This window comes from Rhipicephalus microplus, chromosome 8 (genome assembly GCF_043290135.1).
Source record: "Rhipicephalus microplus isolate Deutch F79 chromosome 8, USDA_Rmic, whole genome shotgun sequence".
Taxonomy (NCBI): Eukaryota; Metazoa; Arthropoda; class Arachnida; order Ixodida; family Ixodidae; genus Rhipicephalus; species Rhipicephalus microplus.
In genome coordinates this window covers 12,884,038-12,956,126 of record NC_134707.1, presented here as the reverse complement: position 1 = coordinate 12,956,126, position 72,089 = coordinate 12,884,038, and the positions used below count along the sequence as shown (strand labels likewise).

Below are 72,089 nucleotides of genomic sequence, written 5' to 3'. Positions count from 1 at the left end.
GTGACCACTTTCCACACTTTCTGGTCATACACGCTTTTGCAGACAACGAATCTGTTGCAGCATTGTCTGTCTTCCTGATAGCCAGAACTCTTGAAAATCTAATGGGCAAAAAGTATGATGCAAAGAAGCTGTCATCTGGTGATCTTCTTGTTGAAGTGTCCCAAAAAGACCACTCGAGACTCTCCTGAAACAAAAGCAGTTCGCGCACACGAACGTGTCTGTCACGCCCCACCGCAGTCTTTACACTATCCAAGTAGTCATTTCAGAACGCCATCTCCTGCGAGAAACTGAAACTGACCTCCGAACTTCCAAAAGCAGGGCGTAATCGCCATACGTCGAATCACAATCAGACGGAAAGGTGAGGAAGTGGTAACCCCGCATGTAGTATCAACTTTCAATCGCTCCATCTTTCCCGAACCTGCGAAAGCTGCGTTCCTTCATTGTGAAGTCTGTCCCTGTATACCTGACCCCAGGAGTTGCTTCAAATGCCAGAAATACGGACATGGATCAAACACCTGCCGCGGAAAACTAACATGTGCGAAATGTGGTGACCATGAGCACCCAACCGAGAACTGCACTTCGAATCGAACAGAATGTCCTAATTGTCACGGGCTGCATGCCGCGTACTCGCTCACATGTGAAGCGTTCAAGAAGGAAAAGGCTGTAATTCACACCAATGTTACAGAAAATATCACATTCTCGGAAGCCCGGAAGAAGGTATCCCTTTTTTTCAGAAGATCATACGCTGACGCAGCTTTCCGGGGAGCTGGATGGCGTCTAGTGACGGTGGGCACGCAATACAGCTTTGCTGATGCGTGCACATCTGTGCCCCTCACCAAGCAGCCACCGGCGGCACCAACCTTTCAAGTCCCGTAGGTCGACCTCTATCAGACCCCAGGTACGACATAGCAACTGAGACATCTGTCTCTTCTGACAAACCTGCATTAGCTTCTCTGGGTCCACCGGTGGCAATGGAAGAGACACCAGGATCCTCAGCGTCTAAGATGCTGACGGAAGTGAGGCGGGGCCCCGTAGACTGCCTCAAAGAGAAGAGACACCCTCCAGTGAAGCCGCCTGATAAAGGTAGCGAAGTGGGAATAAGTCGCGCTCTTTTCCTCATTCATGGCTGCCGAAAGTATCATTCCCTGGAATGGCCGAGGCCTACTTAAGAACTTAGACGACGTCTATGAAATACTTGCGCAACACCAACCAAACGTGCTTTGCTTACAGGAAACACACCTAAAACCTACACACACTAGCCTTTTGAAAAGATATGTGGTATACCGAAAGGACAGACGGGGCACTGGCCATTCATCTGGCCGTGTCGTGGTGCGGAAAGCAGTTCTGTCTCAAAGCCTCACTCTGGTTACTGACTTGGAGGCAGTGGCAATACAAACCCTAATTTTTTGACGAATAACAACTGTGTGTTCACTATACATCCCTCTGGAATACCACCTCTCTACTATTCTACTATTCTCTACTATTCTTGCTGGTTGGAGGCTTAACGCGCACCATCCTGTATGGGGATGTAGAAGAACGAATTCTCGAGGCTCCTTAGTTGAACACTTCCTGTTGTCCTCCGGCTCCTGTATATTTAATAAAGAAGAGCGAATATACTTTAACACAGTGCACAACTCACAAACTGCAATAAATCACTCTTGGCAACCAGTGAGTGGGCTGTTATTCATAACCTCTACGGAAGCGATCATTTGCCTGTCTATCTAAAAGGCACAGGAAATGTGAGTACGACGACTGAAAATGTAACCAGGTTCAGAGAACATGATGCGAAGTGGACGAAGTTTTGAGAACTCGCAATATTATCACGCTCATTAATTGAAAACCTAAGCACCGATGAGTGTGAAGCGTTGGTCACACTGCACATTATACGGACCGCAGAGCAATCCATCCCGCGTGCATCTATCAACACACCGAACAAACGACAACCTTGGTGGAATGCTGAGTGCAAAAATGCTCGTGACAGTCGAAATAAAGCATGGTCGAAATTCCGCAGGTATTTACAACCGAAAACTTGGTGAATTTCAAGTGTGCGAAAGCAAATGGTAGACGTGTCCGACGAGAGTCTAAACGACAGAGCTGGCAGTTCTTGCTCTCCTCGGTTAACTCTTACACTGACACACATGAGGCGTATAACAGAGTAAGAGCACTGCAAGGGCACAGCACTCATCCGGTGCCCCTTGTTAGTACTGCTGGTGATAAACTGGAACACCAGGCAGATGTCATAGGCCAACACTATGAGTAAATTTTCAGCTCAGCACACTATACAGACTCATTTAGGCGATACGAACTTTCTGAGGAACGTACTCCTATTCGTGGTGAAAAGTCATCGGCAGGAGGAGAAAATGCCCCCTTCACTATAGGTGAACTATAGGCAGCGCCGCCAACGTGCAGCAGCTCAGCAGAATGCGCGGACATCATTACTTAGGGCATGCTGAAACACCTACAGAAAGAAACGCTTGACGTCATCCTCATTTTTTTAACAATATATGGTCCTCTGAACGTCTACCCAAGACCTGGAAAAAGGCAGTTATCATACCCATCCTTATATAAACAAGGAAAACAAGCAAACAAAGAAAAGAAGGAAAAGTGGTCAATTTGTCTCAAAAGGGCCCTAAAAACGAGTTATCAGCATTCGAAAAAACCTTGAAAAATAGAAAATTTCTGAAGGTCTTGCCATTTCTCCTCAAAATCATGGCAACCATAAATGATTTATTTAGATTAATTCAATTACAATTACAATTTTCATTCAATTCAATTATAATTACAATTTTCGAATTTTCAAGGTTGCGTCGAATGCTGATAAATCATTTCTAGGACCTTTTTGAGACAAAATGACGAATTTATATTCTTCGGAGAGCTTTTATAATTCGCTTTTCATCGTTTTAACGCGTTTTAAATCACATATATTCGCCATGATTTTGAGAAAAAGTGGTAAGACTATAGCCTTTGAAAATCTGCCAATGAGTTAATTTTTTGAGGTTGCGAAACATATTGGGTAATTCAATTTTAAGACGATTTTTGATAAAATGGCAAGCGTGTAGCCTTTGGAAAATTGCATATTTATTGATTTCGCGAGGTTGAGAATTGCCTACTCTTCGATGCATGGTATTTGAAATATTTGAATATTGGCACCAAATTTCGTGAGAAAATGCGTATAACTTTCATTATGATTGGGGCCAACACCTTTCGTTACGTGGCTCGTATATACTGAAAAATAATGCAGACAACACTATTGTTACATTTTTAATGAATAAGCTCTGTATAATGCACAGACTATAGCTTACAAGCAGTGATTACTGTGCAATTCCAGTGGTCGAGTGGCTAAGATGTCGAGCTTGTAACCGAGAAAGTGATGGTTCGAATCCCACTGTGGGAATAGCATTGCAAAAAATCGGTCACGGGAAGTCTCAATAAATGCCATTCCGTTTTCTTTTTAACAATTTTAAGATTTCTTGACACGGGTATGTACCACTTTAGGAGCTAGAGCCTTCACCGTAGCTGTGGCATTGCACGTACGCGTCCGCTTCAGCTACGGGAGGTGCGGGGTTCGATCCCCAGTGCCGGCCGGCCACCCACCGGTAGCTAAACAGGGTACAGGCGGGCTTCGAGGGGCTGTGACGCGTCGCCCCAGTGGTGAAGCTTACTCTGCCTGGATACCCCCAACACGCTGCGCGGGGACCCCGGTACCATGTCACGCGCAGCGAACCGGGGGTATTTTTGATATTTTTTTCATTCGAAAATTCAATAAAAAAATAAAACCCTTGATAGTGCCTTTGAACTCTGGACAGAGTTCTTTAGTAATATTGACGGCTGGTCTTTACGGTTACAAGGTTAGAGCATCGAGACTGGGCTCAGCCTCAGTCTCGGCCATGGAACCCGCCACTTCATTTTTCCTAGCCAAGTGCCGGCAGGATTCGAACCAACGACTCTTTGGTTTTGAGCCGAACGCCTTACCATCTGAGCTACCACAGCAGCACGGGAGGAATAATTTGGAAGTTGCATAGCACAATGTTCAAGCCAATTTGTCGATTTTTTCGAGGTTGCGTGGCAAAATGTGTAATTTCATTTCAAGACGATTTTTGGAAAAATGGCAAGCCTTTGAAAAATTGCCTGTTTATCGATTTTTTTAGTTTGCGCTGTATATGGAGTATTTCGATTTTAGGACCATTTTTGGTAAAATGGCAAGCGTTGGGAAAATTTCGATTTTTTGAGGTTGTATCGAATGCAGATAATTCTTTTTTACGGCCATTTTGAGACAAAACTGGCAGCCTATAGCCTTCGGAAAGCTTCTCTTTTTCGTTGTTTCGACGTTCAGTCGAGGTTCGAATGATTCCATTTTGTGTCATTTTGAGAAAAAATTTTAATTTTTCAGGGTCGCGTTGAATGCTTATAAATCATTTTCAGGGCCATTTTGAGAGAAAATGGGAGGCCGATAGCCTCCGAAAAGCTTTTGTTTTGTAATTTTTTGACGTTAGGTCGAGTTTCGAACAATTTCATTTCCGCATGATTTTTAGAGAAAATCGCAAGCTTATAGCCTTTGAAAACTTTCAATTTTTTGAGGTTGCGTTGAATGCTGATATTCGTTTTTAGGGCCATCTTGAGACAAAACTGGCAGCCTATAACCTTCAGAAAGCTTCTCTTGTCTGTTGTTTCGACGTTCAGTCGAGGTTCGAATAATTCTATTTCTACGTCATTTTGAAAAAAAAATCGCATGCCCAAGGCCTTGAAAAATTTTAATTTCTATAGGCTGCGCCGAATTTGTAGGTTAGGTTAAATTATATTAGGTTAGGTTACTAATAGGAATAGGAGAAAACCTCCTGAAATTCGAAATTACGAGATTTTTACAGGCTACATTTTTTTCTGATCGGGAAAGCCCTAGGAATCAATATAAACTATTACATTACCTTCCGAAATGGAGAATTACCTCCTTTCGAGAGGCTATAGACTTGCCTTTCTTATCGGAAAAGCCATAGGATAGAAATCGAGAATAAGATTTCTTAAAGGCATTCTTTTTGGAAACGCGTCATAAGTCAACTTCATTAAGAGACAACAATATTTTCGAAAATTGAAAATTTAAAGATTTCGAGATAACTATTCATGGTACAGCTTTGGTGAAATTTCAATTTAATGAGGTTGAGTTGAATGTGATGATTCTTTTTAGGGCAATCCTGAGACAAAATGGGCAGCCTATTGCCTTCAGAAAGCTTCTCTTTTTCGTTGTTTCGACGTTCAGTATTGTCTTGAATATTCCAATTTCGGCACCCTTTTGAGAATAAAAAACGCAAGCCTGTAGTCTTTGGAAAATTTTAATTTTTCTAGGTTGCGTCGAATATTGATCATTCTTTTTAGGGCCATTTGGAGACAAAATTGGTGGCTTATAGCCTTCGGAAAGGTTTTTTTTTAAAATTTTTCACGTTCAGTCACATTTGAATAACTCTATTTCGGCATTATTTTGAGCAAGAATAGAGAGCATATCGCAGACATTGGACATTCTGAGTTCGAGTAGGCACTGTATTGTCCCGTACGTTTGATCTAGAAACAAAAAAAAACTCCAGATGGTCGAAATTTCCGGAACCCTCCACTACGGCGTCTCTTATAATCTTATGGTGGTTTTGGGACGTTAAACCACACATATCAATCAATTTGTTTCAGAGACAGGCGTGCCACAAAGAGGTGTATTGAGCAGATGAGAGGTGTAGATGGGCAGATGAGAATGGTTTTAAGCTGAACGCACAAGAGATTACCTACATCTTGTTCTGCCGGAAAAGGGGCGTTAATCCCGATCCTTAGATTGACCTGCATGGTCTACATCTGTCTGTAAAATCTAAGCATAGGTGTCAGGCCCTATTATTAAAAGCAAACCTAACCTTCATACCATACATCAAGTGTTTAAAGAACATGTGCCTAAGGACAATGAATATTCTGAAAATGTTGTCACGCACTACGTGGGGTAGTGACCGGAAATGCCCGATGGATTGGTATAGAAGCCTCTTCTGCACGCTTTTATACTATACTATACGCCGTCCACCATCTAGGCATTCACCTTTCTTCGGGTGGCTTTCGAACTAGCCCCGTAGAAATCGTGTATGTAGAACCAAATGAATGGTCACTCCATCTGCAGATATGCTACATGTACTTTACATACTAACACAAGGTTAACGCGCACGATGAACATCCCTCCCACACCATAGTTAATGGTGTGTCCAACGCTGCCTTGTTCAACAACCGTCCCTCACCGAGACAGCCCTACTCACTCCACTCCGTGTGAAGTGGCTCGCCGACGAAACAGGCGTGTCACTTCTAGAGCATCGGCAGGTGGCCCCCGCAGCATATACGCCGCCGTGGCAGGGGCAGATCATTGACTGCGACGTATCCCTCGTGGAGGTTACTGAACACGCACCCACTGCTCACATCCGCACACACTTCCTCAAACTTCAACATAAGTACACTCGCCCGGAGTTCTTTTCAGAGGCGCCAGAGTCTCGTATACTGGTGTGTCTTATGCATCTGTTGGCCCACCCTTTTCAAAATCAGGTATTCTGGACCCGCAAACAAGCATCTTTACGACCACGCACCCGCCAATACATCCCTGGCCGTCCCTGCACTTGACATGAAACCTTTCCTACGACAGGAATTCAGGGCATGCTGGCAGAGCCTGTGGGATAGGCAAATAGACAACGAACCACACACTATTAAACCAATACATTAAAATTTGCCAGCAGTATCCTGATCCCGCTACACACGTCACACTCATAAGGCTACAAATAGGACACACACACTCAACACATTCATACCTTGTCTGGTGATGCGCCATGGTGCGAGAGATGTGGAGAACCACTTACGGTTCTCTACATTTTCGTGCAGTGCAATGAGTTAGATGCCCCGAGAAAACATTACTTTTTATTACCCTACCGTCAGCAGCTCCACAGTATACGCTTTGGAATGCTCATCGGTGGGGATCAGATTTTTAAACTTCAATCACTGTTTAGGTTTTTATATGATGTACATAGTTTTCACTGTATATATTTCGAGCTGATCTGTAGCACGACCTTTGTACCGAGGTCGCGGCTGCGGTGACTACATCCCCACCATGGTTTTATGATCATCACCTTTTGCCATTCACTTTCACTGCTCGTATTTCATTTGACTGTCATGATTTTATACTTCTATCTTTTTACCCGGGTTAGCATGAAGAATTTTAAGGCCCCTATACAGTCACGCACAATGTCATCGTTCACACCTATAGTGTACGGAAATGGTGCTCTTTGGCCATGAATTTGCCCCTGCGCCATAAAATACCACCCATCATCATCATCACAGCCTTTGAAAATTTTTAATTTTTCAAGGTTGCGTTGAATGATTATTATTTTTCAGGGCCTTTTTGAGACGAAATGGGCAGCCTGTGACCTTCGGAAAGCTTCCATTTTTCGATTTTTGACCTCATCGCGTTTGAACTGGTCAGTGCGTTTGACGCACAGAATTCACCACTCATATGTACGTTTTAGTTCAAAAATTCGTGTGGCTGCAGACACCGAAACAAAAACTCACAAATCCCTTCTTTATTTTTAACCTTCCCCTACAACATTGTACTACAGCCAGGCTCCCATCCAGTTACGCGAGACCAGCTGCATTCGCTCCTCTTACCTTGAACTCGCCGAGGACCTGCTTGACTGTTGTGGGGGGAAGTGATTTTAAATGAAAAGAAGAGAAAAGTGAGCCCCGTAACTGTCTCGCAGGAGGAGAACACCTCAACAGTAGCACACGAGTGGGAGGGGGGTAAAGGAGGGATTAAAAGGATAGGATTAAAAGGTAAAGAGATAGAGAGAGATGGAGAGAGTGAGGCGCAGGGACAGCGAATGACGGAAGTAAGGAGAAGATAGGAAAGATGGAGATGGTCGCAGGAGTCCGAGGACGGGGCACCACTGGCGAGAGCTCTTGTCGGCGTCAGGAGATGGCGTAGGGCGAGTCCAGTCGGCCAGAGCTACGCTGACGTCGGAGATTGCGAGGGCACAACCGGTCGGCACGAAATCCAGCGAGTGAGGGCAGAGCGTTGTGCATGGCAGCCGAGCTTTGCGTATTTACTGGTACAGGCACGGAGTCTCTCTTCCCCGCAAAGGATGCTTTCTCGTACTGTCCATGAAGACCGCAGCTTCTTGCCGGAAACGTTCCGAGCGCGAACCCTATGTCTGCGAGAAAATCTCGGCCGAGAAGCATTGGTAATGATGAACCGCCAGTGATTTCTCGTTTGCCTGGTCTGTTTGCCTATTGAAACTTATCCGCAAGCGAATACAAGCTGCTGCGTTTGATACGTGGTTTGATGCCATTCGCAAAAGAACATTGCCGTTACGAGGCTTTAGCTTTTTAGCTTTGCAGTGTTTCAACAATGCCTCTTGCCAGCATGCTGGCCATTTCAGGTAAACAACTTTTTCTTCCTCTTGAAGCACCTGAGCCCCGTGCGTCGTTTGTTAAAGGCACATACCTCGGAGCGTTCAGCAATCTGGGAGTGATGACACCACTTCATTTGGGCTTGTATATATATATATATATTTACAATGTAGTTAGTTCAACTGCTGACCCGGCGCTGCATTTGATGGCGGCTGCATTTTCGATGGAGGTGAAAACGTTGTAGGCCCGTGTGCTCACATTGAAAAACTTCAGGGGATAATGAAGTTCAATCCGCGCCCTCTTGGCTAAAGTCAGTGACTAAAGAGCACGCCATCATCCCAGCCTTACTTGTGCGTCCACTTCGCAGCCGCTGTTTTCTTCTCGTACCCAACCGCACTAAAATTGTACATCGCATCATTTCATTTTCGGCATCTTACTATAGCGTTATTTCGCCCTGAATAGTAAAAATCATTCCGGGTTCTTGTATTTGTTTGTTGTAATTCTTCTTAGTACAGCAATTACGAAGCGTACTATGCCATTGCGTGATTTTTTTTATCTCTGTTATTCGCTTTATTCGCATAAACACGTTTATCTGTTACTCATGCATTTCTATGTCTGTTACACCAATCCATACCAATTTTCTGGACGCTATCTGTATTATCCATGCGATATTGAAGCTGCCTGTGCCTGCTTCGGTCAAATCGTCTGCAGTATATGTAATCAATAAATACCTAAGTTATGATGGAAGTTTTGTATCAGGGTGGGGGGGGGGGGTGGAAGAAATTAGCCTGGCTGATATTACCTCTTCCTCCTTACGCGGGAGAATTCTGCGTGCGCACATGACAACAACCCACCTTTGCTAAGATCACATCTCTTCCACACTCACCCTCGCTTAATACATTCGCCGTCTATGTTTCACGCCCTTTCCGCCACCTTCATCCGACGCCGCAAGGTCCTTCCTGGGGCGAGGGTGAGCATTGTGTTCGCCGTCGCTCCAGCGAGCCGCAGCGTGATTCGGCCAGTTCCGGTGTTGCGAGCCACATGCCGCCAGTGCAGGGCGCGTCGCAGCATCCAGCCGCGAATTCGCCCCCTCCTCCACTGCGGAGACGCTTGGGTGCATTCGAAGCCTTCGATAGAGACCATGGAAGCAGTATCTCGCTCGACGTGCCTCCATGGCCATCGCAGTGCAAGAGGTGTGCCATAGCGTAGCCTCAAGAACGGCCCCAGGGACAAGGGACACGTACACCGTGATGCACGTGTAAGGATCGCAGTGAGCATTTCGTGGTGACTCAGTGCCGGAAAGTGTATTGCCTCGTACCGGAGGCAACGTGCTCTCTATACGGGACACTTTGATCGTCACATATTTCCAGTTGTGCGCCTTCTTAGATAAACCCGCTAACACACGTCCCCGGCAGCTGGGATGTGCCAAGTTACGTGAGTGCGTGGTATTTTCCTCGAGCGTAGAAACAACACCGTGCTGTATACGGGGCAAACAGGCAGTCGCCTGTGTAGGGGTCTCTCCAGTGACTGTCTGTGCACTTCAATTGGTGACAGCCGCTTGGTTCACCCTCATAACGGTGGTACTCCACCCGTACATCTCTGCAACAGACGGGCGTCAGGTGATTTTTGTTCTAACAGTAAGTACTTTTTTGTTGCTAAGGTGAATACTATACGCATAGAAACAATGAAAGTGTCAACGCCCAGCTAGCCGGTATGTTTCCCCGAGAAGTGCTGGTGGATCGAATCCTTGCTGAAACTCGCCAGGATGATCAAGCTTTCTTGGCCAAGAACCAGTCACAAGTATGCGTAGAAAAATCGCCTACCTCAAATGTGCGAAGAGTGTTTGACGTCTCCCAAATGAGCAAATGCAGTTATGTGAGACATCTATGCAATTTTTTTTCTGGGTGGGACATCGACTGCTGTGGGAGAGCTTATATTTGTTCTTTGGTTAAAACGAAGTCTGCGCAACACTGCAGAAGCTCCTGGAATGTCCCCATCCACGCTTAGTACGTGCGAGAACTATAGGTGTTGTTCCTGAAGCGTGCGCCAAGCGATTGCAGCATCTTTACTGAACTTGGTTTTTCCGCTAACAAAATGGCGACCGCAACGAACCTGAAAAGAAGAAAGGCATTCGTTAATAAGGCGTATACGGTGCTGTCACTACAGAAAATATCACACTGCTTGAAAGCTTGTCGGCGAAACAAAGCCACTCTGTGATGGTCTGGTATTACCCCTGACATAACTTGGTGCGCTGAGAGAGATAAAAATGCAAGGAAAGGCAGGGAGGTTAACCAGACGCACATCCGGTTTGCTACCCTGCACTGGGGAAGGGATAAAGGTGAGAAAAGAGGTTGCAGAAAGATGAGAAGGTACACACAATCACGAGCACACTCGGGGAGCACACACAGTCTACAGGCGGTCGCTCAGGTTTGTTGACTTTAGGTAAAGTAGCAGTGCTTTAGTTGCTTTCTGCGCAACTGAGGCAGATGCCCAAGGTCCTAGTATCTTCTGCACACAAAATGGTCCGGGGTCAAGGTGATTCAAAACCATCCGTAGCTGGCATCGCTGTATGTCGTAGCAAGCGCAGCTGCACAGGACGTGTTTGATGGTCTTTTCAGCTCCGCAGTAGTCGCATGTAGGAGTGTCTGCCATAACAATGCGAAAGGAGTACACCTTTGTAAATGCAACACCCAACCAAAGGCGGCATAACAGTGTCGCATCGGAGCGGGAAAGTTTTGATGGTAGCTTTAGCTTGAGCGAAGAATCCAGTTCATAAAATTGACACCTTTGGAAGCTGGTAGACGACCAGAACGTGCGTGTGAGATCTCGAGCCAGCAGGTAAAGTTGTCTTGCTGCATCACTCCTTGATAGAGGAATCGGGACTACACGGGTTTCTTCATGGGCTGAGCGGGCTGCATCATCGGCAAATTGATTTCCGGTAATACCGATATGTCCAGGCAGCCATTGATATATAATATCATGCCCTCGTGCTAGAGCTTCATGATGACAATGTCTTATTTCTTGTACCAATTGGTCATGACTCCTCCTACGCATGGCAGACTGCAAACTCTGAAGCGCTGCCTTCGAATCACAAAATAGGTGCGCTGAAGTTCTTAGTAGTCTTACCCCCGTATTCTAGAACGCCCCTTCACTCAACGCTTCACCTTCACTTGAGAAAGCCGATGGGAGCGCCGTCTCTACGTACGGCAAGTCACTGCATATCAGTTATAATCTGCTGCGATTCTTGAGTAGCGCAGCGTCATCTTCAGCCGAGCGGTGGCGCAGTGCTCAACTCTGTCAAGTGAAGGCTGAAAGTCGAGTCGAGGAGCGTTTGTGAATACGGGGGGTAGTGCTGCTACACCGGATGCTGGTGTTTCGCGCAACTCCGACACTGGGACTATCTTTTTAAACTGATTTGCCGAAACGTTCAAAAAGCGCGATTTTGTGTTTTCATGTCCTTGCTATTCAAATTCTGGCTTCATTCCAGACAACAAAATACCAAATCCTAGTGGGAGGCAACGGCTTAGCCGAGGAGTGGGGGGGGGGGGTGGTATTGGAGGTTCAACACCCTCCCAAAATTCTTCGATGTAGCTGGTGTGTATATGCGTGCACATATAAAAAACGTGTGCACGAACATGCACAGTGTGGCTCGACATATCACTATACGGCCTCGGTAGCATCAGGGGGCTCTCTAAAAGGCGCGAGTAAGTGACGACCATTGAAAATTTTGAACCAAAAGAGCCCTTTATAACTTGTGATGCGACGCCGAGGCTCACATTGACAATTATATCTTGCGTAACGTGCCTAATTTTAGCACCCAATTTATCCAAGCCCGGGCGTCTCATTTGTGACACAGAAATAACAATAAGACTCTCTCCAGACACTTCGAGACAGGACGGCACGCTTACATCAGGTATCGCTTGTGATCAGCTGCATATAAGAATACTTTTGCTCGTAGTGTATCGTCAGCCGCCCCGTTCTCAGCGGATGTACGCGATTTTTATTTCCCATTTGCATTGGCACAAAGGGGGTATGCGAGATTGTATTTAAAACCGAACATATGGCGATTGTACAAGCGTGTTTTATAATTCTATTTTGCAGTACCTACATGTGTAAAGAAGACTACGTGCCTACATTGAATTTAACTTATTTACTAAACACAATGCGAAGAAACCCAAGAGAAAATAAAATTAGGCTGGACTTCCCTGAACGGAAACTGTACAAGTCTTGTGCACAGCTTTGTACAGCGATTATCGTGCTGTCATTTGAGTTCTTGTGCAGTTCGTATAAAGATTATGTACACGTAACACGTTTGCGTAAATACCTTATTAGTATTTTATGCGCGACTTCCCTTCCACATCTCTTTCTTCCTTCCCTGTCGGAAAAAAACGAATGGTGGGCATGGTGGAAACCACCACCCACCATTATAGTGGATTAATGTAGTGGGTGAATGGTGGGAAACGTCCACCATGGCGCATGGTGGGTATGGTGGGTGCTGAAGTGCCGGCAACACTTGAGCGCGAAATGACGTCAGAATCACCGTGACGAGCTGCCACAAAAAATAAAAAAGAATTCTATAAAAATGATATAAAAAAACACCCCTCCCGTAAAAAAAAAACAAGGCGCAACGGGGGATCGAACGTGCAACCTACGGATTCCAATTTGAAGACACTAACCACTGCGCCATACCAACATGACGTTGAGGTTGTGTTGAATACTTAGTTTGCATACAAACTTACGGTTCAACTTCTGTTTGTCGTGTACACAACATAGACAAGATCTACACCTGCTACTAAAAATTGCACATTTATTAAACATAAGCAACTGCGGCCTGTAACGATTGCCACTGTGTTAATGGCACTATATTAGTGCAATTTTTTTTTACAATTCACAACTTCAAGAAAAAAAACCAAATGGACTGGGGAGCAGCAACAGTTTACCGGCGGGGTCTGCCAAGTTTAATATCCGTTTCGCGCTCGTTCTAAAGGGCGACATCTGCTCACGCTTTATGACGCTTCTAGGCTCATTCCATAGATACGCCCGCCTAATTTATTTGATTGAGTATTGGGATGCTTTTCGCGCAATGTAGAGGGCGGTCGTGCCAGCGCAATGCTGTAGCTCGTTTGCTAAAGCAACAACTACATAACGGCTTGGCCAAAACGAATTCAGTGTGCCGGAAACATTACGCTATCATATTGGTTCACCAAGCATACGAATTGCCACTTCTGAGTTCCCGTACAAAAGCTAGAGAAATGCCGGCGAGTGCGACCGGCGGCGGTCGGTGAGAAGACACTTACGTTCTCTGGGAGTGCTTTAATCGCGTCGCATCGATGTTTGTTGCTTCTTGAGCGGACACCATACACAATGAAAAATGCTTCAATTAGGTTAATTGATGCCATGGCTGCGCTGTATTGTCATACTTAATCGTCGAAATCGTGTATTCTGAAACCCGGAAGCACGGATTACACAATTGTACGGGCTCGGTCAGTAGGCCTAACATTTGGTGGAAATCATGGTGGTAGAACATGTAGCGTACAGATCCCAGCTTGGTACACTATATAAATTGCCCGCCATTATAAGCCCACCCATCATCTGCTTACTGCTTCCCAGCATTATCGCGATGGTGGGCAGAGCTTCTCAGCTTGGTACACCATGTTGCCCACCATAACAAGCAGCACCCATCATCTGCTTAGTGCTTCCCAGCATTATCGCAATGGTGGGAAGAGTTTCTCAGGTTGGTACACCATTCGGCCCACCATAATAAGCACCACCCACCATACGCTTAGGGCTTCCCAGCATTATCGCAATGGTGGGCAGAGTGTCTCATTATTGCCCACTATCTAGCATCTGCTTTCCACCATCATTTCCACTTTACCCATCATCTGTACACCATACTACCCAATATGTCCCGGCATATCCACCATATTTTCCACTACGTCCCACTATATCCATCATAATTTCCACCATGCCCACTATTATTTCCACTACGCCCACCATGTTTTCCAGTATCCACCATGGCAATTTTTTCGATAGGGTTACCTTTTTGTACCTTGGGTTGCGTCGTAAATACGTGTGTTAAATTTATATGGTGGGAGTTCAATCCAAGTTGTTCTGCGTTTAAATTATCTTTCGTTACATGTACCTGGATTGCGCACACCTAAGATTTTTGTGAGTTCTAGCGTTCTGAAAGTAGTGGTAAAAATGTTCAATATATTGTGTACTCATGAATTTGGCACTGAGGTCGACCCTCTTGCACTCTTGCGATGAGCTGGGTTCTCACAGTCTCAATGGGCCTAGTGGCTTGGCCAGGGGTGAAACACCGGGCCCTTGCCCTCCCTCGCTGAACGTTTTTGGCCATGGTATACAGAGCGTTAAATGGCCACTTCAAAAGAAAGCCCCCCCTCCCCCCAAATAAAGGAGCGGTCTAACCCCTCTCCCCAGAAAAAAATTACTCCCTATACATTTCTGACCGGAGCCGCAAAATTGAGATGCATGGCGGGGTTGTTGACGAGCACGCAAATTGCGCTATTTCCAAGAACCTGCAGTCAAATTTCCAAGCAGGGGTGGGCGGCAGATAGGCGTAAAGCAGCTAATCTTGCCATTGGCCCATCCGTAATCCTAGAACCCCTATTCATGGCTTATCGGCGGGTGTGGCTATGCACAATTCTCATCTTACCTTTTTCACTGGAGTAGCGAGCCACCGTATCTTTATCGCAGTTTCTCCGAAAAAGCTGTTTGTTGGAGTGCTTTCTGCCGGCCTCCCCGGCTTTGGATAGTGGAACGTGCTATTGGCAAAAACAGCGTCCGATTTGTGTCATAATATTGACACTTTGACAACCAGACATTCGCGCCACTCTATTTTTTCCGTGGATAATATATATACGTGCGGAGCAGAGCTGACCCTATAGCTGACAACGGGGTCTCCAACTTCTGCGATTCTTTACACGCTTCTGGTGCTCTTTGGATGAACAGTGATCCACTGGTAGTCCCAAAAAGATGTGTTGCATTGTGGCCGTCTGTCCACATTTTGAGCTAATAGGTTTCCTTTTGGTTGCGTTGATGTGGTGTGGCATATCTTGGCGTCAGAAACACGCTTTAATACGAAGAGAATCACAGAAGGCTGAAGGAAACTTAGGGATTCGGGGCAAAAAAATGGTAGGCGTGTTCAAATGAACGCAAGGGAGAAGCTTCAGCAAACCACAACCGTCTATTAACAAACGAAAAGGGGGCACAGTGACGAAAAAAAAGTATACATCCACGGAGTGAATGGTGATGAGTGGAGCGAAGCTTCGAAGGGTTTTATCGGCAAACCAGGAATCATACGCTGACCGCGTCTGTGTGTCCGTCCGTCTGTCCATCCGTCTGTCGGTTCGTTCGTCCTTCCATCTAGTGAACACTCCAAGTACCGCCATCTCGCATCTTTTCATCATATATTCATTATATACAAGTACTGCCATACAGCGGACACTCCAAGGACTACAACGAGAGGTGGCTACTACATACAGGAGACGCACGACCCACGCCTTAAGGAGCTTCAGTCCTAAAAAAAGTATGCAAAAGTACCAAGTGTCTACCTGAGCATGCCCTGGCAAAATGAGATACCTGCCAATCCTGCCCACATTGAGGTCCGAGTGAGAGATAACTGGAGTCCTACACTGGACACTGTCAAATAACGCCACATTTTCAGCTTTCGTAATGGCGATATTTTAAGCCAGTTGATAACGCAGAGGCTCTCTAGGCCAATAAAAGTCGACCAATGGCAAATCTTGAACACATGGCGGAAATCTACAGTGTCCAAAATAGCACTCGTACCTGTCCAGGCGTTTATTCTATTCTTTACGCGAGTTGATAGACGCCTGGCTAATTAGCACATTTCAAACCTATCAACATGCCAGGGCTCAGCCGTTAGACGCGTTTCTTGATTCTGTTATTACTGGACGGCGTTTGTGGCGTCCCGACTTTTCTCGTGTGCCCGTGTGCAGGCCTACCGTATTCTACCATGTTCATTGAGCAGTTCCACCTGAGTTTAATAATATTTCCGGACCACTGGAGGCTCCGTAGTAGCAAGACACCAAATGGAAGGGGAATCAGAACTGTTGAAGAGACGGATATAGCATTCACAGTGTGAAAGCTGGTAGCCGCTATACCTATATAGCTATCCGTTGCAGGAGATCGTCTCGTTCGATAATGAAGACAGAATGCTGCGATGGTGCCAGGTGTGCTAAATCCGGAAGCAGTAAAACCGCTTCGCATGCCCCCGGACGCTCAGGCAGAGTGAGGAACGTACAGTGTTCACCGCTTTCCTCAGTCCAATTTAGTTTAAATTTAAATATGGCTGCGTGCATCGCGCACCGCGATTGGTATTATCTACGTGCATACGTTAACGCGTTGGCTTTTTGATTGTCTCTTTGTATGCGATTTTTCCGCGTCAGTATACATTTGTAGAGAAACGTTTGTGTATTGTTTCTATGGTACAATTACGCACTCAGAGCTGATATTGCAGTAGCGACGCCATTTCATGGTTGGTACCCAGGTGGGGGGGGGGGGCATTTCGCAATGTCAATTTCGCCATGGCGTGTGTGACGTCATGTGCCAAGAGTGTTCGCCCTCTGGCAAATTTCTAGTTGCTGCGAATTGTTGAGTTTCAAAGCAAGCTCAAATAAACTAATATAACTCATTTGCCCAAGCAATTGACTACGAAACAAGGATTGAATCAACCAACTACAGAATACAGACGCTCGAAAAGCAAGTGACTTTAGGTCGCGGCACGCGAGTGCTTCCAGACTTTCAAACCACTTGAATATTTCTAAAATTATTCAATTATAAATTAGGTGGTATGATGAACATGTGCAAAAATTTTGCCAGGTTTGTGAACGCTGACGAATCAACGCACATAACACGTATTATAATCGAAAATTGGCTGTCATGGCTGCTTTGTGCGACATGTTTGATTTTAGGGGCGAAGCTTCTTAGAGGGCACCTAAACATCCGTCATGACGTCACCTGCAAAATTAGGTGACGTCGCAAGCAGCAGACGTGGTTAATGTACGAATGAGAGCCTGTTTTCTGCTAGCAAATGCGCGCTTTTTGAATCTCCACCTCGGGTGCGGAGAAAGGCCACTCGCATACGTGGACAGGCGAGCGGCCAAACGAAGTCTAACTAAGGAAAGATCGAAACGAGCCAACGCGTGCAACCATGCCAGCGTTCCTCGTAGCATCGTGTACAACTGGAACGCCGCACCAAAATTTCCATCTCTGGGTGGTATAGGGGCCCTGTAGGGTGTGGATCTGTCCTTTCTCCGATGGTGTATGTAGCCACCGCTGGCCCATACCCGAAAGAGCAGTCCTTAGAATTTCCGCTGGATGGCGGCACTTGTATATGATGAATACATGATGAAAACATGTGAAATGGCTGTACTTGGAGTGTTCACTAGATAGACGAACGGACATACAGATAGACGGATGGACTGACGGACGCATAGACAGACAGAGGGGCGGACGCACAGACAGACGAAGTGACGGCCGCGCGAACAGACGCATGAACGGATGGATGGACAGATGGTTGAATGGACGGACGCATGGAGGGACGCAAGGACGGATGGATGCCCCAACGGTCACACGAATGAATGAACATATGGATGGACGCATGGACGGATGGAAGCAAGAATGAATAGGCGAACGAAAAAAACACGGACGGACTGATGGACGCTTCGCTCTACCAATAATCATTCACTCGATGGATATGCTGCGATTTTTCGCTTTACACAACGGCATTTAGAGCATTGGAGGTGATTTTTAATAAACGACCAGTAGACCTTTGTTGTTAATCATTGTTGCCACTGCGTGACCAACTTTCATTAAAGAAACGCCGTAGAAGAAGACAAGGGCACAGTTCCTTGAGAGTTTTAGTGATCAAAGTGACGCGGGAAGCAGGACCTTCACGTCCCAAAAAGGTCGACGCGCAGAAGACGCGTGACTGCATTTTGCATATTCAATGGCGTCCGTGAATCCGGGGCCATCATCAGGGATCGAGAAAGGCAAGCGACCAAGGCCAAACATGACGTAGACTGCGACCTCCACGTGCGTTCATGTGGTTAAGGTTTGCAGGCTAGATCTGTTTCTCCGCCAAGTTTAACGCTGTCGGTTATAAATGTGATTCGAGAAATTCAGCAGTCGTTTCAGGATCACAACGCATGCTTGTTTGGATCTAGACTGCGGCAATTCCAGACCGTCCTGCGGAGACAGAGTGGTTTTGAATAAGGAAAAGAGTATAAAAGTGCCATGCCGTAACTGTCTCTCGCGCATAGGAGGATACCTGAACAGCTCTACGGAGGGGATGGGGTTATGGGAATAAAAGACAGAGGAGGGATGAAGATAGAAGGAGAGCAAAAAAAAATAAGTGGGAATCATCCGGTCCCGCTCTTTATGCACGCGCCCGAAACACCAATAATGCTTTTTTTTTGCCAAGTCACTTTTATAGAACTTCTTCGTCGATTGTCGCGTTTGTTGGGTTTATTTGTATTTCACCTGCAGATACCCTAATTTTAGTGATGATCTCGTTCACCAATGGTGTGTTTGTCGTTCATTGATAGCATGCGTCGATGACCGAGTACTTGATCGTTGGAGTCGAGCACACATCATGAAGCTAATGTTAATTATATGCTCAAAAAAGTCATTCATTTGAATGGAGACTACCCTGAAAGATTGTTAAAAAGTGAATATGTGTTTTCATCCATAGTTGCACTTATTCTCACTGTGCAAAATAATTAGCGATTTTTTCGGCTCTCATTCGTATATAAGCGATTTTTATATTCTATTTCAAAGTTTTTTTTTTTCAGAATAAAAAATCCATTAATTTTTTTTATTCTAATCTTCTTCGCGAAAACCGTGCCACATTTTTTGGGGCTGTCCCTTACATGTTGACCTGAGAGGGATGAAGGGGTACAAAGTCTGTCCCATACAGTTACGTATTACGGAGGAGGGTCGACGAACCTTCGCCCAGTCTGAAGAGGAATCCTGCGCACACGTATGTCGAGCAGAACGTACAGGGCCTGGACTTGAACCACTCGTTTCGACCAGCCGGTCTGAGGACTTCCAAGTTCCGCGATACCAGGAGCACCACTTTTGCCGCGAAATTCAGGCGATTACAAGCTACAAAAGAACACTTAACTTTCCTTGCGAAAAAATATTTTTTCCCTAATGGAGTCAGAAACATAACATATAGCAAGTTTCAAAATATTTTTTTTTTTGGGCCAACGTTTGGTATGACGTTCGGTAACGGTACACTATATTCAAGTGCTGGTGGTTACGAATTCAAGAGCAAGAATTGGACCATCATTTGCTTGCGTAGGAATGAAAATACCATGAAAAAGCTTACGACGATAGCATTCTGCTAGGTTAATTCATCAATTTAGAATGAATTAGATTATTCACAACAGCCTCTTGTCTGCTAGATACTAAATCATACGTAATACGTCAATACACCGGAATACACAACAGGATAAGTTTACGAGTTCATACACAAATGAACCATCAGCATTTCCTCAAATATTTACGGTAGCTCTTTGACTCGCAATGCCCGGCACACTTTGAGAAGAAAATGCAGAGCCACTAAAATCGGAGAAAAACAAAACTTTTCACTTGTGCTTGGCGTCGCGCCTAAACCTTTTTGAACACATATAACTCATTCACCGTCTTCTCGCGGGAGGTGGGCGGCAAGCAACGCAAGCAGCATAAGCGCGTTGTTGGGGTGTCGCACATACCAGTTAGAAAGTATATCGAGGTCACCGCCGTATGTAATCTAGGCGCACGTTCAATTAAAAAAGTAATGGTAGGCGTATGACATCAGGCTCCGCCGTATTCCTGAAGGACAACGTTCATTCGCCGCAGAGTGCGCCAAAGACGAATTTGACATAAATTATCCTCGGTAAAACTAAAGCAAAACTAAACGCGTCCAATCAGCGTGGAAACATCTCAACCAGGTGATTGAAGTTTGTATGTACCCTTTTTTTTCTACATGTTTATTAATCTTTTGGTGAGATGTTCACGCTTGACGTCACAATCATGGAAATTTCGGGTGTTGGAGGTAATTGAATCAACAAAGGTTCACCTAATTCAATCCCTGCCCCTTGAAATTTTTCAGTACTTCATGTTTACACATACACGCATTCACAAAACACACACACGAACATACCCGAAGGCATGATGAAGTGCCTCACTCCTCGCCCCTCCCACCCGATTCCTGGCCACAACATTCGGGCCAAACCTCTGGGCGGCAAAGAAAACCACCACAACCGATGCCAGCAGTACTTGCAGCACCGGTAACGAAAGCGGCGCCATCTAGTAGCAAACTTGCACACCATCGGCGCGCGCGAGAAAAGACCAAGCAGAGAGCGATTGCGGAGGCTGCGTGACTGGGTGAATGGAGGTCACAACTTTGAAATCAAACTTCGTTGGTTTCGCTCGCCAAGCGTCGTCGATCGAGCGGCATTTCGACGACGCGAGGCGAGCGCACGGCCGGTAAATCGTGTTGTCAGCGCTCGCGTTTCTCGTTCAAGCGCGTTTCTTGAGTGATCGTATCGGGCGAAAGCTTTTCCGGAGTAATGTGGGTGTTCGTGGGATCAAAATTGTGGTCTTATTTGGATGGAGAGGTGTGCGTTGGCTGTACTCCTGTCGGTAAGGACCAATCGCACGAATAACTCCAAGTTTACGCTATCTTTCGGAGGATCTATTGATCCCTTTGTAGTAGAGGAGCTGCGAAAACTTTGGTGCGCCTAAGTGCGCTAAACGCGCGGTTGGTCGATTTCTCGTGCATCTTGTGTCGTGTTTTTGTTTTGCCAGTGCGAAATGTGCGCGATCGTGTTTTGTTACGCCCGTGATCTTGTGTGCAGGCTGGTTTTGTTTTGGTGTGACCGCAGGATGACAGAGACGGCAGAGAGGAGAAGGAAGGAGTCGGTTCACTTTTCAACGAGTTGGGTATGTACGAGATCCATGTGTGTCGTTGCGATGCTTGACGTACTCTATTTTGAGAGTCTTCGGCCGACCACTGAAATACACATCTGTTGTTAAACACGATTGTGGCTTACAAACTTTTGAGGCTGGCTGAGCACTTCATATTCATACATCACAATTCATGTACCCTCATACGTACTTCACAGTTCTAACTTAATAGAAACTGTTTCATAAGGGATCTATGTTGTGTTCTCAATTTGGTTTACTGCTTTTTTTGCTACGCTATAGCAGGCTTGTAGGCATTGTATCATGTTCAGATACTTTGTTTTCTTCGTTAGCTCTAGCATTCTATGAGGTAACATTTTTCTCCACGAAATGAAGTGTCATTTCAGAGTAATCGTTTCAAATAAGATAACTTGGGGGACCTTGTCGATGAGAAAAAATGCTGATGTATATACATACGTAGTTATAGAAAGTGCAGTGAGCTACTTGCCTTTCCTTGCGTTGATTTAAACTTATTAAATTCCATTTCTTGGTTCTGCCTATTCCTGAACACATTTTACTGCATTGTAATGTGTGTGTAATACTTGTGTAAATGGTGGCACAATTAACTGGCATGCAATCATTTAATGGCGAGGCATAACATCCAAATTTACTTGTGCACACATACACATTTATGCATGCGCGAGCATGCATTTTAAGGAACTGCATATTATATTTAGTTGCTGGTGTCAGGTGTCCTCAAAAAAATATACTCAGAAAGGTTATGTCATTGCCCATATTAGAGAGGGCTACAGTGAAGATCATTATCACGTTTGATTATATATTGAGACAGCTCCACGTCAAAACTTTAAAGGCCTCGCTGTTTACATGAATTGCAGATGTAAAATGTTCAGGAGTGCCAATATGAACCTGGGCGCCGCTCTGTTGCCGGGATGCCAGGCCATCCTGTGCTTCATCAACATTGTCCTGCAGCTCGTCTCCCTGCCTCCATCATACTGGGGAACCTTCGTCGCGAAGACCGATCAAGGTTAGTTGTTATGGTTGCCACAATTTTTGTCTTTCCAATATTTCAACATCTTGCCATATAGGTTAGCATGATACACTTCTTTATTTCTTTCTTCTGTGTTGCTGCCCCTGCCGTACTAGCAAAGATTGCTCATGCATGGTTGATAGCAGAATACAGTGTAAAACTTCCAGGATTGATGTTTCTGTATTAATTTTGGAGGGTGTGGCATCCCAAAACTATGATCCCATTTGAGGTATGCCGTAGTGGACGGCTTCAAAGGTTTTGACTACCTTGGGATATTTAACCTGCACCTATATCAAAGTACACGGGCCACTAGCGTTTCGCCATCATCAAAATGTGGCCGACACAGCTGGGGTTTCAACCGGCCACCTTCGTGTCAGCAGTGTAGTATCGCAACAACTAGTTCATCGTGGCTAGTTGTATGACTGATTTTTTTAAGTAAGCAGCACCAGAGAGGTTTATTCATTGTGAAATAGTCGAAAATAACTTTCAAAACAGGTCACAAGACAAGAAAAGTGTCCTAATGATTAACCCCTATTATTCACCACTAACATTTGTTTTCATTGCTACACTAGTCACGAATTTCTCTGACTTCATAGGCTAGACTTCTCATAATGGCCAAGTTAGTCCAACAACTTTTACGGATCCCTTACAAATAATCTACCATCAGAAACTTACATGGGTCCTAATATCTTTCTAAAGTTGGCATACTATCTTTCATATTAAAAACATGGTTAATTGATTTGCCTTGGACGCCTATATTTACAGCATTCAATGTGTCCAAATCAGGTAAATGTAATTTCTTTTTCCACTTGTGGACCTAGAACTTGTCTCTTGTCACTGATGAATTCGTTTGGCCTGTTGTTGCATTTGCATACATTGAGGCCCTGTGTAGCCGATTACAGCTGTTATTTTTTTTCTCTTTTCAATTTGGAGTGAAAATGAAATTCTTTAAGTTATGAAATGAAAGGCACTAATTTGGACATATATACCTGAAGGCATGGGATCATCTAAAACCATTTGTCCTGTCGTGTTTGTCAGTGTATGTCCCAATAGACAGATTTAGAATAGCATTAGCAGATGTAGCGGGTGCCATACCAGTGTTAGACCCGAATGCGTGATCGTAGCTACACCATAGCCTCGACACTAGCGCCTTGTGGGTGGCATGGGCTGCACGCTATTTCGAATTTTCTGCGGGCGGACTGCAAGTGCTAAGCACAGCTCGCGTTACTACGCATGCACAGTGGCAGCAACCACACCGCAAGGGCTTGCGGTGTGGTGTTACCACATGTTGCTAAATAACCGTGGCACAATAACTACTTTTTTACGATCGGCATTGAGGCTTCAGTGGTTCTTGCTTAGGACTGTGCAGTTCTCACAAAAAAGACAAGGGACAGAAATGCACACAGCATCTTCTGTCCCTTGTCCTTTCTTTTGAACACTGTACAGTCCTAAGCATGAATCTATACAAACTCGCTGAATTTTATATCCTAATTCAGTGGTGCTGGAGAATGATATAAATTTTTTCGAATATATACTCTAAGTGCCATTCAGAAACGACTCATATATGAGACATGAAAAAAGCATTTTTTTTTTTTCAAGTGGCAATTTTTTCCATTGTCGCAGGCCTATTGAAGGACTACATTTAGCAGCACTGAGGCCTGCTGGTTGAGGCGATTTTGAAACTCCTGCTCTATAGTGTTGCACTTGATGTATGAAACAGATTGCAGTTGAACAACAAGTGTTGCTTCTTACGCTTTGCTGCACTATCCCCCTGTCCTCACTGCCGCAGGAGCCATTCTCGAGCGCGGGCACTTTGGGCTGTGGTTCGTCTGCAGCGAGCATGTGCCATTTTTCTTTGAGGACTGTGAGGCTCCCATCACGTACCTGAGGCTGACTGGACTAAGCACGGCCGCGGGAGCGCTGGCCATCGTCCACCTGCTCGTACTGTTCGGGGCACTTCCACTCATCGTCATACGGGTGGTCCAATCCATTCGGAACATCGAAGATGGGTGCCTCGACATCCGGTTTCTGTGCTTGGCCAAGACTACTGTTACTGTCATTGCACGTGAGTCTTGAGACCTATTGATGTTGAGTGCAGCGGTCAGTTTTGAATCCTTTCTCAAGCGTAGACCTCATCTGGGCAGATGCTGCTAATTGGTTGACATACCGCTCTTCTTTGGTCAAGTTCTGCAAAAGCTTAAAGTTAACATGACATTGTGGTACGTTGAAGTCACACGAGTTCGGGCATGTTGGTATTCCATTTCACTACCTTGTGCAGAAACTCCAGGAGCCAGCCCCAGTACTCACTATGGTACATTGCATCATCAAGGACTAAATGTTTGCTTTGCAGAACCCTTGCGACTACGGATCTCCTGGTTTTTTACTATTTATGTGCACACCGCTATATCTCAGTCTCGTTCTGAAGCTAGTGCAAATATAAACATTCCCTAGCCCTCGCCAAGAATGGCAGCGTCCGTGGCACCAGTCCTTGGAAGTACAATGGGCTCCGGAGCGCCACAGACACAGGCGACACCAGTGTCCACTGGCTCAGCAGTGAAGACTGGTCTAATGAGGACTTCCTTTCAACTCATACAAAGCCCTAAGGTGAAAAGCCAGAACACCAGGTTCTTTCTGCTAGTGCTTAAGTATAGGCCTGCAGAACCTGTAAATAAATAAATAAATAAATAAATGTCATGATATCTATTCAAAAGACACCAATCCGTACAATTATTTTTGTACCAGAGCTTGCTACCGGTAACTTCAGGCGACTCAACAGAAAATAATTCTCCATGCTTCTTGAGGCGGCCGTGCCAAATGAAGAAAGGGTCGTGAGAGTTAACTCACACAAAATTGTTTTTGCAATCAACGTTGCACATGAAACTGCACTGAGCACATCGAGTCAAATTATGGAATTCGATGGCATAAAAATTCACTTGTACTTCCCATTGAGCCGTGGTACCACTATTGGTGTCATCTACGATGTCGATCGACATCTCTGTTTCAAACACAGACTTGACCAGTTTTGTGAAGCCAGTGGTCGATGGCATTGATATCATACATATGGCTCGCATGGGCACATATTTCTATATAAAATTAACATTCAAGGATGAATCTCTGCCCTCACATGTGATGGTAGGCCCCATTCGGCATCCTGTACGATCGTTCATCCCAAGGCTTCATCAATGCCACAAATGTTGTAGGTTCGGACACGTGAACGCCGTGTGTCAGAGCACGATGATTTGCTCGCGCTACGCCGAACCACGCGCTGCAGACTCTTGAGTCGCCACGGTACTCAAGTGCTGCCATTGCCTCAGGTCCCACGATGCTTTGACAAATAACTGCCCCAAGATTACAATAACAAAAGGAAATTCTTCAGCAGATGGTGCGAGACCGGTCATCTCGTTGGGAAGCTGTTGCTGTCAGAATGTGGCGCTCCCTACTCCGTAATGGATCAAGGGAATGTGTGACACATAGCTCACAGGTGACACAATATCCATTGCTTCCTAGACCTACTTGTCGCCATCAATTTCTGAGGACAGGACCACACCAAAGCACATGGATACTGATGTTTGGCTGGCATTAGCAAAGCTGCAGCTAGAGCCACAGCCAGAATCACAACCACAATGAAAGCCAGTGTGCAATATACTGCAAATGGAACGGTCGCAGCAGACCAAGCCAACATTGACCGAATTGGTTCCCCTGGTTCCCCACGCTTTGCCTGAAAAATACCAGGACATCTCTGCAACGCTAGGATCTCTCCTGGACACCATATTTATACTTTTGAATAAGCTAAGTACTCCGACAGTTCAAACTGTCATAAAACTATCGGAGGTTCTCAATCCAGTGTTTTCAGCGCTCCACTAGTCCCCACAGATCACCTACTACCATTTTCGAGACCGCAATTTCCCAGCCATGTCTGAATTCTGAAGCGACGTTGGTCAGAAAAGCTCCTCTCAGTGACTGACTGACTGTACTACTTGACTCTCCAGACGCTCGTGTACCAGACGCTCGTGTGGTCAAGTTCTCTGCCTTTCCTCTTTTTACTTCCTCTCTCTTGCTTAATCAATGATCAGTGAGGAACTGACACAAGAAAAAGACTCACAGGTTCCCCTACACTTTCGCCTAAAGCCCTAACCATACATGTCTTACAATGTGCCTGCATGTGTCTACAGAACACGGCTTTTGCTGTTGAGTCATCTTAAGCCCCAACACATACACATTCCCACATGTCAGTGAGTGGCGTGTTGCCACACACTGAGATGTTGATTGATTGATATGTAGGGTTTAACGTCCCAAAACCACTGATGATTATGAGAGACGCCGTAGTGGAGGGCTCCGGAAATTTCGACCACCTGGGGTTCTTTAACGTGCACCCAAATCTGAGTACACGGGCCTACAACATTTCCGCCTCCAACACTGAGATGTTGTAACGCATATGTGTCATTGGGCTTAAGGTGGTTCAAAAGTGAATGCTGTGTTCACAGGATAATGTCACAGGATAATGTGTCACAGGTTCCTGTGTCACAGGATAATGTCATCAAGCTGTCTCATGGTGATGTCGTGCAGATGCCGCAAGTTTTGATGATCTGTGACATGTCATGATGACATAACACAGTGATGTCACCAGGTGATGATATTTTGCATCACTGATATTCATGCGAATGCAGTGAGAGAAAGGCAGAGGCTGATGATCAATTTCCAGGTTTGATGTGGCATCAAAGGCTTTCACGTTAATGCTAATACAAGCCGTGATTATCACTAGATTGGGGACATGTGCGTATGTTCACCATCAGTCAACTTAAAAAGGAAAAGATAAGTTAGCTTAATGACAAGTCATGAGTGATTTGGCAAAAAGAGCAATACAAATCATTGCCTAGTGGTATAGTTTTATCTAGCTTTTACTTTGTACAGTTCATCATTGCTAATGTAGAATTGGCAAATGCAGTCATCAAACCCTCATATAAAGAAGTGTGTGAATATTTGACTTCGGAATAAATTACGACTTGTGTTTGCTATTCGGTTCGATTTGCACTGAAATTTGGCTATTCGAAGTAGTCAAACTTCTGACGATAAATACAGTCTTTGACAGAGGCCCCTTTACATTTTTATTGTGCCTTATCCCATCACGCTGTGGCTTTGCGGCAAAGCTGCCTTTCAAACTGCTACGGTTGCAAATGTAATACTTAAAAAAGAAAGGCTAATTCTAGCTTGAAGATGACGGACGCGGCAAAGGAAGGGGCTCACTTACTGCCATTTACAATCTTTTACAATCTTAAATTTCTGTAGAAAGTCCGTAAAATCAGGTGTGCTGAAAATTTTCAATGTCTGAAACTTATGGTGTTTTTATCATTGACGTTTGTGGGGCAAAGTAGGAACTGTGGACTCGAAGGGAATATGTGTTTGTCTGCCACATCAGTTAGGCCTCGACAGAAGTTGGAGGACAGGAGGTTGAGGAAGTTGCATTTTTGTCTCTCACATGTAAATTGTAGTCGATACCTCTTCGAACCTAACCGTGTAAATAAATACAACTCGGCCTCTGGATTGCCTCGTTCTGCAAAAAGTGCAGAACACCACCCCTCCAATGCTTCACCATTTAGCAGAAAAAAAAAAAACACTGTCATGTTGCAACCTAAAAATATCTCTAAGGGTGCTCTGAAATTTCTGTAATTCCACTTCAATGTATCAGAAGATTTCAAAATTATTCAATTCATTCCACTTTCAAACTTCAGTATTCAAATTTGCCTTGCACCCAAAAAACTGCTATTCACACGCCCGTCTTATATGTCAAAGTGAGGGTATGAAAGTGAATATGTTAGGAGTTTGCCCCTGCCTTTGCGAGTTGTCACTTGATTCCAGTTTTGTGCGCTAGACGCTAAAACTGTGGTACCTGCTTGGTGGGAATGTAATTTCCCATATGCCGTCACTGCAACAAACAGTTTGTTCTTTTCATTCCAGTGATCCTTGCGGTAGTCGTGGTGGTTCTCGGCAGCATGGGCACGGATCAGCCAGCCTACTATCAAGTGCAGCAAGGTTGGGCATTCTGGATTCAGGTAGGGTGCCATGCCAGCCTTCTCGACTTCTGCGCCAACAGTGCTGGTTGATTTTCTGCGCAGGAAAGCAGTTGAAAACCATTTCAACGAAAGGCGATACAACCTTCCGCAATACGCTCACGGTAGCATCTACTTTCACCAACCTAGTTAATAACATTGATACCTATTAACACGAGAGTTTTATTTATTTAAAATACTTCAAGGATCCTGTACACAGGGTTTTGCATGAGGAGTGAGAGAAAGAAACAAGATAGGTAATATTTACAAAGTGTGCCTCAACAGAGTTCTTGAAGTGAGTATGGCTGATGTGAAGGGTGATGTCAGAGAAAAGATTGTTCCAGTCGATGGCAGTCTTGACAAAGAATGATTGCAAAGGGTTGGCAGTAAGTAGTAATAATGCCTGATAACTGTAATAAAAAGCACTGTTCTCTTTAGCACTGGAGCTCGTTGTTTGAGTAGGAGTACTCTAAATTTTTGATATGCTTCTTTCTTTAATGTGCTACGAGAGAAAAACATACTCAGTATGATAGATTTGCAATAAAAACTAGCGACAATTAAGCCTTCATTCTAAGGATTTCTAACCATTCTTGTAATCAACGAATTGTTCTTGTTAGGCAGTGCTCAGTTTTGACAATCGTAATTCAAAGAAACCCCTATGTTCCTTTTTATGCTGTTGTAGCGCCCACAGCAGTCACCGACTATCTTCCTGCTTGTGAGAGCATATTTCACGTTGTAGCAATGTTTATAAATTTCTCATTAAGCTTAATGATCTTCATCATTTATTTATTTTGCTTTCTTTTACACTTTCAAGATGAGCATGTACATATTACTCCTATACAATTGTTACATTTGCGAAACTCATGAGAAATTTAGAAGTGTGAAAACTTCGGCAGGTTGGTAGGACATAACTGAAAGTACAAACAGCGCAACCTAGAAGTAGTTACAGCATAACTACAGAAGTGAAAAAACAACGATAGAAAAAAGTGCTACTTTCTATCTTTGCTTTTTCACTTCAGTAGTTACGCTGTAACTACTTCTAGGTTGTGCTGTTCGTACTTTCAGTCTATGAGAAGAATAAAATGTGTTAATCAGGCGCTTATATTCATCTTAGCAGATTTCTCCTATTGATATATTATATATGAATAGAGGCAAAGTAAGCAAGGTGTGCATCCTAGAACGTAGATGGCATGTGCAGCTATCTTATTCGCACTTCATAGTGGAAGATTTAATTTGGTAAGCTTTGTTGCAACACAGTAGTGTGATACACTGAAGCTTACTGGTAGCAAAAGAAACAATCATTGTGCAGTGAAGTACATATACTACATTGGGTCTAATTCCTTTCAGAGCCATTGTATGTGGCTTCGACCGCACGTCAGTCAACAGGCAGTGCAATGAAACTGGAAGGTTGGCAGGGAGGAATAGAATCAACCGAGAGGAAATGGTGGCCACTGACCTGGCGGTTGGCTGATTTACTTTTGTCGTGTGGACATTAGCTAGGCTGATTATGATTATAGCAAACTGGTTAAATAGTGTGCCTTTCCATTGCACTGTTTGACGTTAGGGGAAACTTTTCCTAACAGTTTTTTGACGCTTCTCAATTTTGAGCTAAGCCGTCGACCTCTGGTTTCCTGGAGCCTCATGGGACCATGAAAACATCCAGAAAATCGGGCAGTCCGAAAAAACAAGCGTGAGCAAAAGCACACTTTTTAATAGGTATTTTTTGCGGATGCAAAGGGTCGCGGCATTGGGGTCAGGGTTCACATTGCAACTCAACTAATGCATCATTTAAGTGGCTCTAAAATGAGCCAAAAGAAAAAACAAAAATCTATGCGGACGGCACTACCACATTTGTATGTAAACTCTTAGGTGCAAAAAAAAAGTAACTTACAGTCAACTCGGAACTTGAAGGAGATCCATAAAACTGTTTCATTTATCAGAAGTTTCATTTAAGCAAAATACACTTATTTAGTGAATCAAAAATTTTATTCAAATTGCACAAACCTCACCTTACTCTTGAGGATGAGTAGGAGAAAAAAAAGGAGTGAAGGCTGGTTTGTTTGGCAAGCTTGAGTTGTTTTTTCACAAGGTGCGCACCCATGCCTGATAAACTAGCCAGAAATTCTGGACAAGCCTCATGCTCAAAATAGCGCTGCAAATGTTCAACAGCCTCTTTGGCTGATTGGTCTGGTGGCACCACTGCACTGGCAATATTGTCATCACATTCATCGCTGGAAGGTTGATCCTCATTATTCACTTTGGCTATCATTTCTTCAACAGTCTCCTCATGACAGGTACAAACATTTTCATCAATTGATTCGTAGTCCTGCAACGTGAAAGTGGCAGAGGGCACGACCTCACTGAATACTGCCTCAATGTCGGCATCAGCAGGGCTTTCTTCTTCATCAGGTACTGCTTCTTGCACTTGAAAGCCAGCATAATGAAAGCATCTGTGTATTGTTGTTGCCTTCACTTCCTCCCAGGCATGAGCCAAATTGTGGATGGCTTCCAATAAACCTATGCTCTAGCATATTCCGCTCTCTGGACAAAGCAGCATTCGATGGAGCAATTGTCTGCGGTAATGAACTTTAATATTCTGAATAGCCCCTTGATCTATCGGCTGGATCAGTGCCGTTGCATTGGCTGGCAAAAACTCCAGAGTGATGGCTTGGGGTCTTTCAACCTGACCGTGGACTGGGCAATCATTCACAATGAAGACATCTTCCTGCCTTACCTTGTAAATCTTGTGACTTCTTCCCGTAGGCAGTTTTCAAAAATGGCCATGGTCATCCACGCTTTTCCGTTCGCTTTGTATGCAACGGGGAGGTGTCGGAATGCCTTTGAAACAACGTGGGTGCCTTGAATTTCTTATTACCAGCAGCTTCAATTTCTCATCTCCTGTCATGTTTGCACCCACCAGCACAGTGATGCGATCTTTACTGCGTTTTCCTCCACTACAGGCTTCGTCTGTGAAGGTAAGAGTCTTTGATGGAAGTGCCTTATAAAAAACGCCCATCTCGTCGACGATGAAGACATCTCGTGGCTTATCAAAATTTTCTTCAGCCACCCCTTTTGCCAGTCACTGCAAATGTGCCTGTTGACTGCAGCACTCTCACCTGAGATTGCTTTGAAGACTAGGCCATGTCATGATTTGGAGCGGCTGAGCCACTCATCACTTAGAACGAAGTTCTCAACACCCATTTGCAGGCGATCTCTCAAGCGTTCTGCTTGAGAATTGGTCCGCTTATGGGTAAATTGGAATTCCGTGCAATCTTGAACCACAGAAAAAGAACTTTTTCTAGTTGTTCATAAGGCGTCGTCCGTATACACATCTGTTTAGATGTAAAGGTCACATTCTTTAAAGCGCCTTCAATCTTTTCTCTGTCTGCAGATCCGCGACAGCGTCAATTTCAGGATGTTGTATTTCATCGCCACCTCCGTTTAGGGCACGCCGCTTCGATCGAGCTTCTGAAGAATTTGCAGCTCTTTTTCAAGCTAGAGTGCATGGTGTGGCTGCTTCCTTTCCATCGGGCTGAAATAACACCGTGATCCACCTCACTTAGCTGCACAAATAGGCCTAACACACAACTGACTCGCCGACTCGGCTCCCACAGCAAATTTTTCCTTCCTCCATGTCCCACAGCCACCACAAGCGAGAATGGCTACTGGATTGGCTTGTCTCGAAGTGTCGCCATGATTGTTAGACTACCTTTGGCCTGAGCAAGTCTATGCTGTGTTTAGAGTTTGTGCCGTTTAACTGTAGGTGACCAATAAGCATCGTTTTTATTAACTGATGAATTTTACTACGCAACACATAGAAATCCAGCCATATGAGCCCGTTTAGTTCCGTTAATGAGGCATTTTCGTTTAAGGGAGTTTCGTTTATTGGGAGTAGACTGTATTTTTGTTTGCATGGTGTTCCGCTTGCCGGCGAGGATGTCTTCCTCAATTAATGTTAACGTCATGCTGTCGCTGTACATTGATGACAGCGTCAGTGCTTGCATCAACTCCTTACTCGTTTGGCTGTGTAGGCACTGCCTGTTCGATCTTGGTGTCGGAGTCGTTGCGATCCTGCGTAACTTGACAGACGATTTGGTCATCAGTCAATTCCACACACAGCTCAAGGTTTTTGTCATCGTCGGCAAAGTTCTCAAGGGTTATCCCAGTTGGAATCGAAGCACGGGCAACGTGCGATAGTCGAAGGACACATCGGCGGGTGGAAGTTTGTCATGCACGCTGTCCACTCCATGCGAGATGGCCATCTTGGTGTTCAGTATGAAGCTAGCATGGCGAAAACAGTTCCGGGGGGCCTGTTGCCTAACCACTCTCCACGAGTCTGCAAGCATGCAGACGGCAGACTATTTACCAGCGTAGCTTTTTCCACTGTCGAAGCACATACTGCACAGCACCATGCGGCCTAAGCTATGGCTGGCAACAGACGCCGTGTGCTGCATTGAGACATTTTCGATTTCGAGAGTACGGGAGCCGAAATGGCGGCATCGATAGCAACTAGAGTATGCAGTTAAGGGTTAAAAGTCCACAAAATCTGATGGTGAAAGCTATAAACGTCTGGAATTTGGAACTTCTTAACACATTGACTCCATGGAGAATTTGATGGTGCCGCTGACGAGTCTGAGAAATCGGGCATGTCCGGAATTTTGGGCGTCCAAGAAATTGAATGCCAACTGTATATTGATGATCAATGCTGAGAACCAGCTAGTGCACATTTGAAATCATTTGAATTCATTCAAAGTTCAGACCTTCAGGCTGATTCTAACATCCTTTTCACATGTGCCCAAGCATGCTACAGTGCAAGAACACAATTGTTGAGCCATCTGTAGATTGGCAGGCTGTTGTTGCTTAATGTTGAGCTTGTGAGTGACCTCATGCTCTGCAGCTGCAAGCCAGTGGCCGATAAAGCAGGTTTTTAAAGATCACTGGCGGAGAAGTTTCATATCAAGAGAAAATCTGATTATATCTATATATATATATATATATATATATATATATATATATATATATATATAGCCATCTTTATACCAAAACAGTAAAAAACTGAAAAAAAAAACACCATGCAAATAAACATTTGTGGATATTGACACAATCGGAAATTTGCGACTCATAGTCACAGCACCCAAGACCTTGCAGCTACAGTTGCTACCAGTGGTGTGCCAAAAAACTTTTAAGGTGGCAGAGGTGGCATGACGTTCTGGTCAGCACATTGTCCTAAATGGCAGTTAATATACTAATTGAATAATTACTATCCCTGCAGCCTTCTCTAGGTTCCTCTGTAGTGTGTGCTATTCATTCTTTGTCTGCTAGCAATTTAAGTTGGATCAACAAATCACTTAGTCAAACAAAAACATTATGGAAGCTCAATTCATCTAAACCTCAATGTATGTTGCTATTTCTTGCAGACTGGTCAACACAATTAGCATATGCATGTCGGCACATAATCTGCCTTTTACATTTTCTTGTGGTGCCCTCTGCCGTTTTAGTAGGATTTTGATGGAGGCCGAGAGAGATAGTATTGCCACAATGAACGCTTGCTTAATTGAAAGGGATTTCATGGCATTTCTGCTACAGGAAGGGCACATGCTCCATGGCATCGTGGAAGAGATGAATTGTATATAGAGTGCATCAAAGCTATGGTTTATGGGTTTTATTGGTGCAGGTTGCGATTCTGATCGTCGACATCTTTCTCGTGTTGGTCGGCGCCCTCGAGAGCATCCAGCTGTGGAGGCTGCAAAACATGCAGCAGGCGGCAACTGCGGCGACGAGCAGCTACCAGGACGACTTCTCAGAGACGTACAGCAACCCTGGCTTTGGCCGACAGCCCGTGTACGACGTGCAGCAGCGCGCATACGACAGCGAACTTCCCGTGGCTCCGCCTCCCCCGCCAGTGGAGTCGGAGGGCTCGGACTTCAACGGATCGACGGCCGGGCTACCTCCGCCCCCTCCATTGCCACCACCGGGCGACAGTGACAGCGGGTACCCAGAACCCATCAGCGGTAGAAGGAATGGTGATGACTTGACGTATCAGAATCCTACGTTTGAGGACAGTTCGCCCAGTGCTCAGAGGAGGACTGCCAACAGTGAGCCACGCTATGGAAATATTTGAGGTGCCGTGCGTGCCGAGTCAAAAACATCACTGGGCTTACTAGCCAAAACAATATCTGAGTGGAGAAGTGTTATGTTCAGTAGGCTACCTCGAAACCTAAGCCCTCTGACCACTCCGAGTTCAGAGATGAGAAAACAGTTTCTTTCTCGCCACCATTACCCTTTTCCACGAGCATGCACTCACCCCTCCTTGCCAGTCATTTCTTCATAAAACACAGGAACAATGTCAGCACTAAGCCTTGAGCCGATCTGGATTTTGCACTTTTCAACTGTTGAGTAGATCTGTATTTATCACTTTTCAGCTACATGCTGTTATCATTGCTTGTGCAGTTAAAAGTGCACAAAATGAAGTGAAATCAGTTTATTATGCAATATTGTTATGCGACATAAGACAAAAGGGACCATTGGTTGCCTGACAAAGTAGAACAGAAAACAAGCGTAACCGAGATATCCCTTCTACAACAAACGATCAAGGTCACATGAACCTGCTGACATCATAATGTCGCAAGAAGATCGGAAATGCCCGAAAAGGATAATGTGCTCATTTTTCGCATTTTGAGGGGTTGTCAGGGGCCCTGAAGTTGAACGTGGTGCAGTCCTTTGTTTCACTTGTCAAAGATGGGGTGAGAATCAACCAGAAGCAAATTTTGGACAGTGTAGGTTTCTGCCATTCCCACATATTTGCATTTTTATGTTTGCACATTACAAACAAACAAGGGCAATGCACAGATCTTGCAGTGGGAATTGCGTCTTCGAAATAGGACGCAGAAAGACAGCATGAAAATGTGATTTCAAACAAAAAGCTCTGCTTTTGCATGTCATTGAGAGTCACGGTCACGTGCAAAACTGCAGACATTCAACTTCTTCACAAGAAACACAGCTTGACATATCGCGAGCCATGCCTTTTGCTCCTTGATGCCTCATGCTGTGCCAGCATCTTTCTGAAGTTTTGAGTAGCAGTTATAAACTGCATCATCATCATCTTCATCAGCCCAAATATGATGTAGAAAGACAGCATGAAAATGTGATTTCAAACAAAAAGCTCTACTTTTACATGTCATTGAGAGGCAAGGTCACGTGCAAAAATGCAGACATTCAACTTCTTCACAAGAAACACAGCCTGACTACTGCAGGATAAAGGCCTCTCCCATGCTCCGCCGGTTAACCCGGTCCTGTGTTTGCTGCTGCCAATTTATACCCGCAAACTTCCTAATCTCATCTGCCCACCTAACCTTCTGTCTCCCCCTAACTCGCTTGCCATAAACTGCATACCTGACTGTGAGTCTTCTCCCTCATGCTGCTTGCAGCCACAAAACTTAGCCCGGTGGCAAGTCTTGATGCGTGGCTTTTTGAGCTCATCATCCAAATAAATTGTAATATAAATGTTCCTAAAGACTCCTTCAAGAGCTTTTTGTCGCCTATGAATCAGCACTTCGTTAAAAGGACCCTGCTTTACAGAGGAAGTAATAATATTTGGGGTTTAACGTCCTAAACCGCCATATGTTTATGAGAAAAGGCATAGTGGAAGACTTCGAAAATTTTGACAACCTGGGGTTCTTTAATGTGCACCGAAAATCTGAGCACATGGGCCTACAGAATTTTCGCCTCCATTGTAAACGCAGCCACCGCAGCCGGGGTTCGATCCCGCGACCTGCGGGTCAACAGCCGTGTACCTTAGCCACTAAACCACCGCGGCGGGGCTGCTTTACAGAGGTGCTACGGTCACATTTAACTGCAAAACTTCTTGCGAGGCTGTCCATGTGATGCAATTAGTAAAAATGTTGCGTTCAAAGTTTCGTAAATAAAAATGTATGTATATAGACACACGGAGAAGGGTCGCGAGAGGAAAATCAAGCTGCTGAGTTGTAATAACCATTATGTAAGTGTGGGAAGCGGAGTCGGTGAAGGACGGATCCCAACATAAAACGTAACGTTGTTTATTAATGTGGTAGCAACATCAGGGCAAGCGTGCCAATACTGCACTCGAACGGTTAGAAAAACAATCATTTAGTGAGCCTAGCAGCTGGGGCCTTATAGCCACCTGTGGCGACATCAGCCTCCAGTGAAAGAGCAGTGGCGCTGTCCGTTATCGCATGTTGCAGCAAGTGACCATATCAGCTATGATTACGGCAAATGCCTGATGGCACATTTGTGATTTTTTTTATAATAAAGACTAAGGTTACGGGTGTTTTGTACTGAATTGATTCATAGTGAAAGACCTTGATTCATAGTAAAAAAATGACAAAATATTGTGACCATAGTCGTATGCACTGTCAGCTAGTGTGCTGGCCCATGATTTTTAAGAACGCGTTATTTATTATCAATTGTTCGATGCTATCTTGGATTATGAAAACGCTGTCCGTTGAAAGTATAGTCGCATTTTCACAAGCTGGCTAGTCTTAGGCACATCTACAATTTATCACAAGCCATAAAATCTACAGTTTACCCTGTCTACACTATACATTATTTTTTAGTAGAACAGTCGTACATTTTTGTATATTAGGGACTGCCTTATACGAATGCAATTACACTCATACCTCAAAATAACGAACCCAGTTATAATAAAATATTGTTTACAACGTAGTAAATAAAATATAGTTTTGCAATATATATAGTGTTAGTTATATCTGATAATTCTATTTAAAGGTATGTTCCAAACATTTTCGTGTAAGATGCGACTTCGTTGCAATTAGATTTGAGTGCCAGTATTGGCTAATTTTTATGTTTGTGGCACAGTTTTCGTGACATTAACTTATAATAATCCAAGTATAAAATCAGTGCAAGTTTGATGTGTTTTCTTCATGAATACAAAAAAGGGTGCTGCTCGAGGCCACATAATCATTCATTTATGCCATGGCAAACTGTTACTTATTAATAGTTATCTTTTAGTGATGTCCATGAAAGTTGCTGCTGATTGCCACCATTTGGCTGGTCTGACAAACTGAATAATGATGTGTTTTGTTTTCTTTACATTACGCTGGCCTACTCGTGTCATACTAGACCACAATGCTACTGCGAAAGTGACCCAGCTGCAATGTGTTCTAGTGCTTTTTATTTGAAGGTTCAAGTAGTCGCTGCACTGCAATATGATTTCATGACAGCATGTTCATTGTAATGAATATCACAGCAAGCACAACTCCGGCATGGTTATGAAAATGCAGATACTTCATGTGCAGTGCATGCTGAAATGCCTTAATGAGAAGCTAAAGCAAGCGTGAAATGATTTCTCGTTGCTTTGAATTATGACTGCAGTGCTAGCACCTTTCGGATGTTTTGAGGAACAATTCAAAACTACATGTCTGACCGGTAGGTCTCCACGTTCGTGCCGTTTGTCGTCACTAGATGTGACCCGTTGGCAGGTCGTGATGCATGGCAACTGAATGGTCAATGCGTTGCCAAATCTAATTGCTTTCTGTGCCAATGGAGTGATGGCCATTCAAAGTGGCCTGCACGCATTTCCTGTGTGTGTCTTCTGCCTCTTACACATGATAAAGCAAAAGCACACGTCTTATTCTGATGGGAATGAGGGCGCTGCTTTCTTACATATGTAATATTGTTTCATATGCTACACGCAAATTTATGAAGCATGCGTAGCATGATCTGGTAATTAGCGAAGAAGTATGGATATGTTCTCATGTTGTCAAAGCCGCAAACCTTTTTTTAGTAGCACTCCTAGTGTTTTATAATCTACATACAATTTTGTTATTGTATAAATAGAAGTGTTTATTTGTATGTGCCAGAACTTATTGTGCCTAGTCTTTTTGCCATTCAAAGTTGTCAGAGGTTCATTATTATTTTTTTTTTGAGAGCTTCGTCACAACAGCTATTTGTTTGTGTAAAATGCACATGTAGTCAACTCTCCTTAATTCAAACTCGAAGGGGCGTCTAAAGTTTGTTTGAACGATCAAGGAGTTTCAATTATTAGAAGTTCTCTGATAGATGACTCTGGGTGAGTTGACACCACACAGTATGATTAGGCATTGAATTTATCTCGTTTAAAATTTTTTCAAGTACCGTATTTACTCGCATAATGAACGCACTTTTTTTCTAAAAAAATCAGAGCGAAGTTGGGGGGTGCGTTTATTATGCGGGGTAAATCTTGTGAAAACTTTTTCGGGACAAGGAAAAAATGCGGTAGTGCAAAAAAAAGCTAGGTCGCTTAGTCTTTCGCAATTTACATATGCGTACACTGTTTGGAAACATCTTTGTTGCACTTTACTCATCTTCCGCTGGTTGATGGCGCTATCTTCTGCTGTGATCTCGAGGGGTTCGCGCACTCATAGGGGAACAGGGAATAAAGGGACAATTAGAATGAAGGAAAAAGTAGGCTAAAAAAGAAAGACGGGGGGGGGGGGTGTCGCAGGAAGCGACCGACATTGGTTGGCGCGGGCGCAGTTTGGTGACCTTCGCTCGCTTTGTGCTTATCAGCTGAGATGTCTCTACACTTGCACGGCTCCTATTAAACACATCCCCTGCATTATCCGCTGCAGTCCCGCTTACCCACACCTGGCGTCTCGTCACCTGTTGGCTTTCTTCCGTTTTTTATTACTTTGCCAACCCCCTCAACAACCTCGGCTTTAAAAGGTCTGATCAGCAGTAAATGGCCAATAAAGAAATCATAAATTGCCAACTGCTTCTTTGCTATGTGCCATCAGCACAAAGCTCTGTACACTAGTTGAAGCATCACAGTCTTCTATACGTGTGCTTTGTTTCAAACATTTATATACTAGTAAAGCTTTTTTTCTCGAAAGCCTGGCGAGCTTATTTTTCGTTTTTAGACTGTTAGTACTATATAAGCATACAAATTTTTAAATAGTAGTAGTGGGAAAGCAGCAGATATTTTCTGGCATGGAACTGCAAAAAGCATGACTTAACCAAATGATGGAGTTTGAATTAACAGGCTTTTAAATACATTGAAAGAATACAGGGCCAACCAAAAAATTTCATTTTGTTTCAATTAACCAAAAGTATAAATTATCAAAGTTTGAATTTTCGGGAGTCTACTGTATGCCTTTCCTAAGTGCGTTTTCTTACCCTCATGCTGGGATTGGTACGAGAGGAGCAACTGACTTGTAGAGACTCTGCAAATGAGTTTTTTTTGTAGTACCGCTGTGGGTTATTGCTGGAGGAGTTGAATCTTGTGTGTCTGTATGCAGTGAAGATCTATGTGTGTTATTGCATTGAAGCCAAAAAATGATCTATTTTTGCTTTGTTAGCATTGTTTAAATGTGATAACTGTGACTGAGATACAGCAGTTCCAATTGTGAATTTAATGCATGTATTTGGGGAAATGCTCAGTTTGTTTACATTGGTAAATTTTTGAAGGAGTATGCTCATTTGTTCGGTGAAAGAGCTTCAAATTGTGGCATAAAAATATTGGCAGAGTTTTACTGGGTAAATTTTCACCAAAGCGTGATCGCTAACATATAAACTTAATTTCAATCAATTGTGAATCATTTTTTTTCACTTAGTTCATCGAGGAAGAAGGACATGTTTAATACTTTCCTCGTCAAGTCAATGGATTTCGTAAAGTGCAGTAAAGTCCCTGTTTACTAACAACAAAGCCAGAAAAAGGGGTTTCAATATCAATGACGTCAGAGCGACATCACGGATCTAAGTGATTCGCACAACAAATTACAGTGAGCTGGCACTGGGGGATCTGCCACACCTTTTACCTTATTTATTTGTACATTATTTCAATTTCATGCTTTGTAAGTATTTTCATGGTGAGGGTGGCTGTCTTAGTTGTGTGCAGGTTTACAAAGTATCTCTCATTGAAGTTTAGGAATCATAAAAATATTGGTCTGTTACACTCTTGAGTTACAATAAAGACATGCCAAATAAAACTATCAATGGAGCCTCATACTCTTCGAAGCTCTCGTCACAGCATTCTAATTTGAAGACATGACTTACTTTTGCTGTTTCTGTGCACAATTGGCAAGGCAGAGACTATGCACACTGAGCTAATGGTAACTTAGCCATTCTTATCTTAACCGAGCCCCTGTACGTTTCTCATGCTTGAAATATTTTGCTACAAACAAGCACTTTGGTGGAGGTAGTACCATGCTTAAAGAGACGTTGCAGACGGAGCGTTTCTACTAGAATTTCAAAGCATTTTTTTTACTTTTTAGGAATGTTACGCCGACGGGTAACTGGAGCATGTACTTTAGGAGTGTCATTTAAGGCAATTTATAAAGAAATATGGTGTGTTTGGCTGTAAAATAGTTTGCTAAATATTCACATTGTAATTACAAGTGATTGCTATGAAATACACTGTACCTTAGTCTAACACAAACATTTCAAATTACGTCACCAGAACGACGGCATCAAATTATGTCAATTTTATGCATTTATAGACTCCATCATAATGCATTTGGAAAGGAAATACAGTAATACAGCTAAAATGGCTGATGAGAGAACACTTATAAATCGGGAATCAATTAAGCGCCTCAAATGTTTATCTGCACGCCCACAGGAGCCACATGACATGGTGCCACTGATCTAATTTGTGGTGAGGAATCTTGAGGCATCTGCTTCAAAACTTGTCAAAATTGTACACGCATCCTGCCTATTTGTGTTGGGATACGCATGGCCGAGTTTCATTGCTACTAGTCTATCCTAAAGCACATTTACACAATGAAACCTGAAAACTTCAAAATAACAAATTTGTAATTGGGTCATTACATATAGCAAGGGCAAGCTGATATGCTCCTCACTAATATCAGTCTCCTAGATTATAATACATAGCAAATATTTATATAACAATGCATTTGTGGCAGATGCAACTGGTCACAATGAAAATTGATTGATTGATTTTATTCAAACTTGAAACTAATCTCACAAACTCGTGCTGGGCATAATCTCACTGTTACATATAATAGGTCGTACAATATTATGTGGGGCAAAACAGACTAAGTTAGCAAATGCCAGCTGTGCCTGAAAATGTGGTGCCTTGTTTAAAAATTTATGTACATTCCAGTGTGAATCGATATAATTGTGAATCACCGTGTCCTAGCTAACTTCTCAATGACGAGCGACATGAATGTCCTATCATTTGTTCCTTGTGAGCTGTGAACACTGTAGATTTGATAAACCTTTTCTTTCTTGTTGTGTACTCAATTGTTTGTGTTTATTCCAAATGAAAATCATCAGGAAAACGTTAAAGTGGCCCTGCAACACTATTTGACTATAGTAAAAGAGTGCTGCTAACTGTCAATCAAGGCACCTGCAAGCACATGAACCAAACATTGCAGCAGACCATGCAGCATGGAATTTACTATTTAATTTCAGGTTTGGCAGCACATTGTTCTCTCTTCTCTCCACAAATCAAGCCATAAGCCAAAAAGGCCTCGCCATTAGCAAAAACATTGTGGCCATCGATAAATTCAAGCATTGTGAGCGACATAGTTGCAGTGGCTGCGGAGGGATATCGTGACTTGACCATGCTGTACTCTATAATGATAGATATATATCCACTATAGAATTACCCCACCATGCTCACAATCGCACTGAAAGTCAGACATGTGTTCACAAAAAAAATAAGAAAGTGTTCAAAGTCGCAATGCTCAATGACGCAAAACTGCTGGCAGGCCTTGTTGGAGAGCTGTTATATTGCGCTTGTCCTTGTCTGCTCTTTCCATCATACTTGTTTGTTTCATGCAAAGTGGCTGAAAGATGCTCACTGACAAGCGGGCATGGCTTGCAGCATGCTCACTGGTATGAATTGAGAACAACAGTGCCTAAAGTGTGTGACAAATCCCTGTAACTCCGCTCGTACTTTGCGGATTCTGAAAAATTTTGCAGCTGTCAATTCGCGAGGCAATGAACTTGTGTGAAAGAATCATTTGATTATTACTTTAAAATGTGTTGCAGGGCTCCTTTATAGGTCTCTTGTTTGTCTCCACATTTGCGTCTGTATATAAATTTTGGATATGTTCCCCATCTGTATTATGCGGTTCATTTTATTGACCATTATAACTTATCAGAGTACGGTGGCTTTTAATGCTTTTGATGCTTCAGGGATTACTAGCTAATTTTATTTCACCTAAATAAGTTTGTTCATGTGTATCTTATGTCCCCTTTTAGACATAGCTACTCACTTGAAATCCAGGTATTATCTGCGACATGATATGTTCTGTCTCCCATCAGCCACCTTCTCAATAATCATGTAAAAATTTAACAGTAATATGCACTAATACCTCTAATTAGCAATGTTTTATATTGTGGAAGGTTTATAGCTAGCTTTTGGAATGTTAAATCTATTGTCAGTTCTCTGTGTTATTTTTTAGATAAAGCTGATAGATGATTTTGCATTGAAATGTGCAAGAATCAACAATGCAATGTGTATGGTTCTTTTTTGACAAAAAATATTGCCTATACTATGCTACAGTCTTTCCAAGCAAGTCTTTACATTGTATGGTGGAAATCCCTCTTATCACATTGCACATCGAATGCATTGTTTCGTTATTGCCAGTTACTATTGTATGTTCTTGAAACAATAATTCTGCATTGAAATATGCAAATATCGATCATTATTATTACCAGGACTTGCAGCTTTTTCGATGCTTCAATGCACTACTTGTAAGTATGTGGTTTTGTTTTTTTATGAAAATATTTTTGTTGGTATGTTCTTCGCATGAACTTCTGTGCTACAATCTTTCCAGTCATGTCTCTCAGCATGATATGGTAGAAACCCTTCTTTTATTGCACGAAAGATGCCTTGCGTTGTTTTGTTATTGTAAGTTCTGTTGGTAGCACTTACAGTGATGTTTTTTTGTTTTACATTGTTTTCAACATGTTCTGCATTGTTATTGTTCTGCAAGACCATAATGAGTAATTAAAATTCACATTTTACTGACAGCAATGTTGTGGTGTGTTCATGCAAACTTACTTGATACAGCACTGAAAGAAAAATAATCGAAAAGGAAGCTCCTTAGACATGACTACATGGACGATATAATAGAAACACTGGTATATATCATTAGGTCTGAAAATTCACTTCGGCATGGGCGTTTTATCGTTCCATAAACTAGGTGCAGCAGTGGCATTGTTTTTTGGGGAGATATGCATAGATAAAGCACATCCATATAAAAATTTGCCAAGGCTTGCGCTCTTATCCTCTTCAAAGTTGGAACTCGCTCGTGCATCTAACGACAGTACATGTTGGCGTCAGCACTAGCGGTTTGTTGGCGACAGATATGGCATGTGCATTGCACGATACTTGGCTTTCTACGGATCATTTTGGCGCTTGTAGAAGACTGCCATTATTTGCTCGGTGGCTGTGGGTGAAGAGCAACAAGGGACCTCCAATTGAAGGGGCCCTGCAACACTTTTTGAGCATGGTCAGAAGATGCTTCCAATCGTTAGTCGATGCTCTCGAGAACATGCGTGACAAGTATTACAGCACGCGGTTTGTACTTTACAATAACATCTCAAAGTCAGCTGAAGCTCCCTTTCTCTTCTCTTGACAAATTACACTGCAGCTTTCCCCCCTCCCTCCCCAAAAAATCCCTATGTCACAAGTGTAGTATCAGCCATTGGGCGAGTGGAGCATGGCGCCCTCTGCCGTTTCTGTGGCCGTCGTGGGAGGGCGCGACTTGTCCATGAGCTCACGTACATTCCCGCTGACAAGCCGTGCATTCGCAGAAAAAACGAGAGAGAAAAAGGGCTCAAGGTCTTATAGCGTGCCTGACGTATTTTCTTTCCCCACGTCATCCATTCCTGCTTAGCTTCCAGGGCTTGGGAAAGTGTTGCTGAGCCTATATATTTAAAAGACCGGGCGTAGAACGATGGACATAACAGGGAAGTGAAGTCACCAGACACTCTGCTTTTGGTTCCTTGGCTTCTGTCATCTGTGTCTGTATGTCCAGTTTTTTTAACATGAATGCGTGCCAACTAGCTCAGCTTTCTCTTATTCAAAGTGATCATAACAGACACTTTTACAGAATAGAAATAACACTGCCGTGCTGAGCGGTGCATTACAGTACAAATAAGACCTGTCACAGCCTCAGTGGTGTATTATCAGGGGGGCAACCTCTACCTAGCGCAGCCAAGAGAGAATCATGGAGGCGCCCAGAGAGTCGTCTGTGAAAGAAGCGAGTCTATTTGCACCTCAACAGCTCGAGGTCACGCTATGCGAGCAGTAACGTCATGCAAGACGTCTACCATCCCCGCACAATTTGAAATAAACGCAATGGTAGTGCATGACATTGCGTAAGTATTGCTATTTTGCCTGTGTCAGTAGCCAATTGACCAGTGTCCTTTGGATGTCATTTGCCTAAGACGTGCCGCTTCGCTATTCTCATAATTTTGTCTAGATTTAGGTGCACGCTGAAGAACACCAGATTGCATCAACATTTCTGTGGCTCTCCACTACGGTGTGCCCAATAACGATACTTTCGTGGTTTCGGAACCGTAAAATCCACACCTTTGTACTGAAAGCGAATTCCTATCAGTACAAAACATCTCACTTCCTCTATTTCCACTCGTGACGATGCATGCACGTGTGCGTACCACTTCTGGCGCGAAATATGACGGGTTATAATGGCTGATATGTGGGGTTTAACATGCGAAAACCGCTATACTATTACGAAATAGGCCGATAGGCCGTAGTGGAGGGCTCGGGGCCTCTCGCTCCCTGGATTTCGTGCCGTCCGGTTGTGCCCTCGCGATCTCCGACGTCAGCGTAGCTCTGGCCGACTGGGCTGGCCCTACGCCTTCTCCTGACGCTGATCTTCGACGATAGCGTAGCTCTGGCCTACTGGACTTGCCCTACGCTATCTCCTGACGCCGACAAGAGCTCTCGCCAGCGGTAACCCATCCACGGACCCCTGCAACCCTGTCCATCTTTCCTGTCTTCTCCTTACTTCCGTCGTTCACTGTCCTTGCACCTCGCTCTCTCCTTCCTCTCTCGCCCTCTCTTTAACTTTTAATCCTATCCTTTTAATGCCTTCTCTACCCCCATCCCTCGTGAGCTACTGAGGAGGTGTCTTCCCTCTGAGAGACAGTTACGGGGCTCACTTTTCTCTTCTTTGCTGCTGCTGAACCCCAGGTCACGGGATAGAATACAGGCTGTGGCGGCTGCAGTTTCAATAGAGGCGAAAATGCTTTAGGCCCGTGTGCTCAGATTTTGGTGCAGGTTGAAGAACCCCAGGTAGTCGAAACTTCAGGAGTTCTCCACTACGGCGTCTAATAATCGTATGATGGTTTTGGGACGTTAAACTTCACATATCGATCAATCAAATCATGTGGTTCTGCGATAGTATACATGACTGAAACGGAGAATACCTGGCTTGGTTTCCGATTCTAACTCCTATTTTTTAGCGCGATAGCATTGAAGAGAGCGTTGCGCAGAAATGCAGGTGTCGGCGTGGGCGTTGGCGTCGTTGGTTCCGAGCAAGAACTCATCGTTGATGTGAGCGTTCATTCCAGAAAAAATGCAAATAAAAGTGAAGTAAAAATATGTGGCCATGGTGAGGATCTGAATAAGGCCATCATCATTTTTAAAGACGACAGTATTCTCGGGAACCTTCGACGCAAAAATTTTGGTCTGTCTGTCTGTATGTACATTTGTCTGTTTGTCTGTCTTTAACGGTACCCTAAACGGCACCATACGATACCCTTAACGGCCGACCCCATCCGCAGCGCCCACCAATATTGCTCAAGATTCAGCGTTCATACTTGTGTGATTGTCAATTAAAAAAATTCCGCCATATCCACGAAGTGAATGATGATGAGTGGGCGAAGCTCCGGAGGTAAACCTGGTAAACCATGAATCCTCTGTACATTTTGCCCACTCGATTTTATTACATCGCTCCCCCTAGCGTACGTCGCCGCACTAAATCGAACGATTGCCTTCAACCAATGACACGCGCCATATGTGACATCATTCCTATTTTATAATATCTCGCGTCTTTCATCAACTACAAGTACCGCTTTCTAGTTTATAACATCTTGCATCTTTTCATCATCAGCTACAAGTACCACCATCTAGTAAACACTACAAGAACTAAACGAGAGGTGGCTACATACAGGAGACGGTACCGCCATCTAGTGAACACTGCAAAAACTAAACTAGAGGTGGCTACATACAGGGGACGGTACCGCCATCTAGTGAACACTGCAAGAACTAAACTAGAGGTGGCTACATACAGGCTACAGGGGACGCACAGCCCACGCCCTAAGGAGCTTCGCCCCTAAAAGCAATTATTGGGCATTTATGAGGCACCATAACAACACGTCAATATTCCGTATGTGTCTCTTACTAGAAAAGGCATACATAAGAAATTCCAAGGACCGTAGCGTTTATCACGTTGCGCTGACCATGCAACACTTGCACGAAAAGGCAAGTAAATGTTTCCAACGCTTCGCTAAGACGACACTGTGGTGGCACCTACCAGTCGCCTTGCGTTCTACACTTTATCACCTCTGAGACGGGCGCGCAGGGTGCGCGCGCTTTGTTTTCCAAAATAACTGCCAGATAGCGCTCATGTCTCACGTGTACCTTGACTTGATGCGCTCGTTCACCCCCGCTGCACGCTCGAGGCCTCCAGAATACCATCCATCAAATTTTTTGCGCAGAACATCAAATATACGTTTTGTTCACTCTCTGCAGACGCAAGACTATCATATTTCGACGACATTTGCTGTTTAACATGCAGATACGGGGCCAATTTTTTACTCTTAAAGATTCTTTTCAGGATATTTATTAAGGTGGTGGGGACAAAAGCAAGAATAGTCATTGTGGTACAGGTCATTATAGTGCAAGTCATTATTGATTCGTTGATATGTGGGGTTTGATTGATTGATATGTGGGGTTTAATGTCCCAAAACCACCATATGAATATGAGAGACGCCGTAGGGGAGGGCTCCAGAAATTTCGACCATCTGGGGTTCTTTAACGTGCACCCAAATCTGAGCCCATGGGCCTACAGCATTTCCGCCTCCATCGGAAATGCAGCCGCCGCAGCCGCGTTTGATCCCGAGCCCCGAGGGTCAGCAGCCGAGTATCTTAGCCACTAGACCACCGCGGCGGGGCACAAGTCATTATTACAGGTCACATTATACGACGGTAAGTAAAGCCATCTGGTGGTTTTTAGGACGTGAAACACCACATATCAAAGGTAAGTAAACAAGCAGACAAAAAATGAAGCTTTAAAAGTACAGCGAATACATGATAAAATTTGAAAAAAATAAAACGATGAAGAAAGAGTAAGAAAATTGCTAAAAAATGCTATCACAGAAAAATAGGGCCTCAAATAGAGTAAGGTGACGGATTAAGAGCTGAACAAGAAAGTTCGTGCCTGAATTCATTGGTGTCCTGTTAATTAAATGCATCTTCAGGTAGCGCATACCATAGCCCGATCTAAATCGGTAGAAATTATTTGTTGAATGCCTTGGTGGTGCCGTGCAAGCGTTGTACAATTAGATGATTAAACAGACGCTGTGAGGTGCGGTAGGGTGCTTCTGAGGTGAGGAAATTTGTGATACAGTTTGCGGAGGAGAAAACAAATTTGATACCTTACTGTAGAATGTCAGGCAATATGTATGCTTAGGGATGATTTGATGCAAGTCATACTAGAACGCCAGTCATAGTTTGAAGCAATGAAAAGTGCTGCGCCATTCTGCACTGCTTCGAGCGAGTTATTAAGACAAGCCTGGTGGAGATTCCAGATTGGCGACGCATACTCAAGTTTTGTTCGTATCAATGTTTAATATGCGAGCAGGCGTGCAAGGGAAGAAGTGATGGTTCGAGTAGGCCAAGTGATAAGGAGCAGTATTTGATAAGATTTGTTATGTTCGCAGACCACCCGAGTTGATCCATGATTGTGACTGCGAGCTAGCGGTAAGAGTCGCCCTTGATTGAATGCTCCTGCGTGACAGTTCTTCCGCGTGACAACCAAGTGTTTCGCTATACTGAACCACGCCATGCAGTGCTTGAAACTGCTCCATAAAAAAATTGGCCCCGTATCTGCATGTTCATCTGCAAATGTCATCGAAAGACGATAGCCTTGCGTGTGGATGAAGTCAACAAACGTTTATTTGATGTTCTGCGCAAGAAAATCTGCGAATGGTACTCTGGAGGCGCTGCGTTAGAGTGCCTCGAGCGTGCAGTGGAGGTGAACGACCGCATCAAGTCACGTCACACGTGAGACATGAGCGCCATCTGGCAGTTTTCTTAGTAAACAAAGCGCGTGGCTCTGACACGGGTTTGCGCGCCCATCTCAGAGGTGATAAGGTGTAGTACGCAAGGATACGGGTAGGTGCCACCACCTTAGGAAAGCCTTGGAAAGTCTTAGGAAAGCCTTGGAAACACTCGCCTTTTCGTGCAAGCGTTGCATGGTCAGCGCAGCGTGATAAGCGCTACTGTTCCTCTAATTACTTATGTATGCCTTTTCTAGTAAGAGACACACATATAGAATCTATACGTGTCGTTATGGTGCCCCAGACATGCACAATAATTGATTTTTAATTGACAATTGCACAAGTATGAACGCTGAATCCTGAGCAACATTGGTGGGCGCTGCGCATGGTGTCGGCCATTTAAGTACCCAATGCGGTGAAGAGTGGACAAACAGACAAAAGTACAGACAGACAGACAGACAGACAGACAGACAGACAGACAGACAGACAGACAGACAGACAGACAGATCAAAACATTTGCGTCAAAGCTTTAAAAAAGCGAGCTGTAAGAATATCAGGTAGTGGGCGAAGTCTCTTTAGCGCACGTAACATCGCATGCTATATTTGTAGAAACGCACCAAGCAGCAAAACAAGTCCATTGCGGAACGAGTGCGATGTTTAAAGCTACACGCTCATTACAACGCGTGTAGCCGTGCAGGTGTGTGTGGTGACTTATATGAACGAGTAAGGAAGGGGGGGGGGGGGGGTTATTCGCAAAAAAAAAAAAAAGGAATTATGGCGCAGTAAGCACATAGCGGTTGTAGATCAAGTAAAAAGGATAGTTTGTAACTGTCAATGTTACGCGTTTAGCGTGTATCCACACGACGGACATATCCGCGCAAATCCCTCCCGCGGACGTTCGTTCCGCCGCCCGTCCGGCTGCGAAGCACATTCAGACGACGGACGAAGCGAGCAGACGGACGCGCTGGAGAAAAAAAACATGGCGGCACTGTCTGAAGCGAGAGCTGCCCGCTTCAAATCTTTAAGCTCTTCGTAGCGCATCGCGTGGGCTGTTATTCCCAAACTGATGGTTGTGTAGGCTTTAGGTCTGTGTCCTCGAGCTTCGACGGCAACGTATACATGACTATTTGGTACTGTTTCCGAGCGCCGTACTCGTTTTCTGAAAAGTGTAGGCTTAGCGACCACCGCTATTGCCAATACATGAGCTCGGTGATCTGCGGTAGCGCTGGGGCTACCATATCTCGGAGCTCATGATAATGTGCGAATGTTTGCTTATTCTTCTTTTCTATAGATGGCGCGACCAGTCTGAAAGTAGAAAACCCATTCATCGCTAGCCATTCGAGGTTTAGGTTTCCGTCTATGACGCTGAGTTTGAAGTTGAAGTGAATATGGAGGTCGAAAGAAAGCAACGAATAGCTGCAATGGCTGTTGTATTAGCAGAATTAGACGATGAAGCGCTGTTCTTCCCTGTAAAACGATCTTGTTGGCAAAAGGACTACATCGCTAACAAGCATCTGGGTATGCAATATCAACTCTATCGTGAACTTTTGCTTAGCGACAGCCAAGAATACAGGAGGCTTCTGCGAGTGTCGAGAGAGCAGTTTGTCCAGTTGCTGTCGCTCGTAGGACCTCGCATACAACGACAGGACACCGTAATGCGGCGAGCCATATCAGCTGAAACAAGGCTGCAGGTCACGCTACGATACCTTGCTTCAGGCAAGTGTTGCACGTCTGTGCATTTCTACTCGAAACATTGCTCCTATTGTTGCATCCGAGACTGTTCAGACTTGGAGAGCCTCGCTTTTAGAGGTGGCATTACGTTGTGTGTTGTAAAACGCCAGCAAGGTCTTGAATAGGCACATATGTGACACTAATAAAACAAATCTTGCGAAGGCTACGAAAGCCCTCTTACACAGCCTCGCTGTCGTTGATGTACAGTTTGGCACTCTTGGCATACATCTGCGAATTAGTGACGGTATTTTTTTCCCTTTGTGCAGGAGAGAGCCACCACTCCTTGAGTCGCCAATTTCGTCTGGGCCACTCGACTGTAAATGATATCATCCATGAAACATGTAATGTAATTTATGAAGAGCTGAAGAATGAATTTCTCAAAACTCCAAGCACCGAGGATGAGTGGAGAGACGTCGTTGCTGGTTTCAGTAGAAACTGGAACTTTCCAAACTGCGTTGGAGCGATGGATGGAAAGCATGTGATAATTACTAAGCCAGCAAACACGGGAACAGTTTACAGAAACTACAAGAAGAGCTTTAGCATTATACTGTTTGCCGTGGTCGATGCGAACTACAAATTTTTGTACACGGATGTTGGTGCGCCAGGGTCACAGGGAGATGCGGGCGTCTGGCAAACTACGCCTCTGCAAGCACACTTGTCAAACATGTCGGCTGGTCTTCCGGAACTGGTCAAGGTGGGAAGCTTGCCTGATCTGTACTTGCCACCAGTTTTCGTCGGTGATGACGCGTTTCCTCTTGGAAGAAACTTGATGAAACCGTTTGGGGAACGTTCGTTATCAGAAGAGAAGAGAATATTTAATTACAGGTAATTTATGTCACTACTGAAACAGCACTATGTGATATTTAACCGTTTAATCGAAGGTGCGCTAACCCAGATTTGCAGCACACATTAGCATGCTACTATCTTCTCAGTGGTGTAAAGTGTATAAAATTATATCTTACTTTTTTTAATGCTTTACAGGTTATCCAGGGCTCGGCGTGTAGTTGAGAGCACCTTTGGAATACTTGCGAATAGGTTTAGATTTCTGCACACCGTGATTGACGCTGAGCCAAAACGGGTGACATCAATGGTGAATGCAGCATGCGTATTGCACAACTTCCTCGCCAATGAATTGAACGCAGCTGACTCGTGTGCCGACACAACGCCTACTGCAACTCTGTTCTCTACACAGCCTTATTCTCGCGGACGAGTAAGTGCTGTTGGCTCCGCCGTACGTGACAGCCTATGCGAATTTTTGAATGGCAGGGGTGCTGTGTCATGGCAGCGTACGTCAGCCCACTTGGAGGCCGATGTATACAGAAGGCCATAAGATTACGCAAAGATAGTGCAAGATGCACATGCGTTGTCATAAAATAAAGTTGTTGAAAAATAAAATGCGGTTTGTTTAGTTGAAGGGCGAGATCTTGTATACGCTGTCATATGAATGGCATTTCAAATTACGGATATTTACTTAAAACTGAGTTTCATTCACACTGACAACAATGCTGGAGGTAAGCAACGATTTATTAACTGGCAATATTAAATGAGATCTGTTGAGCTTTCTTACTCGCTTTTGTTGATGTAGATTTCAAGTGCGCTTAAGATAGCCTTCTGGCATGGGATCAGCTTATCCTTCGGAACCTCGCGCATGTGTGCAGCAACAACTTTACCAAAATAGTCGATATCATCTTCCTGCTGTGTGGTACTCGCTGGTTGGCCTACGCTTGCAGCTATTTTTTCCAACACAGTTTGCCGTTGGGCCAATATTTCATCTAAACGATGGGGAGATCGGCGCCTTTTCTTCTGTGTTCCTTGGCGGGACATTGCAGAGAGTGCCTTGCCCGCAATTGGGTCGTCCACGGTAATGTTTTGGTCGTCAGTCGCTGCAGCTGCATCGTCTGAGGTTTGTGAAGGATCATCAATGTCTGGTCGTACCTGCAAGACACAAAATGGCGCACAAAGTCTCTCGCAATTCCAAAATGTAATGCTTTGCAGACACACATCTGCGTATCTATTCCGATTACAATCTGTATTACAACCACGTAAAAGCAATGGTACATTATTCGTGATTTGGCGTAATTAGAGCGCAAGATTCAAACTTCAGTGTCAACAATTTTTGGTCATATCTAATTTAAATATAGAAACGACGTTTGAATAATTCAGCACACCAAGCAACTAATCTTAATGTAGAATTATTTTGGTGTGTGTTCAAGCATTGAAAAGGTTGTAAGGCTGTATAAGAAACTGCTAAGTAATAAAAAATACATATTGTAAAAATTTACGCGGCACAAGAAGGCTTCATCACAAATACGAAAAACAAGGGCAGTTTACCTTCATGGTCTCCGCCGCAGCTTGGCATGCATCAGTGCTCACAGAACGCCAACAGGTCACTTTTGAAGCATCCAAAAACCTGAGTGAATTATAAAAGCGCCAGCGACCTTTATAAACGTCCGAGCTTGGCATTCCACTCTTTGTGGATTCTACTTTCTTCTTCTCCAACCGGTATGTGCGTCTCTTATTGTCAAAGAAGCGCCGAAGGGCTTCTGTAAAAAAAAAAGAACAAAACAGAGGGGGGGGGGGGTGATTATAAGTACGATTTACACCATGCAGTTTCGGTCAATCACCATCACAACACATTATGCTGAAAAAACGTGGCTGGTGCTCTAACGAATACTGCAGTGAATGTTTTCAGTTTTACCGCAAGCTTACGCATCACAAGCAACGTTTGGCGGACTCGTCGCCATTAACACTGTTCTTGAATTTCGCGCCGATTCCTTGATTAAAATGCATTTTTATTGAGCAGCCCTGCCTCCGGCACGGTAGCATGCTTGGGAATGCGCTGACCACGGCCGTCACTTGTAGACACCAATGTGCCCCACGTCATGCATAACAGGTACATTCCAGAAGGTTATTATCACGAAACCCACCCATATAATAACGCAAAACATAGAGAGTAAATATAAATGGTACTTACTGGCATCGTACGGCCCGTACGCAGGCCACTCCTCGTTCATTTCCTTCGCTATGCGTTCCCATATACTCTCCTTCACTGTTGTGTCCGCGTACTCGGCGAGTGTCATATCCCACAATGCGGGGAACTGCTCAACAAGGCGCAGCAGAAAAAAAGTTGCGTCGTCGCTCAAGTTCATAGTTGGAGTTGTTTGCGGTAGTGTGCGTCGAACGTACTTCCCACGCAAAAACCCAAACAAGACGAGCAGAAAAAAAAAACGTGCCTGTTGCCAGACCCTTATAACTTCGTCGGCTAAATTTACGAAACCACACGAGAAACAGAAAAATAAGCGCTTGTTGCCACACTAGTATTGGCGTCCTCCGCTAAATTTGTCGTGTTTTTCCGCGGGAATCCGTTTGCGAAAAAGAGCGTGGCATTTTCCGTCCGCGACGTCCGCGGACGCGGCACGGATGGCGGAAATCCGTGACGTGGGGTCACGTGACGCGCCGTCCGCCGCGGAAAAGACGGATTTGGTCCGTCGTGTGGATACACGCTTAAGAGTTCCGTCCTTCGCAGTACGGCTGAAGGCGCGCACGGGGAACAGTTTGCGCGCTAGCGTTTCTACTCTCGAATGCGAAGTTCAGGCGTAATCTAAATTGTATTAAATTCACCGGTGTCTTTCTACCACTCACCACCTTGTTTTTTTTCTTTGTCTGACAAGTCACAGGGTTTTTTATATGAATAAAGTAGAACTGGACAGCGCATGTAATTTGCTGGGCGATGATATGCGGCGGTCAAGCGCCGTGTGGTCGCAAAGGAAAAGAAAGTGAGCGTTCTCGGAGATGACAGATAAGTGATGCAATGAAATTAGCGAATTTGCGAGAATGAAATGAAAGCACATTGCGCAATCTGCGGGTAATTCCAGACCGTTTAGAGATGCCTTCTTCATACAGTGAACGCCGACGAGCTGATGATGAAGCACGTGGTTGGGGAACATTTCAGGAATGATGCGTCGGTGTCACGTTCGACTTTGCTGCTCCTTCATGCACTTGGTGTTTATTTTTCATCCTGGCCCGCAGCTGCATTCCACGAGTGAGAGCCAAAATGGCAATGCTTAGAGGTACTTCCAGTTGCCCCACCTCTATACTACAGTTTTATACATACGTGAACCGAACAGGGTGTAGTCTTTCTTGGCTTGGCTTGGCTATACGCCGAAATATTCGTCCCCGAAATACCACCTCAATGATTATGTATTGGCGACACGAGGCCATCGACGGTATGGCATTCTCATCTTACGTAATTCGGAAGCACCGTTCAAGGGCCCCAATATGCCGCACCCTCTGTGATCGCCCACGATGTTGCCCGGGGGTGGCGATCCCCGAAAGAGAGGACCCTTGTTGGATACGTATCGAACCCGACTTGGACCACAAGGACAAACGGACAATTATCAAAGTAGCAAGACGAATGAGACTACCGGAAAGGGCTACTCTATTTTGTACAATACGCATCTTCTAGCCATAAAGAGCTGTTTGCGCAAAGAATGTTTATGATAATATTTGTGGCATTTTCCTCCTATTTCTTGTGTTTGAAGAATACATTTCACAGTTACACCCACCCTGCCATGGTCCATGCACAGTAAGCAAGAAATGTCTGCGGTGCAAGAGTTCCACGACAAATGTAGACTTGACCGTACTTCCCATTTTTTTTTGTTATGCACATGCGCTCGTAACTTTAATGCTTCATGTGTTGTCTTAGACCGCACACGTCGCCCAGAGATGTCCCAAAAATGGCCAAGAACTCAAATCTGAGCCAAGTTAGGTCGTTAAAAAGCATCTGATAGGCGTATGCTTGGTGGATCATGTCAAAAACATACTTAGCTATATACCAGGACGACTATTTAGCGTCTTTGAACAATTTTATTGCAATTGAGTGCAATAAAAGTGCAAGTGCTTCGGTAAAAGAAGCCTTCTTGTCGTAATAACTAAATTGGGTTCCAGTTTTTAAAGCTTAGGGCGGGTACTGCAGTGAATTTTTTTTGCATATATTTCCCAGTCATTAAACTTAGGAGCGAATGAATTTTTTCAGGTTCAAGGCTCAAGCACGGATGTGTCAAACATCCTCGACTGGACATCTCATGGACGTATTCAACATGTCCTTTTTCTGGTTGCACTCGTCTACATTTTGTCATACTCAATTTTCATTTTTTTAATTATTCTCTCAGCTAATTGCTGCCAGCGTGACCGGAGGTAGGAACCAATACGTTGTGCCGTCTGCTAGGCACTATACTTACGCTAAATGAACGAGCCACATGAGCTGCTTGCAACCTACACTCGACAATCACTCAGTTGAATTACAAGGCAAGTCGATCCTGGTTTGGCAACTTCCGTTGCGAAATCTTCGGTGAAGAATGCGGTGTTTTAAAAGGCCACCCAGGGAGTTCTGAATTAAGACGACACGACTAGGGTGCTCCTTAAAACCTCCCTACGGTTTCCATTTCAGTCGCGTGAAGATTACGGCCACCGAAATTGCTTTGTCCTAGGCCCAGCCTTAAGACTTTCCCAGCTATGTTCTTCGGAGAAGACGTGGGGGGCTTTAGTCTCACTGTGGCAGTTTCTCTATTTTGTTTGCTTTTGTAAAATTGCACTATCCCTCCATCATGAACAAGAAATGTTGCTTCAGGTTCATTATTATCCACTTTAATAATTGCAGGCTATCAGTTTCCTAAAGTGATGAAACTGAGAATTTCGCTGCACCACTACAGTGTTACGCATTTGAAATTCTAAAGAAAAACTAGAAAAACGCAACGAATAGGTCTTACGAAAAAGACAGACGAGTGCTCCATGCCGTTTTCAGTGTGGCCTATCCGTTCATTTTCTTGCGCTGGTATACGACATGCGGCCCCACCACTGGGGTCTGATAACGCTCGCCTGCTCCATGGTCGCGGGATCGAATCCCGGCTGCGGTGGCTACATCTTCGATAAAGGCGGAAATGTTTTAGGACCACGTGCTTAGATTTAGGTGCACGGTAAAGAACTTCGGGTGCTTGAAATTTAGGAAACCCTCCACTACGGTGTCGCTCATAATCCTATCGTGGTTTCGGAACGTTAAACCGCAGATATTATTTATTTCTATAACATATGCGAAATCATTCCTTCCCTTGAGTGCGCCATGAGAGCTTCATTGTGCCGCTCTTGAGTGAAACGAATTCTGAAAGCTGTCCACACAATTGAATCATCATCAGGCCCTTAATTGGCTCATACGTTGCGGTGTAGTTGAAGGGAAGGTGCTACCACTCGTGGGTCGGTAGTTTGAATGTTAAATTTGGGATAGTTATTTACTGGACAGCCCATTCACTGGAGGATGGCGAATATGGCGCATTTTGGCAATATCCTGACTCGGCTTTGACCAACGCAACCTAAATTTCTGTAACAAAGAACCACAAAGCAGCAATACCACCATTACGGGCCGAGAAAACAACGTTTCTGGAGCCAACCTGGTATTACTGTTTATATCGAAGGTTAATGGCAATAGCCCCCAAAATCAGGAGAAGGTTCAAGGTAACTGGATCTATCTATCTATCTATCTATCTATCTATCTATCTATCTATCTATCTATCTATCTATCTATCTATCTATCTATCTATCTATCTATCTATCTATCTATCTATCTATCTATCTATCTATCTATCTATCTATCTATCTATCTATCTATCTATCTATCTATCTATCTATCTATCTATCTATCTATCTATCTATCTATCTATCTATCTATCTATCTATCTATCTATCTATCTATCTATCTATCTATCTATCTATCTATCTATCTATCTATCTATCTATCTATCTATCTATCTATCTATCTATCTATCTATCTATCTATCTATCTATCTATCTATCTATCTATCTATCTATCTATCTATCTATCTATCTATCTATCTAAAATGTACTAAAGCCTATCTAAGGCTTGTATCGCGTTCACTGGTGCAAGTTAAGGTGAGAGAAGCTTCCATTTTCAGTTCCTATACGTTGTTCGACGTTCGTGTAATACGAAGCAACATATATTACTGACGAACCACAGGGCGAAACAAAAGGCAATTTGCGTGGCTACACGGTGTGCAACCCTCCTATTTCTACTTCCATTCCCGTTCACCGAATGCCTGCCAACCTTGTCTGCCTGTCTGTCTATCGTCTCGCTGAGGCTGGAGGAAGCGATTCATCACAGCGTCGTAGTGGACGCATTTCACGAAGAAGGCTATCACCCGCACAGGCGGCAGGCAAAGGCGGGAAGTGAGGTGAAAGTCGAGACGGTCGACTCACAATGGAGCTCCAGTGGTGGTGACGGTGGCGAGAACGTGCCTGGAGGTACGCACTTCAGCGACTGCACACGTGCCACGGCTCGTCGCTGTTGCACGAGAGTCTGGCAGCGTTCGTTGCGGTAAGCAATCAACGCCTCGCCCTTGGAAGGCCCGGTAGTTGATGCCTTTCTTTTGCAAGCTTGGTCTGCGTGCACCTAGCCGTGAACCCTGCCTGTCCTGGGCGCCCCGCGTCCCGACTGTCTGGCGACACCGTCATCTGGCGCACCAGAGTGATGTAGTGCTGCGAACAAGGCGCCATTGAGCCTGTTTTTATATGGACGACGTCGCTTAAGGACTTTGGGCCATGCCATGACGCATTGGCTACATTTAACGAGGGAAAAGTATAAAAAAACACATTTTCTAACCAATGCTTTCCGAAATTGTTTATTCCTGCGCCTGGCTCGTAAATTGTCTACAACTGGGTTAATTGCAAGAGCGGAGATGGGACTGTGTGGCAGATATCATCGATCACCGGCTTTCTCTTGGTTGAACATATTCTTCTGCAACTATAAAAGCTTAATTTCATTCTAAATAGCTGACGCCTTGCAGAATTTGCTCTTCATTTCGTTCAAACGCCTGGATACCTATATCACATGTTACTTAACTTTAGGCTACACAGGACTAATACTTGAACCATCCTAATGTTATTCCATACATAAACTTGCAAGCCTTAGCACCTTACCATACACATAACGAGAATGACCAGGTTTGTAGCGCCACCTACTCATCGTTAAGAACTAAACCAGACGGACACATCTACTATTGTTGAAGCAACGAATAAGTACGCCGCCTCACAATTCGCGTTTACCACCGGCAGTGGCGGGCGTGCTCGTGGACGCGTTGCCTGTTCCACGATCCACTCTTGCGGATCAGGAAAACGTGTCGCCGTGGCTAGACTAAGCATCAAAGGATGTTTCCGGTAATCCAGTACAATTGGAATGATATTTCACAGAATGTTTGTAGAAGCTGATAGAGTTTGGCACGTATAGTTTTTATAAGCGTTGATTTCGTAGGATGAAATACAGGGCACGACAAAGTTCTTTTTGTGTACGTCAAATACATATCACTGTATAGCGATAGCCTGGCTCGTCAGCAGTTAAAAAAAGGTGCTGGGCTGGCACTTGAACCTTGACGGTATGCAGCTCGAGTTTTTTTTTTTTATCTTCTCGGGCACCCGTGTGCCGTCGACGAACGCTCGTTGTAATGGCTGCTTGCGTAAGCATTATTGATGACAGTCATATCGCTTACAGGAATCCATCATTCTCCCAAGATGGCGGAGCGTGGGCCCTGGGGACCTGTACATGCCGCGTAGTCCGCCACGTGCCGTCTCCCAGCGGACGTCACGTCCTACCAGCATCGTTTCGCAACATGCCCAATACGTGTGGCCTTCTTGAAGTAAGGGCGAAGTATACGCAACCGCACTTCCAAGCAGGTGTGTACACAATCGTATATATGCCCTACGGCACATAGCTTCTTGTTGGGCGTCGAAGCCATGCATCGTGTCTCAGTGATATAAGAACAAGTGCAGGCCGTAGATGTGACGTTCAATTGTGTAGCAGACCCCATAATCCGGGGTCTGAGTGGATTATCGCACTTTACCCCAGCTGAATGCGTTGTGGCTGCCACGTTCTACACGTTGCATTCGCCCTGGAGGCATTGGTAGTATTTCTTTCATCGAAGCTGTCTATCTGTTTGTTGTGTTAAACAGTACGGTTCTTTGGTTGCTGAAGCGCTGCTTGCCAACCTCTATAGCCTTAGAAAGTAAAAAGAAACTAAAACGAAGAAATAGTGATCGCAGAAAAAAATTATAAGTGGCTAGGAAATAAAAAAAGCATGTTTGGCTTAAGAGAGCCATAGGTAATGGCGTTGACACAGTCTTTATAAAACATCTCCTATCAATTAGTTCTAAGCAACATTTTTTAAACTGGACAATAAAGACGGGTAAAGAAACAAGAGAAATACACACACGTTCCTGATCCTGTTTCTGTCCTGTCTTCCTTTTTGAACTGGCAGTCTGAAAACTTGCCGAACTCGTGAACAGGCCAGCCCAACAACACTCCTTGCTTCAATATAAATTTGGTGCAACGCCTTGAGATTCCTAAGATCTACACAAACAACATTTTATTGGGTGCTACAGCTAATCCTAGGCAAAGTCACAAGCCAACAGTTCTGATGAAGCGACCGGGTCCGCCGATTTGTCCGGCAAGCACACTCTACTCAGGCAGCTATCGTCATCAGCAACTTAAGCTGTTGCGAAACCTTCACCAGAAGCCTTGGGAGATGGATGCGTCGCTCAAGTCTTAGCCGCGCTGTATGGGCGGTAACGCTCAACGCTCCACAAGCAATATCGCCCTTGGGAGTGGCCATATCAGCGTTAAGCGTTAAAAGCGCAAGCTGCATCACGATTGGCTCGCCACCGCGTTTATTCGTTAATGTGGCAGCTGAGAAGCGAACCACCCCTTTAACACCGTCACGCCTACCACACGATAGAGAAACGCGCACACCGGCTACTTCTTTCTTCCATTACGGGCAGCCGTTGGCTCTTGCGTCTCGTATACAGGGTGCATTAAGGTGCATTAAGGGCTTTGGTTACGTGGAGTGCACGAAACAGAATTTCCATTCATTGCTTTTCATGACCTTCCGTGAAAAAAATTTCCGCGCCATGCAGTCAGGCGCGATCAATCATGTCACTGACGCGAGCTTGACTTAAACAGGTTCGTGTATGATGACTTTATCATGCAAGCTGCACCTTGCTTAAAAATTGCGGAACGTTCCAGCGCGTTCAATTCCTGCAGGCCTCAAAAAGAAGAAAAAATATTCGAGCACGTTGTTTCTGCTTCTTTTTGAGGAGCTAACCGAGTCGGATAAAGGAAATATGTGTTGGGACGTATAGGTAAGTTAAGCTATGTCCAATGTTCGTTCAAGTCTTTCTTGTTGACTCCAGCTAGAATTGCACAATTAGGAGCCTCTGCTACAAACAGCTCTTGATGCTGCTCGATATGTTATTTTTATCACTGGTTTGTGGCAACTACTCTCTTCATTAATGCCGTAGACCCTGAGGGCTAATATATAAATAAATAATAAATAAATAAATGAGTAAATAAATAGTAACCAAATAGAATGAGAAAAATGATAGGTGATGTCTCAGAGATATTACGTGGAATAAGCGATCATAACATAATCGTATCGTTCAAAAGGAGAGTATTAGAACCCAATGAAAGACACCAGGGATGTGATGTCACGCGTCATTGGTATGGAGGTTTTTGAACCTGTGTTCAAAGAGTTCTGGTCGTTTGTTCATCCATCCATCTATCCACCCATCCATAGAGAAAGTTGTAAATCCAGATTATTTTAGTATGTTCTCTTGAAACAAAGGTACTTACACTTAAGAATTCTTTCGTCGCAGAGTAACAGTAAGTTGAGCGAGTCGGTAAACGTATTCGTGTTAAAAGGCACGCGAGAACACGGACAAAGGAGTAAACTGAACCACAAACGCCGCTAATTTTTGTCCATGACGAGCGAGTTTCTCGCTTAATGATGCAGAAATTAAGACGAAGAAAAATGAGGGATGTTGATGATGATGAAATTGTATTGAAAAGGAAATACAAAGTAGTTCAGAGAAAGGGTGGTCGGACCCTCACACCGCCTACCAACCTTCCCACACGGGAGGCTTGTGTCTAAGGCACTATTGGATTAAGTCGCCCGTGGACGAAGTTTCAATGCCCCACAAAAACGCTTCACTGGCTCATTCATTCAAATAAATCTAGATCGCGCGCTTATACTAACGGTGTCACCTAGACTCGATCATGACTCGCGAATACTAAACGACACAAAGTTTGCCGCGACTGAAGAAGATAAGTAGGAGAGGTATGGCCATGGCAGTCAGGGCCTTCGTGACGCAGCTTGTAGACTTTAATGCAAGTGACTTACAACCCCCGGTGCATTCAACTCGCGCAGATCAGGAGCCAGTATAAAGTAGGACACCTACAAGTTCAGACAGCATTCATTACGACTAGGGAAGAGTACGATCATGGCCAAGAGAAGCAGACAGCGTAGCTACACCGATATTCCACACATAGAAGCGCATAGAAGCGCATAGAAGCGCAGATAGACCGAACGCACATAGAAGCGCAGATAGAAGCACTTACAGAAAGAGCACCGAATGAATTCCTACCCACCTCTCCATTTCTCTGATGTACCGAGAAAGGTGCCATAATTTTCCATCACCTCGCTCAGTGGCGTCGCGGGCTTTTCGATTCCATGCGTGCGATATTGAACGAAGGATCGCGTTTCGCACTTCAAGCGTTTTATCTTTTGGTCTGAATTCCCTTGCTGTTGGGAACCTATAGAAGACCACAAGAAGCAACGTTCTTGCAAGGCGACTGTCCAGGAGCCTCGAGTGATTTATGGCTTTCGGCAGGCGGCCGCTGGTGTGCTCGTGAGCTACGGCCTTGCGTGAAATGGAGGGGGGGGGGGCAGAGGGGTCGATGCATGCACCATTTTCGTCTTATCTCTCGCAGATTAAGAGCTTCGGGAGTTACTGACACTTCGTTACCTGCCCGCGACGATAGAGGCGCCGGCGAGGTGGTTCTTGATGGCCTAAATAGTGACGGAACTCCAGTACCTCTTCAGGCAGACACGACACCTGAGTAGGTCAGCGAAGGTGCTATTTTCTCGGTGAATAAGAAGACGGCAAGTTTTTTTTTATGCGTGAAAAGAAGCCGACAGAAACTGTTTGTGCGAAGATGCATTGATATTTACGTTCAGACGCCCCGCCACCATAGAGGTCACACTTGCCACTGTCCACTGCTTACTGGAAGTTTCTGAAGTGGTTGCCATTGCCGGGATTTCCATTGGCGAGGACACTGTTTTGTGAAAGCTGTGTGCTCGCGAATAGTTTTGAGAGCCCGTTTGCGAGTGTGTGTTCCTTTCGAAGTCACCAGCGACAGCTCAAATCGGGAGCACAGCTCTTGAAGGCACGTTAACCACTCCGTGTGGAAAGACGAGAGAGTGGCTTCATTCTCACCTTTTCTACCGACCCTTCCTCCTCCTTGTCACCGATGTATTCGCAAAACACGTGAAATATCAGCACCAAGTGTTTAGCCTGTCAGTATATAGGGCTTTTCGGCTACGTGCAGTTTAGTGTGCTTTCGCAGTCGAAAGGCACAAAATGTCGCGAAATCTCTTGATTGCACAGACATTTGTGCGGGACAAGAGAGCACGGACGTGCGACTGGCTGGCAAAGCAGGGTAGAAGATCGCAGCCTGAGCTCAATAATCGACGCAGATATAGAACGAAGCACTAACGAGCTTATTTTTTTTTTTTACAAAAGTCTACTATTCGTGCCCGGCTTTCCTGAGGTAAAGAAGGGAAGTTAATCGTTCTTTGAATGAGACACCAGTGGTACTTGCAATGGTGGCCATTATGCCAAAAAACTTGCGTAGCCATAACCCTGCGCGTTCAAATGTGGCGCTTTCAAACAAACCCTCTGGACTTTCCCACACTAGTTCGGTCAGCGGTCACGTGACGAGCACTCGTGAGATCCGCCGATAAAATCTAAACCCTTATTACTATGTTGCAAAGATCATGGCGTGCTGTGTCGACGTAACCTTTTGACAAGAGGGCCATTCCGAGGGGGTCTTGTGGCCCCCTAATTCTACCTGTTTCGGACGATTGGCGCTCTTTAACGTCGTGCGCCGTTAATTCCGTGGATAATTCAATGGGCGTTCCCGTAATGCAAGTCCACCTGCCGCACTTACTGCGATGTAATCCGCAGACAGTTCGTACTTGAATACTTGGGCGAACTTATAGTGACGGGTGTATAGTTACCTTCTATTGACCCTTTATATTTATTATGACTGAACTTTCGTTGTGCACGGCTGTTTAATAAATGAAATGGGCAGGAGTTTAAATTAAATGCAATTGATACATATGCCGGACCGGAAATTGAGGAAAATAATGTTGTTTTCTCCTGGGACTTCATAAAATTTTAATTGAAGCCTTCCGTTTGGGAAATTCCTTTATCATAGCTACAAACTTTTTTCAGGTGAAAAGAGGGTGCGGCCAGACGAAATTTTATGCATGCCCATGCACGTGTTTGTATGTTGTATGTGGGCGTCAGTATAGGCACGAGACAGTAAAAAATTCGGGGTAGGGGGCTTGTTTCCCCTCCTTCCCGGCTACGCAAGTGCTTACTGGAACCTCGTAGTAAGGGTACCATGATAGGCATTCCTCCACAGCAGCGGCTAAGTTCACGCTATTGACCCAGAACCATTTACATGCAAAGTCCTCATGCAATAAACAGGTGCGCCCGGACTGTAGGTTGGAAAACGCGGTACCCTTCGCTTCGATGGCACTACTTTGTGGTCGCAGAGTAAATTGAGACAACTCACGTGCGCTTTGACTAGGAGCTGACAGCTCGAAACGGGGCGCTATCATTACCCACTATTTTCCTCTCTTGTATACGGGGGCACGTTCTTCGAAAGGCCAGTGTAACGAGATCGTTCTGTGGGGGGCCTACTACGGTTCAGCTTTGGAGGTCTTTAGTGACGAAGAGCCGAATGAGGGGACGTCATGCGTAGCATGGTACAGTGGAAGCTGTTTTACAGCAGATGATTTGGCGGATATCTTACAGAATAAGGGAAGGGGGTCTCGGAACTGTTGCCAGCTTGGTATCTTTGGGTGTAGCCAAGAGGCATGCCCTATAGGGCTTCGTCCTTTGCGAAATTCGGACGAATGGGGTATTTCACCCCCCGAAATTAAGAAACATGGGTGTTTTCAAAGCTTTCAGAACCACCACCCCCTCCTTGAAAAAAAAAATGTTGGCTACGGACCTGACTTTGCGTTAGCCTCAAAGTACCAATATATGTCAAAGGATGTTGGTTAGGAAATTTATTCCTTATGGCGAAAAGGCACCTGAGGCTATGCTGCGCCAGTCATACGGCTTTACGCACGTGGCTTTAGGTAATTAACAGTGGTACGACGCATTTTTAAGGCTTACACTTTAAAAGTCACATTCATCGAGAATGTTTATGATACCAGGCGAGGGTACCAGATAATCACGATCCCCCAAAAGAACAGGGTGCTGCAAGTATAAAGACAATAAGACACGTGTTGTTTGGATAAATCGCAGGTCAAAAGAGGGCGCCATCGCGTCACACAGCAAATGAAAGTTTCCTTTCCACGCGAGGCTGGCGTGGAGCAGGTTGCGCGTTTTAAACGCCACCGCTAGCTTGCCCGCGAACGCCAGTGACACCGAAGCAATAGATCCAATACAGCAAAGTGATAGAGGAACGACAACACCGGAATTGACCCAAACATTCATGAAAGAGAGATAGGCAGAGGTGAAACGTCACTGATTACAAGGTAACCCTCAGCTTCAGAAGACCGAGACTCAACACAAGAGCCAACAAAGGTAGGCGAACCCGCAGCTTCGACTAAGAATAACACAAACCAAACGTGAAGAGATGCACGCGAATCGTGAGCTGTGGTCTCTAATTTTGCCATGTGCAGCTTTCACGATGTGGAACTGATATCATTTGTGTGTGTGTGTCTGTGCGTGTGTGAGAGAAAGTGACAGAGAGAGAAAGAGAGAGAGAGAGAGAGCCCCCACTCGCAACGTATATGTGATTATTCTAAAACATTTCTTTTTCGTCAGTCACTAGGATCGGTGAAAGACATTGCGAATTCAAACCTGAGTGAAATGTACCTCAAATGCAGCCCCAAATACGTTTTAGGGACGAAGCTTCTAATGGTCTAGGGCAGCCCATGCCTCTGGTGTAGCCAGCACAGCATATTCAGAGACAGACAGACGGACGGACGAATGGACACTTCGCCCCACTCATCATCATTCCCTCTGTGGATATGGTATGCTTTTTTGTAGTGGTGGGTGGTTGGTAATATTTCTGCGCTAAGCGCAGCTCCACTTCTGCGAAACCTGAGGAAGTGCGCACTAGGAATCACCACGATTTTCGCTGTGCTAATTCTAGTTCACCGACAGGAGTTCGTAACACCGGGAGAAGTTCCTGACACCGACACCGAAGAATCACCAGGAGGAGGAGCAATTAATCGCGCGCCTGGCGAGGCGGCAAGACGCTGGCATGGTGCGCGCGCCCGACGCAACTTTCCATAGAGTTTTTAGCAGTCTCAAGTTACTTCTTCCGCTCAAATCTCATTTGTTCCTGTTAATGATATCATTTTCAATTATGTTGGTCAACTTTAACGCGGTTTTTCATCATTGATGTTGTTTTAGGCCTGTATAAACCATTTCATTGTGAGCAAAATCCTGCCAGGGATGACGACATGCTATGTCCCGAAATCGCTAAGAAAATTTAAAAAAACGTGCGAAGCCTCTTTGGACATCGTTATACTGTCATAGAACATTTGTGGGACCCCCAAAAAATGTTCCGTGACTTTCTACAGAGAGTCAAGCACATGAACTTACCGAAAAGTGTTTTTTAGGGGTGACGCACCCTTAGGGCCCAGGCTTGTCCATCCACGTCCGCGATGTTCATCACGGGGAGATGCGTGGATGTGAGACACAAAAGAATGTTTAACAACAGCGTAATTCTGACGGGACAATATAAAACACGAAAAAGCACAAACTCTTTATACTAGTTGGCGACCTCAAAATAGACATTATATATACTTAGTACCTAAATTGGTCGTCGACTCTTTATGTCACTCATGTCACATTATGGGCAACGTAGGCTTACTCACCCACTTGTCAAGATTCACATCGTAGAGATGCGTGGATATTCTCTTTGAATTGAAACTAGTGACGGTCGGCAGTGACGGTTGGTAGGTACGGTAACCAAGCCATTCTCTTGAACGTTGGACTCGTGCATTCGAAGAGCTGTACTTTACAGGAACTATGGTCTAGCACACTGCAATTGTACTAGAATACTTGTGTACTTGAATCATATTCTCGTACACCATACGAATAGCGGAAGCAGAAAGTTAAAGAAAGGGAAGCCGAGGCAGGCACTGCTACAAAAGCGTTAGGATGAACCAACGTGGCCATTTGGAAGCAGCGGGGGGAGAGGAGGGGATGTTCAGCAGGAGGCATAGATAACAATCTCATTCACCGACCGGGGGCGTTCCTGGGAAGTGTCGTATATCTCGGCGGTGACCTCTTGGCTTTCATCCACTGCGTCCAGAGCACCCCCGGGGGTCTCAAGGCAACACGGGGATACCAACCAATGTATTCGTCTTGTCTCTTCTGCAGCTTCATTCTGTTCTTTTCTTTTAACCAAACTTGACGTTTATGAGCGCAGTGTAAACTTGGTTATCACATCAGTTTGTCATTTTTCGTTCTATTGAGCATCTGAGTCATTACTGTTTGCATTTCTTCCGCATCTGTACGTAAGGCTCACACTTCAGGGGTCGCTCCATCTAGCGGCGAATCACAAAATCTTTCCGCAATGTAGGACAATTCAATAGATTAATTAATGTATTTATATTGAATACTTCAGCTCCCATAACATAATCATGGGGTGTTACATTCACACGGTTACATAAATTAGCGCCGTTTTCTTTTTCTACTCCGTTCTCTTTTTTCGTATGATCGCGCACTGTGGTATACGCTGTGATGAACCTTAATACACTCTTCTAGGTTTGTACAGTTTTACCAGAACCAAACACAGAAACTTCATCTTAAGCAGACAATGTTAAGCGAGACAATCCACTGCCGGTGGTGAAAAATTTCTGCAAAATCACCTCTGGACGTTTAGAAAAGCAGTCTCCACAAAAAAGAAATAAGCAGCGTGATTTCGAACTAGCAATTTACATAGGAGCGACGAGGCTACAGATTAATCTGCACAATAGAATCAGAATGCGCTATGCTCGCAGACTGCGCACGGCTTCTTTTGTTTTCTTTATTTGCCGACTACTACATACAACAGTATAGTTCGAACAGGTACATGTCCTCCGCCATGTGGCTTAGACGCAGCGCCACAGCGGTCTTTGATGTGCAGCAATTTGTCTACACTGCGACCACCGAGTAGATCTTCGCTGCTACACACGGGAGTGAAGCCATCTCAGATAAGTCGTCGTGACTTACGAGCCCTAGACGGAGATAACGGCGAGATAACCGGACCTGCCTGGGCTTAAAGCTTGCGCTCCCGACGGGATGTCCTCGGTGTTGTTGTATGGTTCTCGTCCTCCGGAAGTCGCTCCTGTAGTTCGCCTTCACTTGACCAGGGCTACGTAAACACAGCCTTTTATGTAACTCGGCCAAGTTTAGTTTAAAATAGAGAGAGAGAGAGAGACCGCCACGTAGCCAAGATTTTTTTTTTTTTGGAAAGGGGGAGGGCTAAGTCCTGATTTTTCGAAAGTATTTCCGTCGCAAAGAAATTACAGTTGCAGTGAAAAGGGCGGACGAGGTTAATCACAGGGAGGAGGCTGGGCCACCCTTGTGGCTTACGTTTAAGGTACGCGGCTACTGACCCGCAGGTCAGGGGTTTGAATCCCGGCTGCGGCGGCTGCATTTTTCATGGAGGCGAAAATGCTGTAGGCCCATGTCCTCAGATTTGGGCGCACATTAAATAATCCCAGGTGGTCGAAATTTTCGATGGTCGATAAGCCATCCACTACAGGGTCTCTCATAATCATATGGTGGTTTTGGGACGTTAAACCCCACACATCAATCAATCAATCAATCGATCAATCAATCAATAAATCCTGGCTTACATGCCTGATTGAAGATACGTATATGATACCGATGGAATTTTGTTACTAATAGATTCGACCAAACTAGTAATGTATGTTTCTGTTACTCAGATAAATTAGGCAAAACATTTGTCTAAGATAATCATCTAACCTAACCCTGTGACTCAATAAAAGAATATTATACCCACTGCGGTGGTCGCGGTTATACTGTTCGATTCTTGACGCGAAGCGCACGGTATCAAATCTTCCCGCGCAGCCACATGTTGACGGAGTCGAGGAGCTACATACCCGCAAGTGGGCTTAGATCTAAGTGCACGTTTCAAAGCCCAACATGGTTGAATGTTTCCGGGCCTCTGGACTACACCTTCTTTCGTAACGATATCCTGGTGCTTGGACATGAAACGCCTCACGTAAAAAAATGCCACGGCCAAAATCTTCTGGTTCATTGCTCAATGCTGATTATTTTGTCCATCCCAATTTGCACACTAAAAATTCAGCCGTCAGTCCACATTTCTATAGACAAGCAAGAAAGCAACAGGATTCTTTCTATCAAAATTTACCGGCATCATCGGTATAAATAAGAAGGCATCATACGTTTCGTATGCGCAATCTAGAGCTTTCTTTTTTCGACCGCTTAAAAAAAAAAACACGGTTCGCATAATCATGACGAAACCTCGCCGAGAGCATCCTACAACGATAAGGTTGTGGTTGAATAAACAAACGGCACGTCTTGTACAATTTTCCTGTGTTTTAAGCGCGCAGCCGCTTTTATAATTCCTGCTCCTCTTTAAAAACGCATTCCGAACACTTGTGCGGTATTTTTAACACGTACAACGTGCAGTTCTACTGGCTGTCGTTATATTTACGATTCGGTGCGATGAAACGGCGAAGTGTTCCTTCGCGGAGATACCTCTGATACATTGAACGCACGATCTCTTAAATGGTAGTAAACCTAAGCAGATGGAGATGCAATGACGTTGCTTCACTGGCGTACGTGCATGTGCGTGTGTGTATGAATAGATGCACGCTTGCATGCTTGCATATTATGGCTCAATACGTCAGCAGGCTGACTGGTATATTGCAAAGCCCACTCTGGAAGAAAACTTAGTCCTATTTCGCCTGAACTAAACGCTTTGTGGAATATAACTCAATAGACGGCGAATACTTGCCAGTTATGTAAGTATCCATTGTTAAATACAGCGCGAGGAAAACACGGATGATAATTCACACCTCGGTGAATTCTTGCCTGTTTTGTGCGACGAATGCCGAAACGACTCTTAGTATTCGGAGTCCTCGAAATCTGGCGCGACTGTGTGCCCACCAGCGCCTGAGCGTGTGTCACTAAGATTCAGCAGTCCTTGTGTTGCTTTGTTGAACTTCCATGGAGAAAATGAGTGTCTTCGATGCACATCGCAAAAGATGAACACAGTCACCATCTTCTGCGTGCACACTACTGAGTATGTTATTTTCTATAGCCAGTTATCACCTTGCCAGCTCCTTGAGTTAAAAACGTTTTTCCATTACTCGACCGAGTCGCATCCAGGTCATCCGTATTCGTGGAGGCAATTATTCGGGAAATCTTTACAGTCTTATATCTCGTAAACCGATGAGGCTACGAGAACGCACTTCCATACGTCATGCGTAGTGCATAGTGTGTTAAGACTTTGCCGACGCTCCATTATATGCCTGCTCGTAAAGTTAGCGGGACAGCCATTAGCCGGATACCTACACCCGTATTACGTTGAAGCTCGTAAACTTAGCAAGAAACTAAGTACGTTGCCGCAGCGATCTGAGTTGCTCTTGATGAGCGACTCACGGGATAACCTCTGCATGTGTGTGTTCTTCGCCAGTCCTTGTCTGTTGCGCTGTTCTTACACTTATTATAACCTCTCAGGGCGTATACCTTTGTAAGTCGCCGCTTCTCACAGAGTTGTGGAGGTTGAGGCGTTGGAGGTGCGGGGACAGTAAAGATAGGCGACGGCAGCGTCACCTGCAACGCATTCTACCTCGTTACGATATCCCCGGGCATTTGAACTTTGGGTCGTTGACCCGGAGTGGTGTTTACATGTCGGCTCGTAAAGCAAGAGCGGTAGCCACTACTTGAAGGCATACACTGTGTTACGTTGGAGCTCGTAAAGCTAGTGAAGCGTTTTGCATACGTTATGCCCGAGAGATGGTCTTTTTTTTTTTCGCCACCACGGGGCGTGGCCGTAGTCTGTCAGTTGGCGCGTCAGCCTTGTGTGTTCCGACAATGTTTTTACGGCTGAACTGGCTTTGAGAGAAGAACTTATTTGGCGGATGCCATCTGAGCTTCCAATTATATCAGCAGACATGTAAATCACTTTCGGTAAGCTCAGCGAAGGTTTAAAAATATATTCACACCAGTGGACCAGTGGGCGATGTCTGAATGGGGAAAACCACTAGGCTTAATATTCTGGCAAACTCAAATATATATATATATATATATATATATATATATATATATATATATATATATATATATATTGGCACGGCCTTCGTCAGAGTTTGACGAAGGCCGTGCCACGGCCGAAACGTTAGTAAACACAATTTCCTTTTCAAATGTGCTATCTGCAAGTTCATTCAATTTAGAAAATACCCAAACTTGTCGTGCCTTCCTTACACACACACACACACACACACACATATATATATATGCCATTCTAGGTGGTCCGTCAGTCTCTCTTCAGTTGATAGGTAAATATAAATATATAGAAACACAAATATAGACACACCGATAGCCCTAGGGACAGATAAATATCTATCAAGAAAACTAGTGGAAGGAAGAAACAGTGGGACGAGAATTAAGAAGAGCATAGCTGTAACTTTGAAAGAAAAAGAAAGAAAAAAACAACTTTCTACTGAGTCTTTGTGAAAGTGCGAATGTGCCATAAAGCTTTATTTTACTTGTATTTTTTCTCTCTTAATACCAAAGAGTTCAATGGTCATTACACAGAAAGCCAGTCCACACCGTCCACTAAATAAACAGAAAAAAGAGAAAGCACCAGCGCACGGGTGGTGATCATTGATCAAGGAGACGTAACAGATGACCCACCAATAGAGTTCTGAAGCTGTCGCCAGTCGGAATAAACGATGCCACGCACGGCCATATATACCCATACTGTTCTTACTCCAGAGGTATCGGGACCTCTAGTATGCCACACACGGAGCGCTCTTTGTCGCTGCGGACAGTCCGATGCCTCTCGTCCGGGCTTTGGATTGGCTAGGGACTGGCTCACGCCGCGTGTGTCCGCACGGAAGTCGAGATGCGGTGCGGCGTTCAGTTTATATCGCGTGCGACGATCTGCCGGATGTGCGCAACAGCGTGGGCCCGCCCCTGCCATCGTAACCATGCGTGATCGTCACTCAGTTACGCATAGTAGCGTGGCAGTTTGCCAGTAGATGACGTCAGTCGTTTACTTATATGCTTAGGTACCTTTATATGAGAAATGTGAACGCACAGTGGAGGATAATTACAATGAAACTAGAGAGAAATACTAGGAGGCAGGTGGTAATAATATTAAAAAGACGTTTTTTCTTTGTTGTTGTTCTGGCTTACAGCTTAAAACAACGATATTATTATGGCATACGCCGTAGTGGTGAGCTCCGTAAATTTCGTCCACCTGGGTTTCTTTAATGCACATCAAAGTCGAATTTCATGGGCCTCGAGCA

The 72,089-nt window shown here is 44.6% G+C and overlaps 2 protein-coding genes and 1 long non-coding RNA gene across 8 annotated transcripts; 1 reads left to right on the top strand and 2 right to left on the bottom strand.

Annotated features, from left to right (window-relative positions):
• The first annotated feature begins 20,784 nt into the window (after positions 1-20,784).
• Positions 20,785-43,413, top strand: LOC119164141 (uncharacterized). Of its 6 annotated transcripts, none has more exons than XM_075871066.1 (6): positions 20,785-20,922; positions 21,321-21,378; positions 22,251-22,384; positions 24,177-24,452; positions 28,343-28,437; positions 34,109-43,413. In XM_075871066.1, the coding sequence occupies exons 3-6, from the start codon at positions 22,261-22,263 to the stop codon at positions 34,553-34,555; spliced, it is 942 nt and encodes a 313-aa protein (XP_075727181.1). In that variant the 5' UTR covers positions 20,785-20,922; positions 21,321-21,378; positions 22,251-22,260; the 3' UTR covers positions 34,556-43,413. The 6 variants fall into 6 exon arrangements, with proteins under 6 accessions (XP_075727181.1, XP_075727179.1, XP_037272148.2 ...); XM_075871064.1 differs by having other exon boundaries at positions 20,786-20,922; positions 22,236-22,384; XM_037416251.2 differs by having other exon boundaries at positions 20,792-21,078.
• LOC142768813 (uncharacterized) lies at positions 27,073-67,470 on the bottom strand. Its single transcript, XR_012885481.1, has 3 exons — positions 66,175-67,470; positions 57,694-57,972; positions 27,073-28,492 (listed from the first exon to the last, which is right to left on the bottom strand). It is a non-coding gene; the product is annotated as an uncharacterized LOC142768813 (long non-coding RNA).
• LOC119166707 (uncharacterized) lies at positions 51,934-53,927 on the bottom strand. The gene is made up of 3 exons (XM_037418031.2): positions 53,402-53,927; positions 52,759-52,970; positions 51,934-52,362 (listed from the first exon to the last, which is right to left on the bottom strand). Exons 1-3 carry the CDS (start codon positions 53,574-53,576, stop codon positions 51,991-51,993), a joined length of 759 nt encoding a protein of 252 aa, XP_037273928.1. The 5' UTR covers positions 53,577-53,927; the 3' UTR covers positions 51,934-51,990.
• Positions 67,471-72,089: the final 4,619 nt, after the last annotated feature.

Excerpts from the sequence above, each read along its gene's own strand:
- LOC119166707 (XM_037418031.2), bottom strand. The coding sequence starts at position 53,576 with ATGAACTTGAGCGACGACGCAACTTTTTTTCTGCTGCGCCTTGTTGAG. Across the intron at positions 52,971-53,401 it reads GTACGGGCCGTACGATGCCA|AAGCCCTTCGGCGCTTCTTT; the intron begins GTAAGTACCATT and ends TTTTTTTTACAG. Across the intron at positions 52,363-52,758 it reads CTGCGGCGGAGACCATGAAG|GTACGACCAGACATTGATGA; the intron begins GTAAACTGCCCT and ends TGTGTCTTGCAG.
- LOC119164141 (XM_075871064.1), top strand. The coding sequence starts at position 22,243 with ATGTTCAGGAGTGCCAATATGAACCTGGGCGCCGCTCTGTTGCCGGGA. Across the intron at positions 22,385-24,176 it reads CGTCGCGAAGACCGATCAAG|GAGCCATTCTCGAGCGCGGG; the intron begins GTTAGTTGTTAT and ends TCACTGCCGCAG. Across the intron at positions 28,438-34,108 it reads GTTGGGCATTCTGGATTCAG|GTTGCGATTCTGATCGTCGA; the intron begins GTAGGGTGCCAT and ends TTATTGGTGCAG.